Below are 72,089 nucleotides of genomic sequence, written 5' to 3'. Positions count from 1 at the left end.
TTCCATAGAAGTTATCATGCTTGATATTCTCATTGATCGCTTTCGTGATGGTTTTTGGTGTAACCGTTGTAATCTCATAAGATTCGGATGTGAACGCGTTGAAAAACGTGTTGTAGAATTCTTCAGCCATGGTTTGATCCTGGACAAACAATCAAACAAACACAATCAGTACAAACAATATCAAATAATCTGAAACAGACTGACACTTGGTTGACGAGAAATGATCTTGACACGAAATTTCACTTTTCAAGCGAAATAGGAAACTCAAGCGGAATCACTTTGTTTGACAACTCAAGTGAAATCACAAGTTGACCAGTTGAAGCGAAATCAGAACTTCAAACTGAATCCAACTATCAAGCGGAATCACTTGAACATTACTTCAAGCGGAATACCAGGTTTGGAGCGGAATCTGATTGTTTTTCAAGTGAAATCTCTATTTCGAGTGGAATCAGATGTAAATTCCAAACGGAATCAATATTTCAAGCGAAATCATGTTGATTTTTCAAGCGAAATATCTATGTTCGTTCAAGCGGAATCTGTTTTTCTGTCCAATTTTGTCAATTTTAATCAGTATTTTGGTCTCAAACTCTCATGGCTTTGTTATTATACTATTTTGCATATTCGGTGAAATATTCATTCCATTTTGACCATGAAATCTTGTCCAGTTTGAAAAAGAAGGTGTAGAAGTCAGAAAATAGATGATATCAAGGTAAATGTCTTCTTCCTGAGCTCTGATACCACTTGTAGGATCGTTGTAAGGACCCGAACGAGTTGTTCAGAAGAGCTTTATATCCAATTCAAAGGCGGAATCAGTGAAATGGATGTGGAAACAACTTGATACTCTTTAATTTGTTTCTATTATTGATTATAACAACAATTACAACCTGGACAAATTTTGGCAGCACCTCGTTACAAATTCTGAAGCCGTACCAAATGAAAATAACAAGTGCCCTATATATAGTGTTGGGATTCCGCTCGAAATGGTCAAGGGGATTTCAAGCGGAATCAGATAGTTCTGATTTCGCTTGAAATGGTCTTGTTCAGTTTCAAGCGGAATCACCTCCTAAATCCTGAAAATCTGTTTCTCGAACCTCAGGCACTGAATATCCTATTCTATCTGATTACATGATACAAGACGAAGTCAATAAACATAGTGCACTAACAGATCATAACTCTGGTCCTTACTACCACCAGATGACTCTTCCTGACCAAAAAGTGTTGTGTTACCAAAAGAGTAATCATCAGCCACTTTTCCAGATTCCTGCAACTTCTTTTTATGGTTCAGCTTTCTTTCATATGTGAGAAGCTTACCATGAAGTTGGGTCAGACTCATCTCCTTGAATCCATCAGAATTTCTTGTAACAAAGGCTATAGTGTCCCACTTTTCTGGTAATGATCTAAGGAACCTACTATTAAAGTAGAGTTAGCTTATTCAACATTAACCAGTTTTAGCTCACTTATCAGACAACTGAACCTCTCAAACTGCTGGGTCAATGACTAATATGCGTTAGCATGATATAGTTTTATTAATATTTTACGCCCTTTTTAACACTTTAGTCAAGTTTTAAATTTATAAAACACGATATTCTACTAACACTAAACACACATATGGGCAAGTGCACCCATCGTGAGCGTAGTATAATGTTGGTAAGATACCGAGCTCGTCCAAGGACACAAGAGCTTTTAATACCGGTTTATCCTCAATGTCTAATCAAATCAAAATTTTAGAAAAAGGTTTTAAACATGAAAATAAAAACTAAAAATGCTGAAAAATAAAAATAAAATAAAAATAGATAGACAAGATGAATCACTTGGATCCGACTTGCCTTTAGTGTAACCTTTGATGATTTTCGCACTTTTGCACTTTCTAAGAGATTATCTTAGTTATAGTAGTAGGTGTCACACCCCAACCAAAGGTGGAAACCTCGGGGCATGGCACTGAGCAAAACAGATTGTTCAAGAGAAATTCCATAACAACTACTTTACCGGATAGTTTAAATATTATGTCCCATACCATAACCCATCAAGCAAAATAAGTTACTACCGACAGCGATATCTTAGAAACAATAAACATGTTCCGACAATTCAGATTTCAAATAATAATAAGATAAATTGTCTTTGTTTCTAGACTCTCAATCCTACTGAGCATACGAGTTTGATATAGCATAATAGAGTTCGAAATAGTTTACGCATAACCAGCATGTACAACGTATAATGTGAAGCATGTAAGTTATCGACAAAGATGCTATCAATACCAATGACTGCGAGTAACGAGTGCGCAACACATGTTCACCACTGCGAACACGTGAAGTAATATCCTTAACAACCCCTGTCCACGACAGGTGCTGAGTCTAAACTATAGTACTATCGTTGTTAAGGCAGGTAGACAACAATCAATGTGTAAACATAACAAATAGGCATTCATCGAGTCACGTATAACATGCAATAACGGTTAGCGTGTAAATAGTGTTTGCATTGTGTGATTGATGTGTTTTGAATATAGATAACGTATGTAACACCCAAAAGTGCGTAAAGAAAAAAGGGATCGAGTATACTCACAGATTGTGTTTAACAAGTAAACACAGCCTTGGATTGAAGGGAGCGCTGAGAGAGATTAGCCTGAACAGTTAACGAAAGCATAAATGATAAGCGACGCGTAAAACGGTGCAAAGTGTCAAAGGGTCGGACGGTAATCCGATCGGATGGCAATCCGATCGGATGGCCGGTCGATCGGATGACAATCCGTTCGGATGGTCATCTGATCGGGTGACCATTCGATTGGGTTGCCATCTGATGTGTTTGTGTATGATGGTTTGCCTTTTGAAGTTTTTGTTGTAGCATTTTGAAAATAGAGAAGTATCTCTACCTTTCAGGTCGGTCGATCAGGCGGCGGCTCCATCGGACGACGATCCGTTCAGCGAGACATTTCTCAGAGAATGATGGAGAGTGTGAAACATGGGTGCTAAAGTGTTTATCTTACGTGATTTAATACGTTTTATGTGATCATATGCTTGGAATTAGCTTATTTCGAGTGATTATATGTTTGCAGGCAAAACAAGTGAATTCGGTGAAGTTAAGGGGTTTAGAGATAAAGCGGAACGTGTAAGGTTGACGAGTGTGGCCAACGGAAGCATTCGGGAATGTTCCGAATTGAATAACTACTTGGAATCGGAAGGAGTACGAAGAATTGAAGTTCAGGGGCCTCCTGGTCATTATTGGAAGGTTAAAATATGGCTTGGATGATTGAGAACCTTGAAACACTAAAGTTAAGGGGGTGAAAGTGCTATTACATGGAAGTTAATTATTTGTGAAAGAAAAAGTGGAATGTGTGGCAGCAACATCACATGAAGACAATTGGTTTGAGGAGTACAAAAGTTAACAACAGCTCCTACTTGTGGCTTACGGAGGGATTTCGTAATTTACGGTTCATATCTCAACTTTCAGGGTGCAAAGTGTAAAGTATAATGTGAACACACTTAATTCATGTGAGAGAGAGAGAGGGTGTTGGTGCATACATCTGTCGACTTCATCTTGTATCGAGTCTTAGATTGCATTGTATAGATTAGGGCATGTTTTACGAGAAAATAGGATAGTTTATGTTGTTAGCAAGCTGATTTCGCTCATAGTGTCAGTTAGGTGATTTCGTGCGAAATCCCATTAGCTGATTTCGCTCCTGTTGACTTGTGTACATCTTGGGGCGAAATCAGGTGCCTATATACAGGTCACCTCTGAGCGAAATCTGTAGCATTGCCTTGTATTCCACGCCGAAGTGCTGCCGGTGTGAAGACTGAGTGTAATTGTTGTCCAATCAATACAATCAATAGTTAAAGTGAAGAATCAGCTGTTTCTAAGTCAATTACTTGTTTTCCGTACCTGTAATTGATCAAAACTCCTCTGAACGACTCATTCGGGTCAGCATCACGATACAAGAATTGGTATCAGAGCTCAGGAGGAGGAGTTCTGCAGAGATTAGCTGGAATTCATCAAGTTTTCGTACTTCTACACCTTTTTTTTCTTCATCAGAACGAGATTTAACGGTCAAAACCTGTTCAAAATTTCACATATTATAGAATATTGGACATTAACAAACCCTAGAAAGTTTGAAACCTAAATTTGCAGTAAAAATGGACTAAAATTGACCCCGAGTTAATTTCGCTCGAAATTGGATGTTACTTGTTTGATTTCGCTCAGAAAGTGTTATTTCGCTCCTGCAAACTCTGTAGTTTCGCTCCAGAAGGACATTCAAGTGATTTCGCTCCTGTGTTGTTTCTAATTTCGCTCCAGCGTAACAAAGGTTGAGATTTCGCTCCTACGTTAGTGTTGATTTCGCTCCAAACAGGAGAACAAGTCATTTCGCTTGAGACTACCATTTGGGATTTCACTTCAAAGTGGTTATTTGTTAATTTCGCTCGAAAGTTGCTGATTTTGAAAAACGTGATACGTCATCATGAGTGAAGAGTTCTACAACGCGTTTGCAACACCGTCTACTCCAACTGTCATTGCACAAACCATGAACTTGGAAAATGAGACGGGAACCACACAAAAGCCCTCGAAACTGATGAGTATCGAAGAATACTACGGGTAGAAAGACAGATTCGAAAACTGGGTTCAGGAAAATCATCTAAGGTCTTGGGAATGTATACTGAAGAAATATGTGTTGCCTCGAACAGATTTGCAGGTTATCAAAGATTATCAGAGTTTACGGATCAAGAACGGATTATGTACAAAGCCGAAAAGATGATGATCAGTCTGCTGCAACAAGCCATCAAAGAAGACATCTTCATACTTCTACAGCATGACAAAACATCAAAATCAATCTAGGATGCTGTTCGTGTTAAGTTTGAGGGTAGTGAGAACATGATTAAGAGCAAGAAGGCTTTGCTCAAGAAAGAGTTTGATCTGTTCAGTAGTTTACCGGGAGAGGATACGAAGAAGCTGATAGAACGATACTGCCACCTAGTGCGATCTATGTCGATGCTGAGTATTACAAAAGATCGTGAAGAGTGGGTAGACAAGTTAGCTGATGCACTACCGCAGAAAGAGTGGGGAACGTATTTAATGATTTTGAAGAATACTGGTGTTTATGATGGGCTAACGATTTCTCAGTTTATTGAAAAGATCGAGAGTCAGGATTTGGAACAGCAGAAGATCGCTAGGATGAACAGTCCAAGTGGTCAACAGGACATAAAGATGTACTATAAAGGTAGTGTTCCGGTTCCAGAATCTGAGAGAAGTCCTAAAATCCAGACTGCATTTAGTGCTGGGGATTCAATAGAAAAGGTTGATCAGAATTCAAACAACAGCAGCAATGGATTCTCATCATTTCCAAGTGTCAATCCAAAGGAGTCAACTACAAGTTTCCATTCTCAAAGCACGAAAAATGGAAGTGGATATGTGATTCAGTGCAACATCGCTTTAAATCTTCCAGAAGGTCAAAGTTTTTCGGAAGAAACTGCAAAAGACCACATGGCTTTACTTGGTTCTGTACTTCTTTCATATGAAGCTCTAGTTGCCGGTCGAATCGGGAATCCTATGCTCACAAAGGAGGATTACGATCAAATAGACGCCGAAGAGATGGAACTAATGGACATTAAATGGTGTCTTGCGAGTGTTCTCAGATGAGCTGAAAAGTTCAAGCTTATTACTGGGAGAAATGACTTTCTCGATGCTCATGTATCTACTTTTGGTTTTGATAAATCTAAAGTTACTTGTTTTCGATGCAGGGAGAAAGGCCATTTCAAGCAAGAGTGCAAGAACAGGGAAGCTAGTGGTGCTCAGAATCCGTTCGGAAAAGACGATTATTACAGGAAAGCCAGGTTGGTCAACAGCAAGAACCACAGGTGGCTCATGGTAGAAAAATTGAGGACTCAAAGAGAGCGTGTTTGGTAGACTTCAACTGGAACAATTACATATCACCTGAAAGCAAAGCATGTTTAGTCGATCAAGATGATGAAAGGCTACCCGAAGGCTTCAGCTGGGATATGTTTGTTGATGAAAAAGGAGAATTCAAAGCTTTCATCGCTAAGATTGTTAGAGAACCAGACATGTTTGCCACATGGATGAAGTCTATCGGTGAGACTGTGAAGAGTGTGGAGGAAGAGTCTGTTGCATCTGATGAAAGCTCAGAAAATGCTTTTGAAAACTCACAGAGTTCAGAAGAGAATGCACAAAATGATGTTGGTACAGAAAAGGAAGTTGTTTTTTTATCAAACACCATCTGATTCTGTTTTATCAGATGCTAGTTCTGAAAAATCTGTACAGTTTGATCAGTCACCAGTTGATGATAGTAGTGACGATGAGGAAGAGAAACATATCAATGTTGCTAAATCTCATCTTTCTCCTGAAAGTTTTCATTTCTATTTTGCAGATCGCTTGAAGAAACTGAAGGAGAAACGAACTGCTAAAGAACAACAACAAATGAATACTGAAGATGTTGTTCAGAATGAGAAAGTTGAAAGTGTGGCTGAGGAGATTGCTAAAGATGAGAAGGTGATTGAAACAGAGAAAGTGGTAGAAGTGGTGAAAACAATCGAAGTTGAAAAGATTGTTGAAGTCATCAAGCCTTGCACAAAGTGTTTGGAAGCATGCAAGGCATGTGCAGCAAAAGATGATATGATTGCTGAGTATGAGAAGAAGAAGGAGCAGTTGCTGTTCAACCTCAATTATGTGAAAGAATCTTATGATGTCTTGAACAAAACAGTAACTGGTCTTCAAAAGACAAATTCTGAAAGAGAACAAGCACTAACGATGATGAATGATGTGATGATGTCAAAGCAGAAAGCTATCAATTTTTACATCGAAGAGAGTGCTAAGTGGAAGCAAGAGTTGGAGACAGAGAAGATTGAAAATGAGAGAATCAGACGATTATTGCAGAGTTATTCTAGTTCTGATTATCTTATTGATCGAATTTATCTAACTGTTGCAGGTATGGAAGCTTTTCAAGACAACAAGCCAAAGAAGAAAGATATTGGTAAGAAACCGACTGTTAGCTATAACAAGTGTCCGCCTCCAATTTGGGAAGGATATTCTCCTAGAAAACCAAACAAGGAGCAACTTGAAAAAGCAGTCAATATAAAGCTAAAAACAGATACAGCTGATGAATTACCAGAAAACATTGATGTCACGTTCACCTCGTCTGACACTAATCATGAGTCTGAGTTAATCAAAAAGGTGGTCGATCAGGTGTTGGATACTGATGAGGAGTCCGAGTCAAATTCTGAGTCTGGAGGGTCAAATTCGTCAGTCAACAGTCCAAAGTCGCTGGTCAAACGGTCTTACAGTAAAGAATTTTTGTTATCAAAAGCAAATTTGGATGATGAAACATTTGAAGTCGCATACACTTTAAATGATTCTGACAAATTATACTCTGACAAAGAGTTTCCAATAAGAAGTGTTCGTTTTGACATGATCACAAAGGTTTTCAACTTGACAGAAATTAATATTTCTGAAATAAAAGATTTAAATCTTACTAGAAAACCTAAAAGATACACTTCAAGAGTTCAACAACGGTTAAACAAGAAAAAGGGTTACAATTCTGGTTCTGGTTTTCAAAAGAAATCAAACCAAAATTGTAGCTACAAAAAGAAAGGTTTAGGCTTTATTCCACCAAAAAATCATAAAAATATGAAAAATTCTAAAACAAAAACAAAATTTGTTTCAAGTTGAAGTGCAGAAGAGGAACAGAAGAAACCATTCTGGAGACAATCAAATCAGGAGTTTCTTGCTGAGAAGAAAAGGAATGGAGCTGATGTGTTTCATCCAAAGGAAACTCGAGCTTGTTTCAAATGCAACGAAGCTGGTCACATTGCATGGAACTGTCCGAAAAATGCCAAAACAAAACAGGGAGTTTCTAAGAAATTGAAAGAAAAAGTTGTTGATGTTGAACCACCAATCGAAAAATTTAAAATTTTTGAAAACTCAAGTTATGAGGTTGGTGAGTGTTCTAAAAAGAATTTTTACAAAAGGAAAGAGAAAGACAACCAAGTGTGGATTGTTAAAAAGGTTGATGTGAAAGTTGGCGATGAATCTGGTTCCACAAAGCCAGAAGAGCCACAAGTTGAGGTGAAAGTTTCAGTGAATGATGATGAATTTCCATCACTGAAATTTGAAGAAGTTAAACAGTAAGTTGGTAAAGTTGAAATCTAGAATCAGTTTTATACTGAGAAAACTAAGTTTGATGTCGAGAAAACATTCAATGGGAATGTAAAGAAAATTTTTGGGAAAATGCTTAATGGGAAAGCAAAGGGGGTTAAAGATTTTTATGCAACTAAAAAGGCAACATATAACCCTACTGCGCAAGAATTGAAAACCATCAAGTCTGAGAAGACTTGGATGGAAGTTTGTTTTCCTTGAAGTCTTAGGACTACGCTGGAGATCCCAAGTTTATATCGTGGATCAGGAATCGGCATCATTCATATTTTATGAGAGTTGAATGAATTTGAAAAATGTTTGAATTTTTACAGGTTAAAGGACTATGCCGGAGATCCCAAGTTTGTAATCGTGGATCAGGAATCGGCATCATTCTTGCAAAGAGTGTTTGTGAAAAGATTTTAAAAAATTGTTGAAATTTTTATAGAATGAAGGACTACGCCGGAGCTTCCAGGTTGGTAAGTGCGAAGCAGGAATCGGCATCTTCAAGTTGGTAATATGGTATATGTAGACGTGACATTCCTACATGTGGTATTGTTTCAGATATACTTACAATTGGTACAGAGGTTGCTTCACTGCAAATGGTAAATCAGGGACATTAAGTTGTACTTGATTTACTACATATGGGTAAAGGACAAAGATGATGAACCATATCCCCAAATCTATTCTTGTCAATCTTAGAATTGGTAAAAAAAACTCATTTTCCGGAAAAATCATTTTGATTAAAACAAACTTAAGTGTTTTGAAATCTAAATGAGAAAATGGTTTGTTAAAAGGGGGAGCTCGGATTGTTTATCCGTTAGTGGATGGCAAATTGATGCAATTCGATGTCAGTTGTCAAGTTTCTGTATAGTTTTAGAATTGGGTCAAGATCTTAGTTTGTTTTCAAATTTTTCTTTAATGTGTTTGCATTTTAGGGGGAGTAGAAAATTTCAGAAAATCCAAAAACATTAGAAAATTTGAAAAAGACAAAAACATGATAAAATCAAAAATGAGTTTTTGTTGGATAAAAGAGGAAATGATAGTACATCAGTGGACTGTCACAACATGCTAAAGAAATGTAAAGTTAAAATGTGACAGACAATCTCACTGTGGATATGCCAGTAGATTTTTGCACATTTAGTAAATTGTGACGAGATATAAATCTAAAAATTCGAACTTGCTTATTTTGTGGGTTAACAACTTCTTGGATATATAGGTAACCCCTGAAATCTTGTTTGAAAGGTCCCTTATTCTGAGATACTAGGTCTTTATGCTCAGTGATATCTGGGGTATTATCCCGGGACTTCTGTTGTATGGAAATACAGACCTAGTCCCCGGATAATGCTTTCCGCAAATACTTTAAAATATAATGAAATATAAGCTCGCCCTCAGCAAGCTGATGAAACAATAAAATTGATAGTCACTGTTGTTGTAACAAAAGATCCTCTAATGGGGACACACCAAAAGTCGAGTCGTCATCTCTCTGCTGAACGGAAGTTCTGACCTGAGCTCTCACGGTTTCACACCTAACCCCTAAACAGATATCATCTGTGGTATACTCACCTGTAAGACTGAATATTGGGATCTGGATACGGGAGTATATTCAAGTAGTGGGACACACGAATAAGTTCAAGAGCTTAAGACATTAATATCGTATCTCGGATCAGTTGAAGTTTGTGTGAAAATTTAAGTGGACAAATATACTGACAATCTAGGTGAATTGTTTAGAACTTAAAATGTAATGCAGCTTAACGGTGTTAGTGACATGTCTCATAAACTGATATGATCCTCTTACACAAACTCACAAAAATATTGTTTGTAAATATTTTTTACTGCATTTACTTTCTTTCAGAAAATCCAAAAAGATTTTGTGTATGTTTTAGCATAAAATTTTGAAAAAAGTAAAAAAAGATTTTCGACAACTGATGTTGGAAAGCTGTTTTTCAAAGTTCCAAATGCTAAACATGATGACATTGTTGTGAGGGGGAGTGTGTTTTTGAATGTCAAAATATGTTTTTAAATCAATAACTGGTTCATCAAAGAGGAAGTTTTTATGAGAGAGAGTAGTTGTTGGTGTATACATTTATATTCAAATTGTTAAATGTGTAAAACTTACTTTGAGGTAGAGCTTATGCAGGTTAAGATGAGCCAGGTTATTCGATCCTGAGTCCTGAGCTGAACGAGAGCCAAGTGATGATCTTGGAACATGAAGAGCCAGGATGATCGATACTGAGAAGCTTATGTGTTTAGAGAGAAAGATTACGATACCTGAAGACTCTGTGGATAGAGCTTGAACCAGGTTTCGATTCTGTGATCAAAGCTAAAGCCAGGCAACAATCTTGAACCTGTGAAAGCCAGACAACGATCTTGAAGCAGATGTTGCTGAAGAACAAAGAAATGCCAGCACATTGTTAGGGGGAGTCTCTTGATGAAGATAGAGAGAGTAAAGCCCAGAGACTGATCAAGACTGAAGTTTGTGAAGACTCGACACGTGCGACTCGTCAATATCTGAGGGGGAGTCTGTTGGTGCATACATCTGTCGACTTCATCTTGTATCGAGTCTTAGATTGCATTGTATAGATTATGGCACATTTTACGAGAAAATGGGATAGTTTAAGTTGTTAGCAAGCTGATTTCGCTCATAGTGTTAGTTAGGTGATTTCGTTCGAAATCACATTAGCTGATTTCGCTCCTGTTGACTTGTGTACATCTTGGGGCGAAATCAGGTGCCTATATATAGGTCACCTCTGAGCGAAATCTGTAGCATTGCCTTGTATTCCACGCCGAAGTGCTGCCGGTGTGAAGACTGAGTGTAATTGTTGTCCAATCAATACAATCAGTAGTTAAAGTGAAGAATCAGCTGTTTCTAAGTCAATTACTTGTTTTCCGCACCTGTAATTGATCAAAACTCCTCCGAACGACTCATTCGGGTCAGCATTACGATCCTAGAGAGGGGATATATGCACGTGAAGGGACTTGTGGACACAATGTCAGCAGCATCAGCATTAATGAAACTCGATTAATGAATCAAAGAAAAAAAACATCAAGGCATATTATTATTTTTGGGGGACTTCTCATGATTGATTATTGGCAGCATACATAATTATGTGCAGCCATAAACATTATTTTTGGGCTCATAATTATGGCCCAGCATCATTGTTAGTATCCACGAAAGTTGGGCTTCATAGTCCATAGATTGAGGGCAGCCACCATCACGAAAGATTAGAGGCAATCTTTATTATTTTTGGTCCTCTGAATTCAAGAGGATATCAATCGACAATAAGGGGCAGCCGTATATCACAACTTTTAGGGGGCTCTAATCACTAATCGACATCCATCATTAGTCATCCGCACATACCGAACCAATCATGTCTTCATCACTATCTCAAGCTTGTGATCGTGTCCATTCAACAATGAGCGGATAGTCTCGTCGGTTTCACCCTGGTGTAGATGTTGTAAGATTTCTAGGGTTTATACATTTGTATTTTAATTTGGTTTTGTGACAAATTGTTTAGTATTTGAAACTTTTGATAATTGTCGTGCATTTGAATTGAATTTGTGAATTGTCGAACGATGATAAAGTTATGACTTTGCAAAATGAATTTGTGCACTATGCCTTATCGTAGGTTCGGATTTACATGTCCGAGGCAACGAAGTGCATTACCGTCCGTTGTCTATGACGTTGATAGCAATTGGCACCTAAGTTTCGTGATAGTAATCCGTTAATCACTATATGCAATTGAATCAAGTTAAAACATGTAGGAACCCTAGGTCTTGCAATTATCGAACCGGGTGTGGTCCGTATTCTCATTTCTTGTTTCAACTTTCTAGTTAGTAGTTTAGTTGCAATTTTAGCAAACTTCATAATCACGCTGTACATTGTTTGTAAATAGTCTAACTAATCAAACGGGCCGTGCGATACTGACCACCTTCTCTTCATGGATACGATACCCGACTTACCCTAGCTACCTAGGTTTAATTAGGTTTTTGACTGATCGGGACGACACGGTCACGTCAGAGAACAAGTTCACAGCAGTGTTGTCACACGATTGGATGGTCTACCGATCGGGTGGCAATCCGTTGGAACTGATATTGCATTGAACATGTTGAAAATTGTTTAAGTGTTGAAGTCCAAACATCACATGGTCGGATGGTTATCCGATCAGATGGCAGTCTGATCGGGTGGCAATCCGTTCGATGTTCAAAGTCTCAAAAGTTGAAATAAAAGTTAATTGTGGGGCCAAGGTGCAAGCTGATCGGGTGGCTGTCCGATCAGGTGGCAATCCGATCGGATGGCTGTCCGATTGGACGACAATCCATCCCAGTCGATCTGATCGTCTTTACACTTAGTTGTTTTGATAGTTTACGTTTTGTTCGAGGCAGTGTGATAACGTGTTAAACAACAGATCCTCTTCATGGCTCAAGTAACCAGATCGGACAGGAATCACCCTAGTCCGACCAGTTGACTTGTCCGAGACGGTGTTTCATGTTTAACCCGGAATCGGTAGTCTCTTGGATAGAATTCAGATCTTGAACCAACGCATCAACAAGAAAGAGTAGAAGATCAGAACAAGCTCTGATTCTATCGGTTTGAGTGCATTGAGTGTAAAAGAGTTGAAAGAAAGTTAGAAAACCATCTTCCAATCCTTTACACCTTGAATATGTTCAGATCTATGCAAGATCTTTGTTTATTCATGTGGAAATCGTTCAGGTCTAAGTTGTTCTTGGTGGATTAAAGCCAAAACATGAAGTTCATAAGAACCCCATGATGACATCATCCTAGAACACCTTAAATCTAGTGATTTCATGGTTAAAAGTTAAGATTCAAAAGAGAGGAAAGTGGAGGAGTGCGTGTAGATCAAGAAAGTACAAGACTTAGATTGAAAACATACAAGAATCGCGAGAAATCGGAAGAAATGTGGGCTAAAGCGAGCTGGGTCGAGTGAGAGCTGTTGCATCAAGTGATGTGACATATGAAGGGTATTTATAGAGTTTCCCAAAAAGGAAATTGTGAATGGATAGGGTGGGTCATCGATCGGGTGGCTGTCCGACCGGGTGGCAATCTGATCGGATGGTCGTCCGACCGAGTTGTCACTCGATCGAGTGGCTCCGATGATTTGAATATCGGCGATTTGTTACATACGTTGACTTTTGCGATGCGATAGAGTTTCCCATTAATCCCAACTACTGTATCTAATATACAATCATCCTAATTTACTTGTGTTTAGCGTCTGCGATTCTATTGCGATTGCGTTTCGATTAAACACCACAACATAAACATAAATAAACATGCACAAGTAACACATAAATAGCACACACACGTAAAACAATATCCAGAACGCATAAATCTAGTTGCGAATGCGATTGCGATGCGGTAAGCGATAAAGCGATAAAACATGTGATAAATAGCGATTAAACCTCGATTATTAACAAGTACTCCACATGATACAACTAATGCGATAAAATAAATAGATTATCTACAAGTCAAAGAAGTCAAAACAGTAGTTGAGCAAAGAGTGACAGATCGCAATTAGCAATCTTTTCTTCCTTTGACTTCAACGTTGACTTTGACTTTGACTTTCGAAACACGGGGTGTTACAGCCTCCCCTACTTAAGGGAATTTCATCCCGAAATTAGGCTTTAGCCGTAACAAACAACTGCGGGTACTCCGCCTTCATGTCGCTTTCAAGTTCCCAAGTGAACTCTGTGCCTCGTTTACCTTCCCATCGAACCTTCACAATGGGAATGCACGAGCGTCTGAGCTGCTTGGTTTGGCGGTCCATGATCTCGACAGGCTTCTCCATGAAGTGTAGTGTTTCGTTTACTTGAAGATCTTCCAGAGGTACGTATAAATCATGCTCAGCCAAGCACTTTCTAAGGTTACACACATGGAAAGTTGGGTGAACGTTGCTAAGTTCCTCCGGTAGTTCGAGTCTGTAGGCCACTTTTCCGATCCTTTCCAGAATCTTAAAGGGTCCAACATATCGAGGCGCGAGTTTCCCTCTCTTGCCGAATCTGACCACACCCTTCCAAGGTGATACCTTTAGGAGTACGTGGTCGCCAACGTCAAATTCAAGGGGCTTGCATCGTCTATCGGCGTAACTTTTCTGATGACTCCGAGCAGCAGATTGTCTCGAATTTGGAGGATTTTGTCAGTTGTTTCTTGTAATAGCTCGGGACCGGTTAATTGCAAGTGTCCGATCTCGTGCCACACAATGGGCGATCGATATCTTCTTTCGTATAATGCCTCAAACGGTGCCATTTGAATGCTAGAATGATAACTGTTATTGTACGAGAATTCGACTAAGGGTAAGTATGCGTCCCAATTACCACCAAAATTTATGACACACGAACGTAGCATGTCTTCAAGGGTACGAATCGTTCTTTCAGTCTGACAATCGGTTTGGGGATGAAAAGCGGTACTTAGATTAAGAGTAGTACCGAGAGCGGATTGAAACGTTTCCCAAAGACGCGAGGTAAACCGACTATCGTGGTCAGAGATGATGTCGCGAGGCGTCCCATGTCGACAAATGATCTCATTGGTGTAGATTCGGGCTAATTTGTCTACCCTGTAGTCTTCTCATATCGGCAGAAAATGAGCAGATTTGGTCAAACGGTCAACGATAACCCAGATGCTGTCGTGACCTGATGGCGTGCGCGGAAGTTTCGTTATGAAGTCCATGGCAATACTCTCCCATTTCCACATAGGGATCTCGGGCTGGACGAGCAAGCCGGAGGGTCTTTGATGCTCGGCCTTGACTTTCGAGCAAGTCAGGCATTCGAAACATAGAGAGCGATATCCCTCTTCATGCCCGGCCACCAGTACTTGTAGCGATGGTCCTGGTACATTTTATCGGCACCGGGATGAATAGAATATCGAGATTTGTGGGCTTCGTCCATCAGAATCTATCATAAATCGGTCCGCTTAGGGATCCAAATTCGGTCCAGATAATGGAATATCTCATTCGACTTATTCACAAGCTGGGCTCCATCGTTGAGAATCCTTTCCTTCTTCAAAGTTCGCTCGGTAAAGCAAGCATGTTGGGCTTCGCGGATGAGAGTTTCGAGATGATGTTGGCATTGCACATTATGAACTCTATGCAAATAGCTTCGTCTCCTGAGGGCGTCGGCAACGACATTTGCTTTGCCAGGATGGTAACAAATCTCACAGTCGTAATCGTTGAGAAGTTCTACCCATCGGCGTTGACGCATATTAAGTTCTTTCTGGCTGAAGATGTGTTGCAGGCTCATATGGTTGGTGAAGACCGTACACTTTGTACCATAAAGGTAGTGTCGCCAAATCTTCAACGCAAAAACAACTGCGCCTAGCTCGAGGTCGTGGGTTGTATAGTTCTTCTCGTGGATCTTGAGCTGACGAGATGTGTAGGCGATAACCTTGTCCCGTTGCATGAGAACACAACCAAGACCAAGGTTCGAGGCATCGCAATAGACAACGAAGTCGTCGTTTCCGTCGGGTAAAGCAACGACGGGAGCATTGCAAAGCATGTGCTTGAGGTTTTGGAAGGCAGACTCCTGTTCAGTTCCCCAAACAAAGGATCTGTCTTTATGCGTGAAAGAAGTAAGTGGTACGACGATTTTTAGAGAATCCTTCGATAAATCGGCGATAATAGCCCGCTCATCCGAGAAAAGAACGGACTTCAGACGGGTTCTTAGGTGTAACCCAACTCTTAACAGCTTCAATCTTCGCTGGATCGACATGAATGTGACAACTGGCACAAAACCGGTAATTTCCGTACAATTTAATTAATACTTAATAATTGCAGTTATGTGCTTAAATGTCAACATTGTCTGATTACATGCTATACTTGGGAATTCATGCACGTTTTATACTACAAATATTGCTTTATGCATTAATGATAACGTTGCGTCAGAAATACTAGTAAACTCACCGGTAAGACACATTGTGTCAGCAATTCTGCAGAAAGCAATCAGATAAAAAGAATTCGAGCCATGGAGTAGGTCCAACGTCTAAAATACATTAGAACCCAAGAATGTATACAAGGGTTAACATATAGACTTTTCGGAAGCTAAAATACGCACTGAAAAGCACCCGAAACACACTTTAAATACTGAATTTTATATATTTCAGCAAAATTCAGCATTGTAATGAGTTAGTAACATGTAAAAATATGACTAATTGGTCCTGAATGCTTTCCTAAGTGTCGGGAATTGAAAGTGTCACAAAAGGGGACATATAGGACACTAAACGGTGCAAATTAGCACTTTAACGAACCGGTATTTAACCGAACAACCGGACACTACGCGAAACACCAAAATTATACTAGAAGCATTGTTTTAATGTTTCTGAGCTAGTTATGATTCTCGAACACCTTAACACACTATATAACGCATCATACTCTTAAACACTAATCAATACACTTTGGATTTCAACTAGTAACTTAACTTAACATTAAAACTTACACTTTACCCCCCCCCCCCCTTATATTGTAGACGGTCACAAGGGTGTGGACCCACCCTTGATCCACTTTGATTCTATTTGATCCACCAAGATATTGTATGATCTTACAAGATTTACTAGAAGATTATGTCTAGTACTTAACAAACATATTGACCAAAGGATTAAAGGGAAAAATGGTCTATAAAAAGATATGAAAGATCATAACCATCATTCTCACACCTACTAAACACACACAAACTCTTTCTCCCTTGCTCCCTTGTGTTCGGCCGAAACCCATCACCACCATAACCATCTTCATTCAACTTCTTCCATACATTCCAAGTCCACTTAAAGGTGCAAGAAGGTGTCTAACGAAGTGTGGAGCTTGTGGATCTTGAAGGACCTCTCCCGATTGCTTTTATCCAACACTTTTGTCATCTTCAACTTCTAGTATTCTTCCCTAGCCTTGTTGCTAGTGGTGAGGCCCTCATGATCTCTTATTACTTCATATTTTGATGATTAGAAGATGATAAATGTTGTTAATCACAAGAACACTAAAGAACATGATCATGATACTTTAACATAAGCTTAAAAATATAAGAATACATGTAAATGATGATGATTTGCTTCTTGATGAATGATGATTTGTGTTAGTGATGTTAGACATGATAAGAAACCTACTAGATTGTGATTAAACACATGATCTAGTAAGTTAAAGTGGTGATCTTGTGAAAGACCAAGATCATCATGCTTTATGTCTTCATGAACTTAATGATGAAATTGATTTTCATATGTAAAGACGATTTGAACAAAATACAAATCTTGTAAATAGATTATTACAAAAATAATTTTCTCAAGAAACCAAGTTTATTTATAAGATTTACAAAGTCATGGTTTCTAAATAAAATAATCATATTTTTAGTGTTTAAACAAGACTAGAAACATGTGTGTAACAAGAAAAATACAAAAGAAATATTTTTAGAAAAATCATCTTACAAGTTGTAAATGACTAAATCTTTTAATAAAGTGATTTACAAACAAATAACCATGTTTTTAAGGGTAAACAAAACCTACTAAATAACATGGTAAGTTACTACAAGTTTTTACAAAAACTTCAAGTTCATGATGTAGTGTAACTTACTTGATTTTGACACTCGGTAAATGTTGAATGAGTTGATGATTGATTGTGATGATTTTGAAAGAAAATAAACACATGTTTCGAAAACATGGGAAACCTCCATTTTTAGGGGAAACTATGTCAAAATTTCTATAAAATTTTGACACTTAGAAAAATATAAGTTTTGGTGAAACTTATTCCCTAAAAATTCACCTAAAAATATTTACCAAGGTTTCCCTAATTTTTATGTAAATTTCAAGTTAAGAAATGATGATTTCTTCAAGATAAAAATTGATATTAAGTATGTATATTTTTGAGGAAAGTATATATATTTATTAATCACCAAATTTTGTGTTAAGTGTATCTAGTATGTATTATATGTAATAGTGTATTAGGACTTGAAAATACACTAAAAACTCCTAAGGAGTAAAAATACAAAATACACATACAACATGCATAGACAAATACAAGAAGATATATTTATAAAAATATATTTCTTAATAGATTATGTAACTTGGACAAGTTACGAACTTAAAACGTCCTTTGGACAAAATATATAACTTGGGTGAAAAATACAAGGTACTTATATTTATTTTTGAGAAAATAATATAAGTAAGATACATAGTTAAAAATATAAATTATTTTTAACAACAAAGAACACATACATAAAAGATGGTGACTTGTACTTGTGCGATACAAGTCTAGTGACTAATGTTAATAAAACACGTATAGGTCACGACGCTATATAAGCAACAAGGTGAAGTTTACGGCGCAAGAAACGCAAAATTGTGAGTTCATGTCCCCACTTTTAATCCTTTACATGCTTTATAAACTTGGGGAAAATACATGTGTTATGGTATGTTGGATACAAAAAACTAAGGAATGATACTTTAGATCATGTCATGAATAGGGTAGCAGAAGCACTATTAATCGTGTACATACTAAGACCGCAGAACAAAAGGTTAGATCTAATGGGTTTTCGGGCAGCCACACTATTGGTGATAACTAGTACCAAGTAGTGCTTTTGTGTCTCAGTCGTGAATCGACTACTAAAAATGCCTATGGTTTGGATGCTTCCTATGTCATGTCACATGTTAATGGCCTTGCAAACCATTAGCGATCTCGATTTCCTTACATTTACAGAAATACTTGTTTCATACAAATTACATACCATGTTTTCAATCAAGTATACAAACGTTCAAATACAAAAACTGCATGAATTCACACCAACATTATGTTGATGATTTTTTTGCAAAAACTCACATGTATTTCAGGTAACTAAAGTGGATGTGCGTGCGGTCTTACTCTTGCTCTTGGATACTATTTATGTTTTAGTTATGTTATGTCAAGACTCCGATGCCTCTTTTGCGGGATTTGGTTGTTATATCCCACTTCATGTGGTGATATAATGACTAACCCTTGGTGTTTTTCTTTGAATAATGTTGTAAACTTTTCAGACAACGTTTTATGTTGTGATGTAAACTCCAAACTTAACCTATGTTTTCAGTTACGTAATGTTATTGGCATTTGAAGTTATTTTTACGAGCATGTAGTATGTTACCATTTGTATGAAATGAGAACCTTTCATGATCACACCTCGTGCTTCCGCCTTAGAAAGGGGTGTGACAATGAATACCTTGACTATTGACAATATGACCGAGGAATTGAACCTCCTCCAGCCAAAATTCACACTTGAAGAACTTGGCGTAGAGTCGATTCCCTTGGAGTAGCTAGAGAACCAAACGTAGATCTTGTGCGTGTTCGTCTTTCGACTTGGAATAGATCAGGATATCATCGATGAACACGATGACGAAGCGGTCAAGAAACGGTTTACACACGCGATTCATCAGATCCATGAAAACCGCAGGTGTGTTGGTTAAACCAAACGGCATAACAACGAACTCATAGTGGCCGTAACGAGTGCGAAAAGTGGTTTTGGGTATATCCTCCTCTTGGATGCGTAACTGGTGATAGCCTGAGCGTAGATCGATCTTCGAGAAACATGACGCACCTTGTAGCTGATCAAACAAATCATCGATTCGAGGCAGGGGATAGCGATTCTTGGTTATCATCTTATTCAATTCCCTATAGTCGATGCACATCCGGAACGGCCCATCCTTCTTTTGACGAAAAGGATTAGTGCGCCCCAAGGAGAGGTGCTAGGGCGAATGAAGCCTTTATCAAGCAGTTCCTGGAGCTGACTAGAGAGTTCACGCATTTCGGACTGAGCGAGTCGATAAGGAGCTCTAGCAACAGGGTTGGCTCCAGGAATGAGGTCGATACGAAAGTCGATATCACGACTTAGCGGAAGACCGGGTAACTCATCGGGAAATACATGAGGAAATTCACAAACCACGGGAACATCATTCACTCCAGGATTCCCTTTCTTTTCCTTCTCCGCTACTACATGTTGGCCAAGAAAGCTCTGTATTCCTTGCGGAGATACTTTCTAGCTTGGACACACGACATGAGTTTGAGAACTTTCGAGGGAGTTTCGCCATACACGCAAAGCTGATCACCATTCGCAAGCGAGAATCGAATCATCTTATCAAAGCAAACAACTTCAGCATGGTTTTCACGAAGAAAGTTCATGCCTACTGTGACGTCAAAACTACCGAGCTGCATCGGAATGAGATCGATAGGGAAAACGTGATTGTTGAATTCGAGAGTACAATCACGAAGAACAGAATTGACGGCGACGGTTCTTCCGGTGGCAACTTCGACATCGAACGACGACGGGAGATGGGCACGCTTACGATTAAGGAGCATTTCGAATTCAAACGACAACCACATTGTTGTCAGCCTGAGCCTGGCGCGCATTGATGTTGAAGGTTCGGGCGCGAGCTGCTTGTTGTTGTTGCTGGTGCTGCTGCTGTTGCTGGGGCTGCTGCTGTTGTGGCTCTTGCTTCACCACTCGATTCGGGTACGTGTTCGCGAAATGGTTAGGATCATCACACGCGAAGCAAACTCTAGCATTGATCGCGGCTGCCGGAGCCGCTTGATGGCCTTGAGGAGCAGTAAGTAGAGCTTGTTGAGCAGGAGCTGGAGCTGTAGCTTGACGAGGACCTGTACGACAGTTTGCGGTGAAGTGGCCGTACATGTTGCAGTGCACACAGTTTCAACAGGCGATTCCCACCGGATGATGATAAGTACATGTCGGGCAAGCGGGGTAGGGACCAGTATATGCACGTTTTGCAGGCGGTGCATAGGTAACTGGTGCTGCAGTTGATCGGTGCTGAGTCTGCTGCTGAGCCGGTACAGCTTGGAGTGGGGCAGCAGTAGTGACAGCACAATTCTTGTTGCTGGAGTTGCTGTTCTTCCTCTTGTGACGAGACGACTTTGACGATTGCGGAGCGGCGGCGGCAGGTTTAGCGGTTGCGGCGATTGTAGCTTGATGCGGATTCTACGAGGCTTTGTCCTAGACACCAACCTTGACTCGCTTATCATTGATTTCAGCAGCGAGCAGATAAGTTTCCTCGATTGTTGCTGGTTTTGAAGCTTGCGCAAAATCCGCAACACAATCCGGTAGAGCTCAGATATACTTCTTGATTGTTAAATCGGGAGTCTTGACTTGATCAGGACAGATTATGCTTAGCGGCTTGAAGTGAGCAGTCAAAGCAGCATTGTCACCATCCTTCTGCTTGATATGCCAGAATTTGTCCTCCAACTTTTGGCGCTCATGGGAGGGCAGAACTCTTCCAACATGATTTTCTTCAACTCATCCCATGTCAAACCATAAGTTGCATCGTTTCCGCGTTTGTTTCTCTCGGCGTTCCACCAGTCTAAAGCGCGGGACTGGAAGATGCCGATAGCGTTCAGAGTGCGGAGATTATCAGGATAGCCACTCCGGCGCAGGGTGACCTCGATCGAATCAAACCATTGGAATAAGGTGGTAGGGCCATCTTCGCCAGTAAATTCTTTCGGACCGCAAGCTTTGAACTACTTGAAGCTAAAAACAAACTTTGGCGAATCTGTCCTGGACTCTTCAGAAGACTTGCTGGTATTCTCTTGCAGGTCGCTAACAATTTGAGGAATAACTTTTGCTATATGTTTAGCAACGAGAGCAGCAAGGCGTTTGTCTTTCTGGTTTTGACGAGCAGTTCGAGAGTGAAGGAATCCAGATGACGACATTGTCTGCAACAGACATCGCCACAGGACTCAAACACCATATAAGCGAATCTCACCTCACACACCTAATACAACTAAAGCTCAGGAACACAATCATGCAACACGTAATACATAGGCACATAAACATAGATTCACATAAGCACGGAAGAGCACATAAGCACAGAAGCACAAGAGGCAGTTAGAATACAGAAACCTATCATTCAAAGTTCGTGTGTGTTCGAGAATAGCGATTGCGATTAGCGAATACACAGCGAGCAACATAGCATACAGTCATCCCCCAAGTAGTAACGATTTGTTAGCGTGTTGAGGTAGATGTGCAGTGCAATTCGTGTGTGTCGATCAGCAAAACAAAAAGCGAGAAAATCACCAAAAATCGAAAACACATAAAAGGTAAACCACATAAAACACATAAAATTCACATAAAACGACAAATCACCAGAGGTGGCAGTTGCGAGCTCAGAATCGAAACACATAAAATCAGCAGTTGCGAGATTGAAATCGAAAATAGATTGTCTAAGGCTTGATAGACGTCGACTACCCAAAGTGATTCGACTATTCACAAGGACTCTTGGTACACCCTTTGGCCTTCGGAACTGTGCTCTCGCCTCGAATTTGGGCGAATGGCACTCATCCTTCCAGTTGCAGCGTGACTTCAAGTCGTTGGAATCCGTCAAGACTTTGGTGAGAGTTTTATAAAATCAAAAATAGAGATCGGAACAAGTCGTCAAGGTTCGGGTTTCACCCCTAACTTAACAACTTCACTCCTGTTTTGATTAATATAGAGGGAAAGACGGTGTTAAAGTACGGATTTCATTCCTGATTCAATGCAAATTCTCGTGTTTATAGATAAAAATGCGGGTCGAACAAGCAATTTAGTCAAGAGTTTTTGCGGTTTTCACACCTAATCTCGACCTAATCACTTGTTCATTTTCGAAAATTAAAGTGCAGTGATAGTGTAGTGCAAGCGAGAAGAGCGAGATATAGCAAGTAAGCTCGTATAAACCCCTACAGGGCATGCACAAGTCGGTCAGTTGGTACCTAACTATAGACTAGGTCGTTTCTAAGACATCGACCCGGACTAGGTAGAGTCTGGCCTAATTCCCTATAGTTATGGCTCTAATACCAATCTGTTACACCCCAACCGAAGGCGGAAACCTCGGGGCATGGCACTGAGCGAAACAGATGGTTCAAGAGAAATTCCATAACAACTACTTTACCGGATTGTTTAAATATTATGTCCCATACCATAACCCATCAAGCAAAATAAGTTATTACAGACATCGATATCTCAAAAACAATAAACATGTTCCGACAACTCAGATTTCAAATAATAATAACCCACAAAAAGCAACCAAAGCATCCTAGCAGATAGCATCCTAAACACCTGTCACATACGTTAAAATAAAGGTCAATACACATAGTGTAAAGGTGAGCATACGAGTTTGATATAGCATAATAAAGTTCGAAATAGTTTACGCATAACCAGCATATACAACGTATAATGTGAAGCATGTAAGTTATCGACAAAGATACTATCAATACCAATGATTGCGATTTGACTGCGAGCAACGAGTGCTCAACACATGTTCACCACTGCAAACATGTGAAGTAATATCCTTAACAACCCCTGTCCACGACAGGTGCTGAGTCCAAACTATAGTACTATCGTTGTTAAGGCAGGTAGACAGCACTCAATGTGTAAACATAACAAACAGGCATCCATCGAGTCACGTATAACATGCAATAACAGTTAGCGTGTAAATAGTGTTTGCATTGTGTGATTGATGTGTTTTGAATATAGATAACGTATGTAACACCCAAAAGTGCGTAAAGCAAAAAAGGATCGAGTATACACACAGATTGTGTTTAACAAGTAAACACAGCCTTGGATTGAAGGGAGCGCTGAGAGAGATTAGCCTGAATAGTTAACGATAGCATAAATGATAAGCAGTGTGTAAAACGGTGCAAAGTGTCAAAGGGTCGGATGGTAATCCGATCGGATGGCAATCCGATCGGATGGCTGGTTGATCGGATGACAATCCGTTCGGATGGTCATCCGATCGGCTGACCATTCGATTTGGTTGTCATCTGATGTGTTTGTGTATGATGGTTTGCCTTTTGAAGTTTTTGTTGTAGCATTTTGAAAACAAAGAAGTATCTCTACCTTTCAGGTCGGTCGATTGGCCAGCGGCTCGATCGGACGGCGATCCGTTCGGCGAGACAATTCTCAGAGAACAAGTTCACAGCAGTGTTGTCACACGATATGATGGTCTACTGATCGGGTGGCAATCCGTTGGAACTGATATTGCATTGAACATGTTGAAAATTGTTTAAGTGTTGAAGTCCAAACATCACATGGTCGGATGGTAATCCGATCGGATGGCAATCCGATCGGGCGGTAATCCGTTCGATGTTCAAAGCCTCAAAAGTTGAAATAGAAGTTAAGTATGGGGCCAAGGTGCAAGCCGATCGGGTGGCTGTTCGATCAGGTGGCAATCCGATCGGATGGCTGTCCGATCGGACGGCAATCCGTCCCAGTCGACCTGATCGTCTTTACACTTGGTTGTTTTGATAGTTTACATTTTTTTGAGGCAGTGTGATAACGTGTTAAACAACAGATCCTCGTCATGGCTCAAGTAACCCGATCGGACAAGAATCACCCTAGTCCGACCAATTGACTTGTCCGAGACGGTGTTTCATGTTTAACCCGGAATCGATAGTCTCTTGGATAGAATTCAGATCTTGAACCAACGCATCAACAAGAAGGAGTAGAAGATCAGAACAAGCTCTGATTCTATCGGTTTGAGTGCATTGAGTGTAAAAGATTTGAAAGAAAGTTAGAAAACCATCTTCCAATCCTTTACACCTTGAAAATGTTCAGATCTATACAAGATCTTTGTTTATTCATGTGGAAATCGTTCAGGTCTAAGTTTTTCTTGGTGGATTGAAGCCAAAACATGAAGTTCATAAGAACCCCATGAAGACATCATCCTAGAACACCTTAAATCTAGTGATTTCACGGTTAAAAGTTAAGATTCAAAAGATAGAAAGGTGGAGGAGTGCGTGTAGATCAAGAAAGTACAAGATTTAGGTTAAAAACTTACAAGAATCGCGAGAAATCAGAAGAAATGTGGGCTGAAGCAAGCTGGGTCGAGTGAGAGCTGTCACATCAACTGATGTGACATATGAAGGGTATTTATAGGGTTTCCCAAAAAGGAAAGTGTGACTGGATAGGGTGGGTCACCGATCGTGTGGCTGTCCAATCGGGTGGCAATCCGATCGGATGGTCGTCCGACCGAGTTGTCACTCGATCGAGTGGCTCTGATGATTTGAATTTCGACGATTTGTTTCGTACATTGAGTTTTGCGATGCAATAGAGTTTCCCATTAATCCCAACTACTATATCTAACATACAATCATCCTAATTTTCTTGCGTTTAGCGTCTGCGATTCGATTGCGATAGCATTACGATTGCGTTTCGATTAAACACCACAACATAAACATAAATAAACATGCACAAGTAACACATAAATAGCACACATACGTAAAACAATATCCAGAACGCATAAATCGAGTTGCGAATGAGATTGCGATGCGGTAAGCGATAAAGCGATAAAACATGCGATAAATAGCGATTAAACCTCGATTATTAACAAGTACTCCACATAATACAACTAATGCAATAAAATAAATAGATTATCTACAAGTCATAGAAGTTAAAACAGTAGTTGAGCAAAGAGTGACAGATCGAAATTAGCAATCTTTTCTTCCTTTGACTTCAATGTTGACTTTGACTTTGACTTTCGAAACACGGGGTGTTACAGTAGGCCCCTCTTTTGAAGGTGACGTTACCCTCAACCCAGTATCTTGAGTCAGCAAGGATACAATCCTAAAGGGTCGGAATATTGAAAGATAATTAATTAAGTTATTAATGCGTAACGTGGTAGGCCCCTCTTTTGAAGGTGACGTTACCCTCGGCTAAGTGGTTTGAGTCAGCAGGGATACAATCCCAAGTAGCCGGGTTAATGTATTAATAGTAGTTTACATATGAAGGGATCAAGCCATTCGCATCCCCGCCATCCAATACTAGTGGGTATTGAAGGAGGTCCTAGTAAGCTTGACCCAGGTCCTTGCAGGATCTATACACTGAACAAGGCAAGAACCTTACCAAACCATTCCCTTAACCCCCGACCAGGTAGCCAACATATCACTATATAGACCGTAGAGATATGAATGGTGAAAATATTTTATTTTATATAGACAGTAAAATAATGCCAAGACACCATGGACAAATGATAAGGAAGTTTCACCTTCAACATAAGAAACTAGTTATTAAAGTCATTAATAGAAAACCAAATAAAAAGTACGAAAAGATTAAAAATCAAAAGTATCCACTAAATGCTTGTCTTCACCAAGTGATGTAAGAGACATAGGCAAACATGGCCTTTGATTGTCAAGAACTCATACTATCAATCATGGATCCCGAGACTACTACACACACTCTAAGATGGATGATGGATGCTGGTGGTGGATGTGGGTTGTAGTGGTGGTGGAGTGTGGGTGAAATGGGAGAGAGGTGGTTTGCCAAGGGATGCCTTTGAAGTGAACCAAGCACCTCTATTTATAGCTTGCACAGAAGCTTGGACACGGCCCCGTGTGGGCACGGCCCGTTGTCCATTGGGCACGACCCTGTGTCAATCCACTTTCTCTTTCTTCATTAATTACAATTTGTCTGCATTAGCTCCACACGCCCCCGTGTCCGCTGGGCACGGCCCGTGTGTAGAAGCGTATCTGTACTATCAAGATTTGCTTGGATTCTGCGAATCTTAGCGTTGACCACGGCCCGTGTTGAGCTGGGCAACGCCCCCGTGTCGGGAATAGAAGCTTCTATAGCTTTGTCATTTCTACAGACAACTGGCCACGCCCCCGTGTCCGCTGGGCACGGGGCCGTGGTCAGCATTCTGTTCTCTTGTTTTTGCTTGGGAAGATGCTGTCGAGGGGTCGGGCATGCCACGTTTATTACTTTTCTTGTATTTATGTTAGATTTGGCTGCACATTTATTCCTTTTGTTCAATTAAGCTCATTTGGTCCTGAAAATACAAAAGGAAGACAAAAGCACACTCTTTTTCCAACATTAGGACTAAAAAAGGGTTAGTTTTATGCCTCAATTGATGTAATTTATATGTTGCATTTTACACACATCAAATACCCCCACACTTGAATCTTTGCTTGTCCTCAAGCAAAACTCTTTATAATGTGGCTCACACACCCAAATGGAATGGGTAGAAGAGAAGTTTTTGGGCTTGTCTTGAGTGTCAGGAATCTAAGATCTTTATTAGGCTTTATTTTTATGCTATTTACAATCCTATTCGTTATGATTTATTTAGAACGTTTCATAAGAGAAATTACTTATTCGGGCATAACATGCCTCTTTAAAATTCCATTTATATACAAGTTCACATACCTCACGGGAGATCACTCAACACTCGGCCGAAGATGTATTTTTGTGAAACACTCGAGACCGGCATGGAACTCACTTCTACCATATGTTTGCCAAGCAATCAATCCTCCTCCTTTTTAACTATAAACCTTTGTAAATATCAAACGGACTTGGGGAAGGGTTAGGCTTGGGTTAAAGGTAGGTGGTTTTGGGTTAGTGGTTAGTAGAAAGGGCTAAAAGCGTAAAAAGCGTCGGTCGTCGTAAAACTTTTTGTTTATGTGACTTTTATTCAAACAAAAATTTTCAAACAAGGTTTCTTTGAGGAACTTGTTTGTTTATTGCAAGACTTCATCATATTTTTTTTTGATAAGGAATGTCACATGAAGACCGAGCTTTTTACTAAAATAAAGGGTTTAAAAATAAAAAGGGTTTTGGTGGGTAAAGGGTGTTTGTTTTATGGGTTTAGAAATGAAAAGGTTTAGGCTTAAACGGGTTAACTAGGGGATTTTGGGTAGGTGGTAAAAAAATGAAAAATAATGGTGTTGAAAAAAAAGGGTTAGTCCTAATGCCTCCATCATTTACTTACTTGGGTTTAAGTTGGTAAGGACCGGGAATGTATTGTCATGGCAACTTCTAGAGTTGTAAGAAACCAAACGGCTATTCACACAAGAAACGAAAAATGAGCATTTAATTTAAAGATGTGTATTTGTATGCTCAATAAAGGCTCAAAACTCACTTTTTGTGAGAACGGGTTTATAATGTGATCAAGTATATATAATCAAATTTTAACTAGATTTGTCATGTAGTTTCATAATTTTCTTATGTTGGTTCTTTTTATCACTACGCTATCGGTTGTAAATTTGTAAAAATATAACCTTTTTAGAACTTGTTATTCCCAAATTAAACCAAGACAAGTAAAAAAATAAAAAGTTTTTGAAAAAATTTAGGGTGATTAGCGGTTCCAATAGAGTTTTGTGTAAGGCTTGTTATTAGGACTTGCAAGATTCAAGGTTTTAGCATCCCCCCACACTTAAATTACACCTTATTCTCAATGTGTCCCAAAATGAAATTTTGAGGTTGATTGAATGCGTAAAAAGGTGTTTAAAAACAAAAAATTATGTTACTAGGCATCTGGACACGGGCCCGTGTTGATCCAGGCACGGCCCCGTGTTCAGAATGCCAGTATCATAGTTTATAGAAGGCTGGGCACGGGGGCGTGTTCAGTGAATACGGCCCCGTGTCCAGTTACCTGAACTAAGTGTTTTCTGCAGAACCTTGAGCACGGGGCGTGTTGGGCTGAGCACGGCCCCGTGCTGAACTTGCTGTAATGAAGAAAAATTGTCGAGAGGCTTTATTTTTGTGCATGGGGTGTGGGTTCAAGTTTCCCTCAGTAACCTCCACCATTCCGAGTGTGTTTTATCCATTACAACATCATCCAAACACCATTTAATAATTAAAAACCATTATTCATTGAAAACAACAAATTACATAAGGACCTAGAAAATTAAAAATAAAGCAGAAAATAGAAAACTTAAAAGTTCCTAAGATAGATAGGTCAAGTGATACATGAAATCATCCTAAGGAGTTCTACCCTTATTGTAGGAATATCAAAAACCCGGAAATAGCTTTCTGGTATTTAAAGGCGTCGTAGAACTCGTAACCGAGGGGTGTCCCTTAGATGTCGTTGAGCCATTCTTCTATCTCTCTCGGGAGGAAGAAGGCGGGCTCATTTTCCACAACATCTTGTGGAGGAAGAGCGACGGCAACCGGGACCCCATGTAATATGTCTCGAGGGGGTTCCGTGTGCATGACGTACCACTCAGCCGGTATGATGACTTCCGGTACCACATTCCATTCCCTTTGTGTAATGATTGGTACCAAAGGAGGAGAAGCGAGAATATTCAACCTTTGGTGCAAAAGGTTGACTTCTCGGAGACACCCTTCTAGCCCTACCGACAAATGATTGATACGGTCGACCAAAGCTTCCTCAACTCCCGTCATTTCATCTATGGCCTCTCTCAAGGCATATACATAGTTGACGAGAGAGTCTTCTACCGATGGCCTTCTTCCTCGTCGGTCATTCCTGGAGTGTAATGAAGATGTTCCGCTATTTCTGCTTGACATTCTAAGAAAACAAACCGAAAGAAATTTCAAATTAATGAAACAGTGCCTCGGACATGGCCCCGTGGCTGCTGAGCATGGCCCCGTGTCCACCTCTCTGCAGGTTTTTGAAACAAGGAATCTTGAAGCTTTAAATTATTTTTCTGACTTTTGAAACATTTTTAAGCAGAAATAACTTAAAACAATGTCGTAAAACTTACTTTTATCAAGATTCCTTGAACAAAAACCTAACGAATATCACAACAAAGCTTGAAAACATGGAGATTTCAAACTTTAATGGAGGTTTTGAGGAGAAAATGAAGAAGAAGGCAATGGACAAAAGTAGAAAAGACAAGATGGTTGTTGAGAACATTCTTTAGAATATACCTAATATGGTATATGTGAAGATCCCACCAGATCTTTGTCTTTGGAATGGGTCCAAGAGTGCAGGAATCTTGCTGCATTTATAGAAAACGACAGCACGCTGGACACGGCCCCGTGTCGACTGGACACGGCCCTGTGTGCAGACAAAATTCTGACACTTTTTGTCCGTATTCTGACCAAAAGTCAGACAGGAATCTTTTGGTGGACACAGGGGCGTGTTGACCTGGACACGACCCCGTGGCTACAAGTGTTTATGAAGTTTTGTGTATTTTCAGGAGTTTATCCGGATCGGGTGGCTCTTTACTGGACGGAACAACACCGAAGTGCCTGAGATACCTAAGTTGCCCTAGTTTTAGACAAGGATGCAAGAGGTTATCGAAAAGGATGATTCCTAAGCTAAATACCAGTGGGCAAAACCAACCTTTATTTCCCTTATCCAGGCTCTCTTTAAAGAAGGTATATGTCGAATCGCTCAGGTCTATGTATGCATCGGCAGACACCGATGGGGAGTCCTTCATGGCACAATCGACACAGGGACGACTATCGCTCAAGTCCTTGCAAGAGTTAGAGGTGATTTCGGGAGCAACGATGTTGTTATAATTCGAATGTGGTCTCACTAATTCTCCTTGAGTGTCGTCTTGAGATGAATTAGTCATTTCCATCTCAAGTTCTTTTATCCATTGGGGAATTAGTTCTTCCATTTGAAATTATTCTTCAAGAATCATTTCATTTAGAAAGGATGATTGAGAGCATTCGAGAGAGAGATAGGGATTATTTTTACTTTCGCCCATCTTAAGGCTACAGGAAAACGATGGGTCTATATAGTGGGGAATGTAATTTAAAAAATAACATTTTAAATCTTCATGAGTTCCGCCACATATTTGACACCATGTACCATAAGAGGAGCGAAAGTAAAAAATATCAGTATCACTCATGATTGTGTCAGAAATTACCAACCGTCGGGATCTTACGGTTCTGTTTTCAGTATCTGAAACTTGGGCACGGGGGCGTGTCTAGTGGGCATGACCCCGTGTTCAGCTACTGTCTAACTTAAAACAGGATTGCCAGTACCAAAGATTGGGCACGGGGCGTGTTTAGCGGGCACGGCCCCGTGCTGAGCTCTGCAGAAGCTGAAAAATTAAGAAAAATCCTAAAAAAACAGAAAAATAAGAAAAACGATTAGGCCGTTGATTCCTAACTTTCTTAAAATCCTTGTGTCTCCGACAACGGCACCAAAAACTTGATGTGCGTCAGCCTGATATAGTTTTATTAATATTTTAGGCCCTTTTTAACACTTTAGTCAAGTTTTAAACTTATAAAACACGATATTCTACTAACACTAAACACACATATGGGCAAGTGCACCCATCGTGAGCGTAGTATAGTGTTGGCAAGATACTGAGGTCGTCCAAGGACACAAGAGCTTTTAATACCGGTTTATCCTCAACGTCTAATCAAATCAAAATTTTAGAAAAAGGTTTTAAACATGAAAATAAAAACTTAAAATGCTAAAAAATAAAAATAAAATAAAAACAGATAGACAAGATGAATCACTTGGATCTGACTCGCCTTTAGTGTAACCTTTGATGATTTTCGCATTTTTGCACTTTTTAAGAGATTATCTTAGTTATAGTAGTAGGCCCCTCTTTTGAAGGTGACGTTACCCTCAACCCAGTAGTTTGAGTCAGCAAGGATACAATCCTAAAGGGTCGGAATATTGAAAGATAATTAATTAAGTTATTAATGCGTAAAGTGGTAGGCCCCTCTTTTGAAGGTGGCGTTACCCTCGGCTAAGTGGTTTGAGTCAGTAGGGATACAATCCAAAGTAGCCGGGTTAATGTATTAATAGTAGTTTACATATGAGGGGATCAAGCCATTCGCACCCCCGCCATCCAATACTAGTGGGTATTGAAGGAGGTCCTAGTAAGCTTGACCCAGGTCCTTGCAGGATCTATACACTGAACAAGGCAAGAACCTTACCAAACCATTCCCTTAACCACCGACCAGGTAGCCAACATATCTCTATATAGACAGTAGAGATATAAATGGTGAAAATCTTTTATTTTATATAGACAGTAAAATAATGCCAAGACACCACGGACAAATGATAAGGAAGTTTCACATTCAACATAAGAAACTGGTTATTAAAGTTATTAATACAAAACCAAATAAAAAGTACGAAAAGATTAAAAATCAAAAGTATTACACTAAATGCTTGTCTTCACCAAGTGATGTAAGAGACTTAGGCAAACATGGCCTTTGATTGTCAAGAACTCTTACTATCAATCTTGGATCCCGAGACTACTACACACACTCTAAGATGGATGGTGGTGGTGGATGTGGGTTGTAGTGGTGGTGGAGTGTGGGTGAAGTGGGAGAGAGGTGGGAGAGAGGTGGTTTGCCAAGGGATGCCTTTGAAGTGAACCAAGCACCTCTATTTATAGCCTGCACAGAAGCCCGGACACGGCCCCGTGTCCATTGGGCACGGCCCTGTGTCCATCCACTTTCTCATTCTTTATTAATTACAATTTGTCTGCATTAGCTCCACACGCCTCCGTATCCGTTGGGCACGACCCTGTGTGCAGAAGTGTATCTGTACTATCAAGATTTGCTTGGATTATGCGAATCTTAGCGTTGACCACGTCCCGTGTTGAGCTGGGCACGCCCCCTGTCGGGAATAGAAGCTTCTATAGCTTTGTCCTTTCTGCAGGCAACTGGCCATGCCCCCGTGTCCGTTGGGCACGGGGCGATGGTCAGCCTTCTGTTCTCTTTTTTTTGCTTGGGAAGATGCTGTCGAGGGGTCGGGCATGCCACGTTTATTCCTTTTCTTGTATTTATGTTAGATTTGGCTGCACATTTGTTCCTTTTGTTCAATTAAGCTCATTTGGTCCTGAAAATACAAAAGGAAGACAAAAGCACACTTTTTCCAACATTAGTACTAAAAAAGGGTTAGTTTTATGCCTCAATTGATGTAATTTATATGTTGCATTTTACACACATCAATGACTCTCCCTTAACATGACAAAATGTTTCATATTGTTGGTTCAACACCTCTCTGTTGTTTTCAATAACCTCTTCTGTCCCACCAAATTGCTCTTTGAGTGCATCCCATAGCTCTTTTGCATTGTTATAGTGTAACAGGCCAGCATATATGTCATTGGGTAGTGTTGTAGCAACTATACTGAATGCTTTAGCATCTAACTCAATCTTCTGAAAATCCTGCTCAGAGTAATTTTCAGGCTTCTTAGGTACTTGGATCTTGGGATCTTCTACACTTGGCACCATTGGAACATGAGGTCCAAAGATGACAGACTTCCAGCAACCGGTGTTTTGCTGTGCTAGGACATGGCCCATCCTGCATTGCCAGATGTTGTATTCAGATCTGACAAGCATAGGTGGCTTGTACAGTGTGCCAGTGTTATGAGGATCTTGTGATTGTGAAGACATTTTGGTTGTTTTACAAAGTTTTTGATTAATCAACTTTGAACGTGATTAAGCTTATACTCTATTTTTCAACAAATACGAACAATACGGTATCAATGAAATTGAGCTGATCTTTTATGTCAAATTGATTGTTAAATCGAATTTGACTGACCTGTGCTCTAATACCAATTGTTAGGATCTGAGTTTGATTGTTTTTGTTTGTTTTATAAGATGATTAATGAAAGAAGATAATAAGATGAAATAATTGCAGCGGAAATGAAGAAAACTTTATAACACAAACAATGGAAGAACAACTTTCATCATAAATACTTTTAGTCGAACGATTGTATTACATAATGAGTCAATCACATATGCATGAATTGTTATCTCCCCCCAGCCTGAGATCACAAGTGATTGTTCATACAAAATGCAAGTGTGTGTAAAGTGATCTGATAGAACAGTACAAGCCTTGTCTATTTATAGTACAATCCTAACCATTATGCCATCTTGGCTGACGTCACCGAGACACTGACATCTAACAACATTAAAAACCTCTAAACACTACTAATACTAAACATTGTTACATTAATAAAACGCTGATCACAAGACACTGTTGATGCTATCCTCTGATGAGCTCAACCTCTGATAAGGCTTTAGCAGACTTTCAGTAAAGGTTGATAAGTCCTTTGACTTCCAGCAGACCTTTGACTTCTTCAGTGGTTTAGTCTTCATCAGTATTTTATAATCCAGCAGTGCTTAGTGCTGAGTAGACCTTTGAAGCAGTAGTTGTTAGATATCTTGCCATTGAAGGGAGTAGAATTCAAAGCACTGTTTATTCTGGATCAGTTGTTGCAGAACAGTTTTTGGCTTTGTATCATTTGTTCACAGGGAAGGTTTCACATGAGCCAACATAAATCATATTATACGAGATCCTTCGCTCGTTTGGTTAATAAACCACCTTCTATCCATTCTTCCATTTAAGCCACGATACACGCTAATTATAAAACTATCCGAAATATTAGGAAGCACTTGAGCTTTGCATATACAATTGAACAAGACATTTATGCAACTTGTGAGTACATAGGTCCCCTCTTTTACGTTTTCAAATGTTTTGGGGTGATTCATATGTACCTACTATTACTTTTCGAAGTAGGATTAGGTTCAAGAGTGAACAACTTCTTGAGAGTGAACCGTGTGAACTAATTTTGACCCTTGATCATTTTTTAGATTAAACGGGTAAGATTGACATTAGCCAAGTATGTTTAATTAAAATCCCTTAATTTTCTCCTCTCTTAACTCTCTCTCTCTCTCTCTCTTATTTTTAATTATTTCTCTATTATTTCTTTATCCATTGATTTTGTTTTAATTTTAACATTAATATTGTTTTTCTTTTATTATCCATATATATAGATATCATAATATATTGTTTTTAACTTTTTATAATTTTCAATAAATATTAAAAATTTTCGCTGAGATTGAAATTGTAATTATCTTTGGGCATTAACTTTTTTTTTGAATATGTGACGAAATTATTTATTTTTGCATACATGTGATATATTTCGTTTTCATTAATTTCATAAACTTTATATGAATTTACTCGTGCGCATGCATAATATACTATATGTTGTTAATATACACATATGTAACCATTTTTTAATATAATACACAGATGTATCTTATATAACCTGATAGTTAGCGAGACTGTACACATGTGTATAAACTAACAGTTGTGTATCTTATATAAACTGATAGTTAGTGAGACTGTACACATGTGTATAAACTAAAATCTATGTATCCTGTATAAACTGTTTTTAACTTTTTATAATTTTCAATAAATATTAAAAATTTTCTCTGAGATTGAAATTGTAATTATTTTTGGGCATTAACTTTTTTTTTTTGAATATGTGACGAAATTATTTATTTTTGCATACATGTGATATATTTCGTTTTCATTAATTTCATAAACTTTATATGAATTTACTCGTGCGCATGCATAATATACTATATGTTGTTAATATACACATATGTAACCATTTTTTAATATAATACACAGATGTATCTTATATAACCTGATAGTTAGCGAGACTGTACACATGTGTATAAACTAACAGTTGTGTATCTTATATAAACTGATAGTTAGTGAGACTGTACACATGTGTATAAACTAAAATCTATGTATCCTGTATAAACTAATACTAGCAAGACTGTACACATGTGTATACACTAACAACTGTGTATCTTGTATATACGGAAACTAGCGAAATTTTAGGGATTTTGATTATATTGTTTAATAAATACAATTTACAAAAGACGCAAATACCCTTCTGTCAATTAATTTAAAGGGAGGTTACAATATTATAATTACAATCTTGTCATTGTTTAAAAATCTTTAGATGATGTAATCCAATGGCCCAGATTAGTTCACACAGTTCACTCTCAACCTAGTGTTCACTCTAGAACCCTACCCTATATATATATATATGGGTAGGTTCATTTGAGAACCACCCTTATTGCGAGAACCACGAGAACCAATGTGAACACAAAAAATACCTAAAAAATCCAAAAAATACACAATTTTTTTTAAATATTTTTCTAATAAAAATCGCTATATTTCGTTACAAAAAAAAAACTATTTTTTCGAATAACAATTATGGATGCACATGTGCATATGTATCATTTCTTGGACAAATTCCGTAATATATTACCAGTAGTAGTAAAATGCACTTTCATTTACATTACAATCCGCAATACACTAATTTTTACATTACCAATATTAAGAATGCACATGTGCATCATTATGTATAACCATCATATAACGTGTTTTGGTACAAAAGGTTTGTGATTTTAAATGATGAAGTAGGCCCATACATGTGTTTTGGTTACTTATATCTAGTTGTTGATGGTTTGATTATATTTGTCACTTTATGATGTAATATGATGTTTGGATGGTATAAAGGGTGTTGATGTACATGTAATAAAGTGAAATATTGGTAATAGTATCGTATTATAGATGGTAGGAGGCAATGATATTGTATTACGGATGGTAGGAGGTATTGGTAGTGTATTATGGATGGTATGAAAGATGAAAGGGAAGGTGTATTCAAAGTGGTGTACCAAAACACGTTATAACATGTTCATATTTATAGATGCACATGTGCATTTCTAGTATTCTTAATGTTATAACAAGTTCATACATATATATGCACATATGCATTTCTAATATTGTTAATGTAAAAGTAGTGTATTATGAATGGTAGGGTAAATGAAAGTACAATTGTCTAATATTAGTAATGTATTACGGAATTTGTCAAAGAAATGATACATATGCACGTCTGCATGGATAATTGTTACTCGAATTTTTTTTGATGACGAAATATATCGATTTTTTAATAAAAAATAGTAAAAAAAAAATTGAGTGCTTTTTTTGTTTTTTTAGGTATTTTTTGGTTGTGTTCACACTTGGTTCTCGCGGTTCTCGCAATAAAGGATGGTTTCTAACGGATCCTTATATTGCAAATTTCATTTTAATACGTCTCAAGCCAAAGTACCGAATAAAGTCGTTTTGACGGACCCACCAACCCAACCAAGGCGAGCGATTAGGTTTGCTGCTTTCTAAAATTAAAAATTGAGTTAATTGCTCGGATAGTCCCTATGGTTTGCCATTTTTTCAACTTTAGTCCTCACCTTTTCAAAATAGCATGTATAGTCCCCGTGATTTAACAAACTGTTACTCGGATAATCCCTGTAATGGATGAGCGTTAAATAATTCAGTTAAGTGGGTGTAAAATTACAAAAATACCCTTGGTCCATCTCCCTCCCTCCCCCTCTCTCTCTCTCTTACCCATAATAACAATTAACTTATTCTACAAATAAAATCAAATAATAAGGAAGTGATATGATGACCCAAGACATAACTCAATAGAATTCTTTCCCATTTACAAGACAATCGAGAGAAGTAATAAACACAATCTGTCACCAATACCTTGTAACAAATGGTATTGGAAAGGAATCTTTTCGCAAATTTGATTATCTGAGGTAACAATTAATCAAACAAAAAATCAAATAACAAACAACAAACCACTATTAATCACTTTACTCATATCAGTTGGTGCAAAAATCAACCACCACCGCAAGCAGGGACAATGGCAGCATGTCATCGGAGTAATGCTGGCGTGTTATCAGAGTAAACCCATTAGCGCCACTACCGTGTAAACCTAGTAAACCCGGAGCAAAAAATCAACCACCATCGCCGCAAGCTAGGGTGTTCTGCTGCCGCCATGAGATATTGTAAGTCAGAACCTTCAATTTCTAAGTCAGGGCCTTCAATTTTCTAAGTTGGTTCATTGTGTAAGTCATCACCTTCAATAAGCGAAACAATGAAAGTGGTGAAGAAGACCTAGGGTTTCTGTTACTGTTGAAAGAATCTGGGGTTTTAAGTTGTTGAGATCTGATGATGAAGATGATATAGTGATTGTGGGGATCTGATGATGAAGATGATGCTGATGAATATGAAGATGATATGGTAGTTTGAGGTATTTTATATTTTTATGATGGTATGAGATATAATAAAGGAGAGAGACGAGAGAGAGGTTTCTGATAGAGAGATGGGTCAAGTGTATTTTTGTAATTTTACATCTATTTAACTGAATTATTTAATATCCATTTATTACAGGGACTATCTGAGTAACAGTTTGTTATACCACAGGAACTATACATGCTATTTTGAAAAGGTGGGGACTAAAGTTGAAAAAATAGCAAACCACAGGGACTATCCGGGCAATTAACTCTTAAAAATTTGTAATCTATATAATGTAATCTTCTATACTATATAATAAAAGAAACCAACTTTGAGACACGTGTCATTCATTGAAGGCATCTACGTTTTAATTTCCTACATTTTCATACTTATCTTATATCAATTAATTAAATAATAGATAATCAATTAATATTAAATCTTATCATACTTTAAATGTCGGATAGAATCATTCTATTTTTTCTAATAAAATATTATCTTCAAATTTAAATCATAAATTTAAGATATTTTTTAAATATATAATAGCACAAAACAATAATCTTAAACTTAAAAAAAAAAACAATAATACGTTCATATCAAAAATTTAATGTACAAACAGAATATACAAAATAACTTATCATACGTTATACCAAACTTAAAAAAAAAGCACTAAATAGGAAGAGAAGTGAATAATATTATTCTGTTTTTGGTTTTTTTAAATTGGGATTCTAATCAATTCGAATAAAACTTAACCAAGTTTATGATTCGATTCGAATTAAGCCGAACCAAATTTATGATTTTTTAACCGTATCCAATAGCATATTATTTACAATACAAAAAGTACATTTATTTAACCCGTGGAATGCACGATGTTTTTAAAGATATGACTTTTTTTATTATTTAGTATATATAATTAGATTTATTCAACCCACATAATACACGGGGTTTATAAAAATATAACTTTTTTGTTATTTACTTTATAAAATTACATTTATCCAACCGGTGTAATACACAGGGTTACAAAATTATATTTATTCAACCCGTGTAATACACAATGTTTTTAAAGATATAACTTTTTTTTTTATTATTTAGTATATATAGTTAGATTTATTCAACCCGTACAATACACGATTTTTAAAAATATAATTTTTTTATTATTTAGTTTATACAATTACATTTATTAAACCCGTGTAATACACATGGTTTTTAGAGATATTTTTTTTTATTATTTGGTATATAAAATTACATTTATTCAGTATAATACATGGGGTTCTTAGAGATATAATTTTTTATTATTAATATATAAAATTACATTTGTTCAACTCGTGTAATAAACGAGATTTTTAAAGAATAATTGTTTTAATTTTGTTTATAAAATTACATTTATTCAACCCGTGTAATACACGAGGTTCTAACCTAGTAATTATTATAAAGCAAATCTAATGGATAGAAATGTAATTTAACATGGTTACAAACTTTATAACAACATATACAAGTAAATGAAGCCTTTTTAAAGGGGTTGAATTTGTATATTCATCAAAGTTTTAAGACACTTTATCGCTAAAATTGAGAAATCGCTTGCACATTGAACGATGGAATCATAAGGTTATGGTGTTCAATGCTTCACTGGTTCGACTTCTCGGCAATCACTGTAGTCGGTTTCACTGCCATCTCCCATCTCAAATGCTTCGATTATATAAAGCATCTGATAATTGATGGTAAGGGCCGAAAGAAAACCCTAATTTAGGGTTTATATTGTTGGTCTATCCTCGATCTAGGGTTCCAGCCAATTGTAACTTACGATTCAATTTTAATATTGAACGAGTTAACGTTACCCCGCGTGTTGCGGCGGGATGTTGGTAACAAAAATCTTTAGCATGTTTATTATCAATATTGAGTTAATATGTCAGATCTAAAAGATTTTCATTATATATATATATACCAAATATTATATTTAATAAATAAAATTTAACAGTAATGTATGCTTATTTAATAGATAAATCAGTAAATAATTATGAATCAGTTAGTACAGTTCGGTTTATTATGTTATTGATACGCTACAGGTACTCATAAAAAACAAATGAAAGAAAATTTCCAAAAAACAAAGACGTAACATGCACAATAAAATATTGAAAAATTATAAATTAAAAAATCGTCATATAAGAATAATGGTTAAAATGTCGATATGGTACCAATAACATAACAAACCAAACTAAACCGAAACCGATATCACTTGAGATATCGCTCAAAAACTTACCGTGTCCTAATAAAGCCGCAGACATTCTAAATTAACACATTCCAATTAACTAAAATTAAATAAACACATCGATTCACAACTTCAAATCAAATTAATACTTAAAAATCTGCAATATCTCCCGCATCCTCATCACAATCTAAATTGTTATAAAATGTATGCCACCTTAAATTAATTATTAGCACATAACCGATATCACAGCCTCCGTCTCCCCCAAATTCTTTCATACCCCCCAAATCCCCTCGGTAGATCATGAGCAACACACCATGCGCGTCAATGCTGATAATTCACATTTAATTATTATCCCTGGCATTGTATAAAATCTCGAGCATGTGTTTCTCCATCCTGAAGAATATATACTATAGTTTGCAATACATATTGTGTTATTATAACATGAGATTTTTTGTTATTTGCAATCTGTTTTGTTTTAGATTATTTATTCTTGAGGCGGTTATTGGTTAACAAAAAAAGATGATGTGATTAAGAACGGGAATGGCGCTTGAACTGGAAGAAAGGATATGGATATAATAAATGGTTTGTTGATAAGGAAACTTCTTGGATCTCCTCGTCAAAGAAATCATCCAAAAAATCGTTTTCATCGGAAACTTCTTGATCACTGAAACCATTTCCAACAACTCGATGTCGGACTTCCTGTGGGGATGTTGATCATGAAGTTGACAGTTGCGAAAACAGATCGGATGTGTATTTAATAGAGTACGTTATTTGAATTAGACGCAGCAGATTGGAATTACATATAAATATTTGGAACGGTTCAGTGAATTTTTTTAATAGGGTATATAAATATTGTTTGAAGCGGTGGACTGAAACGGTTCGGTAGAAGGGGATGTTAGATATAGAATTAATGAATAGGTGCCTATTTTGATTGTTTCGATGCCTTTCAATTCAGCGGCCCTTGTAATTGATTAATTTTGATTAACACGTAATAAAAGACAAGTAAAGTGAATTAATTAATTAATTAGTAGTAGTACGTGGTAAAAGAAAAAAGAAGGTTGGAAATTCAAAGGTTGCGTACGGGAGTCGAACCGGCAACATTTAAGAGATGAAGATATGTTTCTACCAGAGCGACGATTTGCATTTTGTTGCATAAATTTTGTTCAATAAGTATATAAACACGCGTTACCAAGTGTTGGGAATCAAAGGGTGCCTCTCAAAGGGTGCCAAATGATGCGATGGTGTGTAGAGGCAACCTAAGTTGGTAATTGTATAAGGGTATAATGTAATTGAAAACGGGAATCAATTATTTGTTACTCTTCGTTGTTCTACATCACCCCCATTTTTGTTTTTTGTATATCAGGTAAATGTTTTTTTTTTAAATTTGTGTTGTTAAGGTTTATTTTTATCACTTGTGGAAGTTACTCATCTTCTGATTATAAAAGTCACTCTCCAGCGATGATAATGCGGGAAAATAAAGACCAAACGATGATTGAAACCGGTGCGGAGCGTCCGTAGAGCGTGGGTTCTTCCTCTTCGAAGAGCGATGATAATGCAGAGGTATTCAAGGTTTATTTTAAGGGTTTGTTCAGTGATGAGAGAGTTTCTTCAAATAAAGTAGTGAAAATGGCAGGAACTGGTGTGGCCATATGCAATTCGAGAGATGAGATGATATTTGAGATGAAGAAGCCTCTGGATTTGATTAAAGGTGATCGGGTGAGCAGGCGGAGTGTGGAGGGGCACGCGTTAATTGAGGCTTTGAAGGCTGCAACTGCTTTGGAACTCAACAGAATCGTGTTCTATTGTGATTATTATCTGCTGTATCAACTTGTGAGTTGGTTTCCCCTTATATTAGATTATCATCATACAAATGTACAATGCATTAATATACATCTATATCAACTATCTGTTGTGTCAAGTTGACTGTCTATGATAAAAATTTAGGGGTGTTCGCCGGTTTTCTTTCACGGTCGGTTTGGAAATTTTGAAACCGTAACGAACGGTTTGGTTCACGGTTTGTAGGAAAACCTACTGGAAAAACCATACTGGATCCGGACCGTTAGAAATAGGCAATAGAAATTTATTTTTGTATAGTTTATATATTGCATGCTTTTTTTATGTCAAGTGTAACTATTTGTATGCTTCGGTGATCAAGTTTATTGATACATAAATTGCTTCGTATGCTTTTTGTGTTTCTTGGTGTATGGTTTAGTCATCTGATGTATTTAGATATGTTTTTATTTTTTATATATTTGGATAGTTGGGTTACTTTTGGACAGCTTATTATATGAATTATAAGACGACTTGTTTTGTGGACAGTTTTTTTATCCAATTTTGCGAGTTTTATATTTAAGAACTCATGCATCTTTCATGGCTTGATATAATCATATCAAGCCATTATCTGCCGCTTAGATTGTCCTGACAACGTGTCGGTAATTTTAGGTTAGTGGGTGGTGGCGGCCAAAGCAACAAAAAATTATAAACTTTATGGATCAGTTGAATCTCCTTCGAAAAAGTTTCACATACTGTGAGCACTCCCTTATTGCTTGTAAAGATGTCAAATTTGCGTTTAAGCTTGCAAGAGAAGCAATAAGTTCCCAGAAAAGCAAGGTGGTATCAAGTCAAGAAGAGCTTGAAAATTGTGTAATATGCTTAGATGATAAATCTATAGACCAATTTTTTTTAGTTGAAAGTTGCACACACCGATATTGCTATTCTTGTGTGAAGCAGCACGTAGAGGTGAAATTGCATTCGGGTGTGTTACCAAAATGCCCTCATGAAGGTTGTGGGAATGAGTTGAGAATTGAAAGCTGTGAGAAGTTCTTGACCCCGAAGTTTATTGAGATGATGAGACAACGTTTGAAAGAAGATTCAATTCCGGTGACAGATAAAGTTTATTGTCCTAATCCTAGATGCTCCACATTAATGTCAACAAAGAAAGCTCTAAGGCATCCTGAAATAATATCGACTAAGTTATTAAACTGGAAACTGAGAGCGATGAGAAGTTACATAGTACCAGAGATTTAACTATTTTCACCTTTTAAAATCTCATTAAGTGTATGGGCTCTGTTATCATGCCCTGCCTTCATGCCTTTGTTTTTCATAGACATGCTTAATTTGCATTAGAATGGGTAGTTTATTTATTTATGTAATTAATATAATAAGGTTATTTCACAATGTACATGAACTTTACAGATTTTTAATGTCAATTAGTATGTTAGCGTGTTACCGTTGAGTGAACTATAAGGACCATATGTATTGCATCTAGAAAGTTGGCCCAAAAGGGCAATATGGTCTTACCAGCAAACTGTATAATTTACTCTTAATTTTACATGCAAAGTAAATATAAATTTGTGTATCTTATGCTTTTCGGAAACAAATTTAGAATATGTTGTTTTTTATTTTCCAAAAAGTAAAATAGTTAGTCTTTAAATGAGAATTGTTACTTTTTTGATAAATAATTTTAAAGGCTAACGAGTTGAAACTTAGCTCCTGATTATTCTTCTTGTTTAGGTTGCAAGATAATTTCAGTTCTTATTTTTCGTCAAACATGCATGTATCAGAACTCTTACACTTAGCTCCTGATTATTCTTCTTGTTTTTAAATTTCACTCCTTTTCATATTTATTTAAATTGTTGTGATCTTTTAGGGGCGGATGGCAAAGGGACACTTGTGAATTTGAATGGCCCACATCTCCTAGCAATTACAGTTGACTACTTTGACGCGGGGTAGTTTCTATCAACAATGGATCTCTCAATAGAGCTAATCGTTCTTGATCTTAAGGACAAAATAGAAGCATCTATTGTTATTTGGAAAGAAAGATGAATCAAAAGGGCTCAAAATTCTTCTTGGAGTTCATCTATTATAAGTTACGAGAAAAAGATAGCCTATTGAAGATAGAGAGCAGCGAGGAAACCATTTTACTTCTCTTGAAACAATAGCTTCCGTGACTTCCTCAATGTCACTAGAGATTAGCAAACTTGAGTACAATAAAGTGTACAAATGAAACATAATTTTAAATTTTGTAATCTTTTTCTTGATAAATAGCAAAGTAAGTTGATTATGATATATTAGCTATTTACAGTGTTGGTCATGCTTTGTTAATTTTTTAAACGCCTTAGTCATTTTTATTTCATAACATTATAATATATATCAACGGTCAGTTTTAATTTTACAAACCTCGTGAATATATCTTTTAAGATATAACCACAATTAGCAAATAGCTTTCAAAATATTATATTTTATAGAATACCAATATACATTGCGATATGCTTATTTTAATCCACGTTTCGATATATATTTGGTTCAAAACTGAGTTGTGTGTAATAATATATGTAATCTATGCACTTATTATGTACACGCTATGAAGGTTGTATACATATTCAAAATCATACATATCCAATATTAATTTTATCCATGGTTCACGACCACTAAGATGTGAGGTGGGTTTACTTAAAGGTTTTGGTTTTATTTTATAGAGTTCTGATAACGTTAAACTTTTTGGTAGTTTACGCGTCGCAACGCGCACGGGTACGCCACTAGTTAACAATTATGAAGAAACGAAATCTGACCGGGTTGGTTTGGATCAACTTTCATACGGAGACGTCTTCGAGAATCACATAATCGACTAGATGTCTAGAGGAATTATTCACCCTAATTTCCTATGAGCTTCTGTTCGAGTCAGCGCATTATAAGAATTTGAGTGCATTTCTCTAAAATTAGATCCATTTTTTTTCAAAACTAGTTAAACAACTCAAACCAATCATAAATATCACTAATTATCATGATATTTACTTCCATCCATAGTCAAAACATATCATAAATACCACAAATTATCATGATATATACTTCCATGCATCCACTTTTTGTCTCTAATGTGTATGTCGTCTTTGTAATCGGTTTTTTAACTATGAAAAAATATTTTCTAATACAACGGCGCGTAATGTTTATCACTAAAAATTGTGTAATTATCCACCTAAATTTCAATCACGTGTACCTTGTCCAAATCGTTTCCTACATTTTATTAGGCTAGAAGGTATGGTGAGGCTCATCCTCAAGGGGGTGGGCCGTTATGCCATCGGGAGTGAGGATGAGCCTAAAGGGGATAGACCAAGAGGGTGGAGGATGGGGCCTCACACTATTTATAAAAACAATTAAAAAATATAAATTAATTTGATTTTAGAGTGAGAGGGGAGAGAAAGATGAAAGAGAGAGAAAGGTGGGCTGGTGAGATCGTCCTTCAGCAGACGAAACAACGGAACAAAGGGAAGGAGGCCGGTGTGGGGGTGCGGCGCCGGGGCAGGGCCGGCCCCATACCCACTAGTCTTAAAGATTTTAACCTTTTTACATTTACTAAGATGCAGAAATAAAACAAGAGAATTATAAAGGACAGGGGTAGGGGCACAGTAAGATTGGGGGTGGGTGGGGTGTTGTAAAATCAAAAGGGTGATATGGGTAAGTGAGGTGGGTCACATATTAAGTGAAATAAATATGTCCCTTTCTTATTTATGAAAATAAGTCTTCCCCTACCCTCCATAGCCTCTGTAGCTTCCATGTGAATACCTGAACTTAACCCACCTCTTTTTAAATTCTCATTTTTTCATTTTTCATTTTTATACCTACCACAACCACTACCCTCCATAGCCTCCAACCAGAGTAAGGTTATTGTAAAAAAGACCTAAATTGTGAGAAAGTTAAGAAAGAATCTTAGCCAATAGATCTAAATTAATTAAAAAAGTTAAACAATTAATTTTATCCTTAATTCAATTAATTAAAAACTTCCCATAACCGCCACTTTAATTATAGGAAGAATATAACACCATTCAGCAAGTATATAACACCATTCAGCATTCAGCAAGTATATAACATAATTCAGCAAGTATATAACACCATTCATTGACTAAACATATGATCGAAACATATTTTTCCTCTATATAAGTATAGTAATATGGTACTCATATTAAAGATAAAAAAACGCTCGTTATTATGGTGTAATTTTTTTTAAAAGTTACGTACAAAAAGTTATTGACGTTTAAAAAAGACGGGGGGAAGTTACATGTGCATTACCTAATTTCTAGTGGGTTTAAAAGACTATATTGCCCCTTGATATTTCAAATCAGTCCAAATTAATGAAAATATTTTATAATTTAATCCCTATTGATCTTAACCATTAGATCAAAAAATCTAATGGCTGAAATTCTTTCTTACCCTTCTCACACTTTAGACCTTTTTTACAGGATCCAATTCTTTTGTTGTTACTAAAACACAAAACTTTTACAACAATACAACTCAAAATAAAAACTTAGACAGGTAATCAAATATATATTTAGCTTTTGTTTTCAATAGAACTAAAGATTATGTTTTAAGTAGATTATATATATATTTATGTGTTATGTTTTAACAAAACCCAAGACAATGTCTTCTGGTAGCATGTGGTTAATGTGGTATGAGTTCAAATTACTATAAGTATAAAAAAAACTGCATTAACGCTTAAGATGATTTTGATAATTTTTTTAAATCACAAGAATTAATATACTTTATGTATATTTGTATCTATGTTTAACAAAATTTTATATCTAAAACTCCAACTCAAACAAATATAATTCACAAATAAACTTTATGATTAAAAAAATGGTTTTTACAATAAAACAAATAAATAAGTAAATTTGAGTATAAAGTATTCTACTTTTGCATAAATTTAGAGGGAGAAGTATTTGTTGGGAAATTAAATAAAAATTCGTGCTAAAGAATTTCATTAACAAATGTAAGGCATCGAAGCTGAAAAGACTAGGATCTACTGTGATGTGTCGATAGGTCTAACGCTCAAAAAGCAAAAAGATGCCAAGTGATATAAACATAACGGACTATTCATCATGTGGGTAGCATACCACCGGAATATGATTTCATGGTCTTAAATCTTGTGTTGACAGATAGCCAACGTCTGAGGTTTCGAGTCTTTATACTAGTGAGTCATCCTGGATATCAGGGTTGTCCTTCTGTTGCATCTAGATTATATGCAGACCTAGGCACAGTCAGAATATCTTAAAAGAGCCATAAAAGGGCCAATAATCTTGAAAGGAATAAAATCTCACAACGAGAGAATTCCGTGTGCTTTTAAAGCATAATTCGTACCGCAAAAGGTATTTACCTAACCCCCATCAGACTTTTTGGTCACTCTGTTGTACGAAAGTACTGACTTGTTCACCAATAATCTGACGTTGTAAAAACGAAAGGATGGACTCAGTATACTCACCCGCTACGATGAATTGGTGTGCTTACCTTGATCCTGGGGGTATATCATGGTATGGGACACACGGATGTTATAGTATAATTTTACCTTAATCGTATCACGACGTTGAAAATTGAAGGATGGGCGTTAGATTTAAGAGGATAAATATATTGACAATCGCGTGGACCAGTCTGATTAGGCATGTGCTGAAAAGTGTTCCTTAATCAGTTTGAGAATGATTTGATCCCGTAGCATTTCCTCTCATTATTATGTTATTTTATTTTATTTTATTTGTGTGAATTTATGTGCTTGTGTTCAAAAAAGGTTGCTCGATTGGTTGGATCATTGATTTTGAGAAAGATGTTTTCTGTCATTAAAAGGGAATAGTGTACTGATTTAGATATGGCCCATTGAATTTGGATCAGGCCCATTGATTTCTGATAAAATACAATCCAGATCAGATAAGGCCCACTGAATTCGAATGATTGTTCGGATCACTTTTCTGAATTGGGCTAGGCCCATTGGTCTTCAGCCTAATTCGAAACACTATATAATGTCATTTTTTCTCATTCGAAGTCACATTTCAAACTGATCTTGATTCCTAAGCTCTTCGGATTTTCTTTGACTTCTTTGGACTACTAATTCGAATTTAAAGGTTTGCAGGTTTCCTATGCATTTCGGATGGATTTCGAATGGACTTCGGATCATTAACTTGCATTTCGGATGGGTTTCGGATAATCAACATGCATTTCAGATAATCATTATGTATTTCGGATAATCAACATGATTATCCGAAAATCTGACATATATTTTCCAAAATGTCAGACTATTTCGAAAAAAAAGTGACAAGGGTTTTCGAAACAGTGCCAAGGGTCCATCTGAATTGCAGTTGACCTTTGACCCTTAACTTGGTTAGTTTTATGCAGAAAATGGCTCAAATAATGACTGATCAGCGTAAACTAGATGTGTAACTCTTCCATAATCAGGTTGGATATTTATCGGATCCACATACGGAACACTTTGACATGTTTAATTCGATGATCGTTAGCATGAACGATTGAAGAATCACGCATGCATTAAAGACTAATCCTGTGATTTGTCACGATATAATCTGAGACTTCTGGCTGTCCGCCAAAGTCAAAAGACGAGGAGGTGATGGTGCAGGATCGATAGAAGCGAAAGTGCAGAAGAATGAGATTATTATCACAGAAGCTATCGTTCGTGAAGTACTGAAGCTTGGAGATCAACCAAATTATCCAATGTCTTTTAAGCGTGATAGAGTAATCAAAGTATTAAGGAGGATGAGCTATGAAGGAGATTACCCGACGGTGTTGAAAAAGTAATTTCCACCGTACTGGAGATTATTAGTACACGTCTTTCTATTATGCATTTTAGAGAACAAAGGTGGTCTTGATCAGCTGAATCAAATTCAGACGTCTACAATGGTCATGTTGGTGAACAACTGGGATTATAACTACTCGGCGTTTATATTCGACAACATGAAGAAGATGTTAGAAAACCCAAAGAAAAAGCTTTTTATTTTATATCCAAGATTCATCCAATGATCCTCGATGCCAAGTATCCAGAGTTAGTCAAGAGTGTAAATCTGTTAAATCTAAAACCTATGGGTCCAGGATGCTTCGCTATTGTAAAAAAGAATCGAGATACTGCAAAGAAATATCAATTTACGGGAAGGATTCTACTGGAGAAGCATGGTAAATTTGGACCAGTTATACCAGCAGCGAAACCTTTGAATGCAACAATTGCCAAAGAACATAATGTACAACTCATGAGTGTTGCGGCTAAGACTGAGGTAGAAGCAAATGTGTTGGTAACGGATGAAGAAGGAACCGATGATGACAGTGATGTGGAAATGATCGTGCCGGAGAAAGTTAAGGAACCCGTTAGAGACTTAACATTGATGACAGCTGAAAACCTTGAAGCGTTAATTGCATCTCTACATGATAGTCTCGGAAACCCCCCTTCTGTGACTATTCCTTCACAAGAAGAACAAACTGAAGATGCTGAACAAGTATCACGCAAGAAACAAAGAATCGAACCAGAACCAGATACACATCAAGTAAGCCCAATGATTGATCCTGAGCCCGTTATGCAAGCAGAACCAGAAATCACTGTTGCAGCTCAAGAGACAAACATACTAGATTTCTTTAAATTCAATATGCCAGATACAACTTCCAGATCACAACTAGAAAGCTCAAGCGGCATTCGGTTTGATGTTGGTAGTTCCAATGGTGGTTTGTCTGAACAAGATGAAGCAGCGATGCTAGTTGCTACAAAAAAGTTGAAATTTATTAAACAAGCTGACTGTGAGGAAGATATGGATGTAGATGTTGCAAAGCAGCAGAGAAGGGTTATAGTGTTAGAACAAGCTGTAGCTTTGAAAGATGCTCAGATCTCATCCTTACAAGCCCAAATGTCCAGCAAAGAAGAAACTATAAATCAACTACAAGGTGACGTTAATTTATTAATGACCGTGGTTTATGATCTGAAGGCGAAGCTGGAGAAAAATTTTGGAAGTGAGTTTGCTGATAAAGATGATGATCCAATGAATGTAGCACAACATGAAAGAACTGCTAAAGAAAAACCTACCGCTGACGCTGAACGAGAAACTGGCCTGAATGCATATCTAGCAGCCGAACAGAAGAAAAAGAGAAAGTTGCCAACAAACAAACAAAGCAACAAACAAATGCTAATCATGAAGAACCAAGACGTGAATCCTCTGGATGAAAACTTCCAACCCAAGGATCCAACAAAGAAGTCTAACTGCTATGTGTCACACCCCGATTTCCACGTGTCTCACCGGTGGGCCCGGTGGGGGATTACCGTGACGATGTTGGCAACAATATAGTCAAACCACACAACTATATAATGCACAGCGGAAGCAAAAGATAAATATATAAATTTCAACCTCTGATCGTAATATCAAAATGTATTACAGGGGTTGAATATATCCACAGTGGATCGTAAATAAAGGTAAAGTAATGTTCCATCAGATACTGCAATCAAGCTTGCGAGGCTTATCCCGACGCTAGGGAGCTAATACCAGCCAATTACGTTTAGGTACCTGCACTTAATCTTTTTGGGGAAAATACGTCAGTTTACACTGGTAAATACATTCAACTGACACATTTGAAAATGTTTATTTAAAATTGATTTGAATGCACAAGGCACAAACTCTTTTATAACTTGGGAAAATTCATAATGATCTTGTGAACGTTTTACATGTTCTTTTATGCGTTCAGTAGCCCGGGTCGTGCCGGGTTAAAGATTTATAGACACACCACGTTTGCGTAAAACCGTAGTATGAAAACCAACGGCTACGTCTTTTAGTTTTAATGTCGACACTTTATACCGGGTGTACGCCTACACCGGGATGTCGATGGTCGTGGCCATTTCGTAAAATGATGCCAAGGATATCCGGGACAACGGTCATTAAACCCCCCAAAGGCTTATAAGCAACAAAACTGTTTAAATGAGCCAATCATATTTAATTAACCACCTAAGCGATGGAATTATATAATGCTCAATCAAGCGGTATTAATATACCGTAACCCAAGCCCATATAGGGGAAATAAGTCAAAAGTATTTACCTTTGCAAGTATTAATCCTTAATTTAGATCAAGTCACCGATAGCTTTTACTGGGGCTCCTAATCTGGAACGAAGGTTTTAATTAACCTCTTAGAATCCTAACGGTCCTTATATTAGCCGTAGCTTAAACCGGTTGATTCCGATATATATGGATATGGTTAATTCGCGTGAAAGGCGAAAACCGAGAATGGAGTATGATTTGGACCCAACAAGTTCAAAGACTTGTTTTATATGGGTTTATAGTTCATACTCTGGATTTTGGGGTTCAAATAATGTAATTTGACCCATATCGGCTATTGCACGAAAACTAGTTCCATGAGCCGTACCGTGTGCGCAAATAGGCGAAACGGTTAACCATAAGTGTCGTACGCTTATTTCCTAAGTCAATATGCCTTAAAAGTATTTTGGTATCAGTAGGATACCTTCCGTAATGCCCGTAACGAGTTTAAGTTGGTAATATGCCCCGTAGGGGCTTTTAAGTCATTTTAAAGACTTTAAAAAGGTTTTTCGAGTTCTACAGGAAATCTGAGTTTCCCGAACAGCTTATAAAGCTTAAAATACTTTATTTATTATTTAAAACCAGTGGCAACTGGAATCGGGTCAAAAGACCTTGTAGAACTCCCGTTTTGGCCAAAAAGGGCATATTCGGTATTTACCGAACCGTAGCCATAACCGCAGGTTATGAGCAAGGTAAAAATTATTAAAAATCTTTAAAATTCCCAAAATATTATTTTACCACAGTGGGTAAAAGTTTTGGTGACGAAAACTTGGGTTAGATGGGCGTTATGCTAATTGCGCCGTTAATTACAAAACTTTCTTTAAAAGTGCGCCTTTTAGCATAACTCTCATTCTAGACCTCGGATTGACGTGAAACTTTAAGGACATGCTTATAATTTAACAAGCAAGGTTTTGGTCCGTTCACGTGTCCGAAATACTCGTTTAAATTTTAAAAGGCCGTTACGGTCAACTTTTAGGCGAATGACGGAATTGCGCTGAAGACTCGGATAACTCATGAACCGACCACAGAGGCTTATACCAACATGTGACCTGGTCCTAAGAGAGTCCTAGGGTATATTTATACCTCACTAAAACGGGTCAGAACTGAAGTCAAAGCAAAAGTCAAACTTTTGCGACATTCGGCTCTGAACCGGTTCTATATAGTAAATGATCGATTCAAACGAGCGCAAACAGGTTTATATACTTATTATCATGTTTTATGATTGTCAAAACAGGTTCCATAACATATATATTACAGATTATGCATGAATCGCTAAAATAGCTTTCTGTTGACTTTTTAACCGCATGTTTGACTCGATAATTGACATAGTTAGAGTGGTGATCAGGGGGAACCATTTTAGAGGTTTAATACCCACATAAATACCAACTCAAAACTACTTTTGGTTCGTCATAAGACTGAACCATCACTGAGTTATTTTAAAGTCAAACCGTAGTTACGACGGTTTGGTTTTTAGCTAAAAACTAAGCAAATGTGGAACCACAAAGGTTGAATTACTTACAGAAGCTTAAGAGAGACTTAAGAACACAGGGGAAAGCTTTAGAGCTCTTGGAATGATCAGATGAGTGAGTTTTGATGTTGTGAATGTTATGAGCACAATGGTGCTATTTATAGCCAAGAACAAGGCCTAAAATCATTACACAACATGCTACTACTGATCATGATGATGGGTAGATGTCCCCTGAGTGATATGGGTCAATTGTAGGGTGCCCATGCCTCTTTGATTAAGGTTTGATCGTTCATATGGTCCAAAAGCCAAGTAGTTACTACAATTCTGCATCTGGGCACTTTACGCGGCCCGCATGGGAGTTCCCATGCTTTTTAATGCGGGTCGCCTAAAGATCAAATATCAGACGCGAAATAGAGGAGGCTCGCGGCCCGCCTCAACTTATGTTTAAACCTTACGCGGGTCGCCTAAGGTTAAGAATTCAGGATTTTTAAATCTTTTTGTAATGATTACAGAATCTGGCCATTAATAACGAAATCTTTCGTAATGATTCGCCTGACCTTTCGGTTTTGAAGGGGTAACTTTGCGGTTTGGCCCTCGGTTATTTACCGATAGGGGCCTCGTGTTAATTACCCGCATTATTAAGTCCCCGGTTTTATTTATTAATTATATTGGAAAGCCTTAACTTTCACTGTTGACGCTTTTAACCCTTCTTCTACGAATTTGATCGTAACTTTCTCGTTTCATATCGAAACTTCGCGAAATTCATATATATTATTTTAGTGAGGGTATAATACCGTTACAAAGTCTTTGGAACGTTAAAGGGTCACTCAGAGGTATTATTAAACATGTTGACACAGTTAACCCCTGTAGTTTGTAATCTCTCACTTTCTTCCGCGTTTTATTTTTGTACGATCTATAATTTATTCGATTGAAGGTTTAAGCATTATTTAGGGATACTATACAGTATATTTACCCTTGTTGACATTTATAACCCTCGAATTTACATACTTTCAAGGTTTGTCAAAATTAGTCCCTTATTTATTATAGATGCCACGTGTAAACAAATGCCACGTGTTAACACATCATTGGACACAAAAATTCGAGGTGTTACATCCTCACCCCCTTAAAATAAATCTCGACCCGAGATTTACTCAAATAAATAGGGGTATTTTTCTTTCATTGTAGCTTCGACTTCCCACGTATATTCAGGACCTCTACGAGCATCCCATTTGACTTTTACAATCGGTACGTGCTTTCTGCGAAGCTTCTTCACCTGTCGATCTTCAATCGACAAAGGTTTTTCTATGAACTTTAAGCTCTCATCTATATGCACATCTGTGTGTGGGATCACCAACGATTCGTCGGCGAAGCACTTCTTGAGATTGCAGATGTGGAACACATTGTGAATTCCATTGAGCTCTTCAGGCAAGTTTAGTTTATAGGCAACTGATCCGACTCGTTCAATGACCTCAAAAGGTCCTATGTATCTCGGACTCAGTTTGCCTTTCTTGCCGAAACGCATCACCCCCTTCCAGGGTGACACCTTAAGTAATACCTTTTCACCCACTTCGAAGTGAAAATCCTTACGCTTTGGATCAGCGTAGCTCTTCTGCCTATCGCGGGCAGCCTTGAGACGTTCCCGGATTTGGACAATCTTGTCCGTTGTCTGGAAAACAATCTCTGGTCCCGATAATTGGACCTCTCCTACTTCCGCCCAACAAACAGGCGATCTGCATTTCCTACCATATAATGCCTCAAAAGGCGCAGCCTTTATGCTGGTGTGGTAGCTATTATTGTAGGAGAATTCGATCAGGGGTAGGTTTTTATCCCAGTTACCACCTAAATCGATCGCACATGCACGAAGCATGTCTTCTAGCGTTTGGATAGTACGCTCACTTTGGCCGTCCGTCTGTGGATGGTAAGCCGTACTAAAGTTTAAACGCGTGCCCAAAGATTGCTGGAAACTCTTCCAGAAGTGCGATGTGTATCTAGTATCCCTGTCGGAGATAATAGACACAGGTGTGCCGTGTAAGGCTACAATCTTATCAACATAAAGTTGGGCTAACATATCGGAGCTATACGTCTCCTTGATGGGTAGAAAGTGAGCTGATTTAGTCAGCCTATCGACTATGACCCATATTGTATCATTTCCTTTCCTGGTCTTGGGTAACTTGGTTATGAAGTCCATAGTTACGCATTCCCACTTCCACTCGGGAAGTTCAGGCTGTTGTAGCAAGCCAGACGGCTTTTGGTGCTCGGCTTTGACTTGAGCACAAGTCAAGCACTTTGCTACATGGGCGGCTACAGACTTTTTCAAGCCTATCCACCAATAATTTGCCTTTAAGTCTTGGTACATCTTATCAGCACCAGGATGGACTGAGTATTTGGAACTATGGGCTTCCTGGAGAACAACATCTCGTAGTCCTCCATATATCGGAACCCATATACGTCCGTTCAGCCTAAGAATTCCATCCTTGCTAAGAGTCAACTGCTCCGCAGTTACTCCCAGCTTTTCATTAGGATAATTAGCTTCCAACACAGCCTCTCGCTGTGCAGCCAAAATCCTTTCAATCAAATTATTTTTAACTTCAATGCTCTTGGCATTGATTCGAATGGGTTTTACCCTTTCTTTTCTGCTCAATGCATCGGCGACTACATTCGCCTTGCCGGGATGGTACCTGATTTCGCAGTCATAATCATTCAGGGTTTCCATCCAACGGCGCTGTCTCATGTTCAACTCTTTCTGGTTGAACAGGTGCTGAAGGCTTTTGTGATCCGAATAAATCACAAATTTAATACCATAAAGGTAGTGCCTCCACAACTTTAGTGCAAATACAACGGCACCCAACTCTAAATCATGGGTGGTGTAATTCTTTTCATGCACCTTTAATTGCCTTGAAGCATAGGCAATCACCTTGCCCTTCTGCATAAGCACACACCCCATGCCCGTGTGTGATGCATCGCAGTAAACTACGAATTCATCTGTACCCTCAGGTAAGGTCAACACAGGTGCGTTGCTTAGCTTTTGCTTCAGTATTTCAAAGGACTCTTGCTGCTTCGGGCCCCAAATGTACTTTTCTTTCTTCTTGGTCAAGGAAGTCAAGGGCGCAGCAATCCTTGAAAAATTCTCAATAAATCTACGGTAGTATCCTGCTAATCCCAGGAAGCTACGTATTTCGGTAGGTGTCTTTGGCTCTTGCCAGTTCATAACTGCCTCTACCTTAGCGGGATCCACTCGGATACCACACTCACTCACAACGTGTCCTAAAAACTGAACTTCTCGTAGCCAGAATTCACATTTCGAGAACTTGGCGTAGAGTTTCTCACGTTGTAGTAATTCGAGAATGCAACGGAGGTGCTTCTCGTGGTCAGCTTGATTCTTGGAATAGATAAGGATATCGTCAATGAAGACTATGACGAATTTATCCAAGTATGGCTTGCAAACGCGATTCATGAGATCCATGAACGCAGCCGGTGCATTCGTGAGCCCAAAAGGCATCACTAGGAACTCGTAATGACCATAGCGAGTCCTAAATGCAGTCTTGTGTACATCTTCATCTCTGACCCTTAGTTGATGATAACCCGACCTTAAGTCGATCTTGGAGAAGTAACTTGCTCCTTGCAGCTGATCGAATAGATCATCGATCCTTGGTAAAGGATATCTATTCTTTATGGTAACTTTATTCAGCTCTCTATAGTCGATGCACAACCGCATTGATCCGTCCTTCTTCTTTACAAATAGGACAGGAGCTCCCCAGGGAGATGAACTAGGTTTGATAAAACCTTTCGCCAGCAGTTCATCCAACTGGGTCCTCAGTTCCTTCATTTCCGTCGGAGCTAATCTGTAAGGTGCTCTTGCTATCGGAGCTGCTCCAGGAATGATGTCAATTCTGAACTCCACTTGTCTATCTGGTGGCAAACCAGGTAGTTCTTCAGGAAAAACCTCGGGGTATTCAGAAATGACGGGAAGATCCTCGATCTTCGGCTTTGGTTCTTCAATTAGCACTTGAGCCATGTAAATTACACAGCCTCTGTTCAAACACCTTGAAGCTTTCAGCATAGATACGTCTTCGGGCAATCCGTAGTGTGTATCCCCTCGAATGGTAAGAGATTCACCACTCGGAGTCTTTAGAACTATTTGCCTCTTGCCACAAATGATTTGGGCCTGGTTATGGGATAACCAGTCCATGCCTAGCACGATGTCAAAACCCGCAAGTTTGAAAGGAAGTAGAGAAAAAGGAAAAGAATGGTTCCTAATGGATATTTCACATCCTTCTAGAATAGTAGAGACGGTTTCTATCGTGCCGTCTGCTAACTCTACCTCGTATTTCACGTCAAGGGTTTTGATTGGCATATCTAGTAGTTGGCAAAATTTCTGGTCTACAAAGGACTTGTCAGCGCCAGAATCGAATAGTACTCTTGCAAATATATTATTTACGAGAAAAGTACCTGTAAGCACATTGTCGTCCTTGACCGCTTCCTTTGCATCCAAGCGAAAAACTCTCGCATTTGTCTTTTTAGTCTCTTCTGCCTTCTTGGCATACTTCGGGCAATTACTCTTTATGTGCCCCTTTTCGTTACAATTAAAGCAGGTTGCGTCCTTTATCTTTTTACACTCCACTGTCTTATGCTCCTTGGACTTGCATAGCCCACAGGGTGGAGTCCTTTGTTGCGACTGCGAACCAGACGCAAACCTACACTTTCCGGAGTGAGGTTTCTTGCAGACCTTGCAGTAAGGTCTTCCATCAGCTTGCCCCTCCTTCTTTGCCTCCGACCCTCTCTTGCCCTCACCGTTTCCACGGTGCTTTTTACCGGACTTTCGTGAGGTATCATCCTCACGTTTTCGCTTTTCAGTCTCCTTGCTCCTTTGTGCTCTCAGACGGACAGCATCAAGTGTAAGAGACAAGGAGAGGTCAGTAACTGACCTGAAGGTCGTTGGCCTAGAGGCCTTTACGCTGGCCTTGATCGCCGGCTCTAAGCCCCCAATGAATCGGGCAATCCTTCGTGGTTCTGGTGTCACAAGATATGGCACCAGGCGTGACATAGTGTTAAAGCTTGTCAGATAAGCTTGACAATCCAGGTTTGTCATCACTAGTGAGACAAAATCAGCCTCAATCTTCTCAACCTCGTGCTGAGGGCAGTAGTTTTCTTTTATGAGGGTAATAAACTCCCCCCATGACATTTTGTACAAGGCAGACTTACCTGAAGCCTGCACCAGAGCTCTCCACCATGCCAGGGCCTCGCCCTTGAATGACTGGGACACAAACTTAACCACGTCCCTCTCAGCGCACCCGCTGATGTCCACAATCGTGTCCATCTCGTCCAGCCAGGTGATACAGTCAACCGCACCTTTCTCCCCTGTAAATTCACGGGGCTTACATGATACAAAGTATTTGTAGGTGCAACCCTTAGCACTGGACGCATCAGTATATTCTCTCTCGCGATGAACGCTGTGCTCAGTAGACGAATGCTTGTCATCATCTTTCTTGGGTTCAGAGGGTGGTTTGGAGTGTGTCTTTGGTTTAGAGGGTGGTTTTGACACAGATCTGCCTTGAGACTCAGTATGTTGACGATCAATAGCTGCCTGGACAGCATTGTTGATCAGAGCCTTTAGCTGTGCGCCTGTCAAATGTACTGACGCATTGTCATAGTCATCTTCATTCGTGTGGCTGTTCTCTCCATTGGGATCCGCCATTGTAACTTGAATCTGTTACAGAAGATAACAAAATTTTACTTTAGGAGATTATTATGTGATTGTCTTTTATGACAATTTGTCAACCATGGTACAGAGACCATATTCGGTTAACTTATTAACTCATTAAATATTAGGATTTGAATATATCCTATTTTAACTATATAAATAGTATTGGCGGCATAAAGCCTAATCACGATGATGTTTTATAATATTAGCCGAGATTCCAGAGAATCAAAGGCATAGAGAGTTGAACCGTAGTTCTTTTATCTCTTTCTGACAGAGAGTCATAGACTACTACTGCCTTTTGTCTTATAAGACAATTATTATGGCCCATAGGCACTACACCTCTAATGGATGTCTTAATATGGTTGGCCCGTAGGCACTACATCACTAATGGATGTTTTGATAATATTGGCCCGTAGGCACTGCATCACTAATGGATGTTTTAATAATACTGGCCCGTAGGCACTGCATCACTAATGGATGTTTTTATAATATTGGCCCGTAGGCACTGCATCACTAATGGATGTCTTTATAATACTGGCCCGTAGGCATTGCATCACTAAATGGATGTCTTTATAATACTGGCCCGTAGGCATTGCATCACTAAATGGATGTCTTTATAGTACTGGCCCGTAGGCATTGCATCACTAAATGGATGTCTTTATAATATTGATCACCTTCATTGGTGATTTAACCCACGATCTATTTATCATTTAGTTGGGTTTTGAAATCCTCAAAGGATTATTGTATAAGAATGACGTGCGTGATTATAACGAATCACATCTGCCATGAATGTTAACATGCGTACAGAGGTTAACAGGGAACCAGAATCCTTTCAGCTAGGTCGTACCATCTTGACTGATCTTAAAAGACCCCAAGCTAGGTTTCACCCCCTTAAGATTCTTTATTAGGCAGATCAATATAAAAGGAATGGTTTTGATTTTATATATTAAAACAAAACTCATAACATACATTCCGAAATTTCAAATACAATTACATATTGCCCTAAACGGGTCTTTTGAATAATACATACCTCCATAGAGGTTTTAAAATAAGTGACAAGTCCACGCAGGGACTAATACAAGATAGGTGTCCATGCAAGGACTAAAGATAAGTCCACGTAGGGACTGAAATACGATAAGTTGTCCACACAGGGACTTATTTTAAAGTAGAAATTACATTCGTACTACTATTAAGGGCTAGTGGTCACGTTTCTTCTTTTTGCCCTTTAGTAGGTTCGCCAAGCCCTTGAGAAATCCTCGGTGGCTTTTCTTCTCTTCCTCGAACTCTCTCTCCACACGATCTAGTCGATGGAGTATTTCTTCCTGTTCAGGAGGAGAAAATCGTGGCTGTGGCGCTTGGTGCGGAACTGGAGGTCTGGGAGGTATTGGATACCCATGAGCTGAGTAATCCGGTGGTCCCATGTTTCCATGTGCTCCGTCAGGGTAGCGCGCATTATATCTTGCCGACACCACATATGGGTCGCGCTCATAGCCGTAGTTGTATTGTGCTTGTGACGGTTCGAACGGATTGTAAGCCGTCGGACCCGTATAAGCAGGTATGGGTTGGTCATACCCAAATGGTGGCGAATTTCGTGCAGTAGGTGCGGAGTTCGCCTCCTGTATAGGACTTGAAGGTCCTCCTTCATGTAGTGGCGGATAGTGGCTACTACTAGAATATCGAGGAGTGCTGAAGTGGTTACCCCCTCCTCCTCGTGTAGACATACGAGCATTGGTCCTCCTACGCCTCGGCGGATCAGGTATTACTGGTTGTGCCGGTGGCGGAGGTGGTGGCGTAACTGCCTCAAAGCGTGAATCCTCAGAGGGATCCTGCGGATGTCTCGGTTGTTGTGTCTGATGAGATGGTGTGTTGTACCACTCATGTCGGTCAAACAAGGCCATAAAGCTGTCTGGGCCTTGATACTGCGGTCCATGATATGAAGATCCATCAGATACTTCTATCGGATGCGTGGGCGTACCATGAGCTGGTTCAGTTGGATCCTCATCTTCCTCCATGGGATCTTCAGAAAAATGGTCTTGTGGCCCTAGTGGAACAAAACCTGAAGGTTCCTGTATGTAGTCAGCCGGATTAAACTGAGCTACGTAGTATGGAGTAGGGTCGTCATAATTCCGGTGCGAAACCGAACGTTGTAGAGGTATGAAGGAAGGTTGTGGGTTGTTGGGATCATTTTCCGAATTTGGCCCAAAGGAGTGCCGGTAGGACGGCGTCGAGCTGTGCGAAGTGGAATGCCTCGCTGGTTCGTATAGATCTCTTCGTCGTTGTGGCTCTTCGCTTTGTGTCATCGAAGGATGTCTTGTACCAGATGGTCCAGCTTCTTGATCGTGATGTGTCACGATTTCTCCTCGGCCTCTACGTCCCCTTCCTCTTCCTCGGAATATAACGGGTGGCATTTTCCTGCTCCAAAACTTATTAAAAATCAATCGAAATAAAGACAAAAAGGAGTAATAATCCGAATTTGTCCTAAGTTCTTGTCTAGACTCTAGTATGTGCAATTGTGTCATTGAGATTAAACACATTAGGATAGTGTTTAATTCACTCAATGTTGGCTCTGATACCAACCTGTCACACCCCGATTTCCACGTGTCTCACCGGTGGGCCCGGTGGGGGATTACCGTGACGATGTTGGCAACAATATAGTCAAACCACACAATTATATAATGCACAGCGGAAGCAAAAGATAAATATATAAATTTCAACCTCTGATCGTAATATCAAAATGTATTACAGGGGTTGAATATATCCACAGTGGATCGTAAATAAAGGTAAAGTAATGTTCCATCAGATACTGCAATCAAGCTTGCGAGGCTTATCCCGACGCTAGGGAGCTAATACCAGCCAATTACGTTTAGGTACCTGCACTTAATCTTTTTGGGGAAAATACGTCAGTTTACACTGGTAAATACATTCAACTGACACATTTGAAAATGTTTATTTAAAATTGATTTGAATGCACAAGGCACAAACTCTTTTATAACTTGGGAAAATTCATAATGATCTTGTGAACGTTTTACATGTTCTTTTATGCGTTCAGTAGCCCGGGTCGTGCCGGGTTAAAGATTTATAGACACACCACGTTTGCGTAAAACCGTAGTATGAAAACCAACGGCTACGTCTTTTAGTTTTAATGTCGACACTTTATACCGGGTGTACGCCTACACCGGGATGTCGATGGTCGTGGCCATTTCGTAAAATGATGCCAAGGATATCCGGGACAACGGTCATTAAACCCCCCAAAGGCTTATAAGCAACAAAACTGTTTAAATGAGCCAATCATATTTAATTAACCACCTAAGCGATGGAATTATATAATGCTCAATCAAGCGGTATTAATATACCGTAACCCAAGCCCATATAGGGGAAATAAGTCAAAAGTATTTACCTTTGCAAGTATTAATCCTTAATTTAGATCAAGTCACCGATAGCTTTTACTGGGGCTCCTAATCTGGAACGAAGGTTTTAATTAACCTCTTAGAATCCTAACGGTCCTTATATTAGCCGTAGCTTAAACCGGTTGATTCCGATATATATGGATATGGTTAATTCGCGTGAAAGGCGAAAACCGAGAATGGAGTATGATTTGGACCCAACAAGTTCAAAGACTTGTTTTATATGGGTTTATAGTTCATACTCTGGATTTTGGGGTTCAAATAATGTAATTTGACCCATATCGGCTATTGCACGAAAACTAGTTCCATGAGCCGTACCGTGTGCGCAAATAGGCGAAACGGTTAACCATAAGTGTCGTACGCTTATTTCCTAAGTCAATATGCCTTAAAAGTATTTTGGTATCAGTAGGATACCTTCCGTAATGCCCGTAACGAGTTTAAGTTGGTAATATGCCCCGTAGGGGCTTTTCAGTCATTTTAAAGACTTTAAAAAGGTTTTTCGAGTTCTACAGGAAATCTGAGTTTCCCGAACAGCTTATAAAGCTTAAAATACTTTATTTATTATTTAAAACCAGTGGCAACTGGAATCGGGTCAAAAGACCTTGTAGAACTCCCGTTTTGGCCAAAAAGGGCATATTCGGTATTTACCGAACCGTAGCCATAACCGCAGGTTATGAGCAAGGTAAAAATTATTAAAAATCTTTAAAATTCCCAAAATATTATTTTACCACAGTGGGTAAAAGTTTTGGTGACGAAAACTTGGGTTAGATGGGCGTTATGCTAATTGCGCCGTTAATTACAAAACTTTCTTTAAAAGTGCGCCTTTTAGCATAACTCTCATTCTAGACCTCGGATTGACGTGAAACTTTAAGGACATGCTTATAATTTAACAAGCAAGGTTTTGGTCCGTTCACGTGTCCGAAATACTCGTTTAAATTTTAAAAGGCCGTTACGGTCAACTTTTAGGCGAATGACGGAATTGCGCTGAAGACTCGGATAACTCATGAACCGACCACAGAGGCTTATACCAACATGTGACCTGGTCCTAAGAGAGTCCTAGGGTATATTTATACCTCACTAAAACGGGTCAGAACTGAAGTCAAAGCAAAAGTCAAACTTTTGCGACATTCGGCTCTGAACCGGTTCTATATAGTAAATGATCGATTCAAACGAGCGCAAACAGGTTTATATACTTATTATCATGTTTTATGATTGTCAAAACAGGTTCCATAACATATATATTACAGATTATGCATGAATCGCTAAAATAGCTTTCTGTTGACTTTTTAACCGCACGTTTGACTCGATAATTGACATAGTTAGAGTGGTGATCAGGGGGAACCATTTTAGAGGTTTAATACCCACATAAATACCAACTCAAAACTACTTTTGGTTCGTCATAAGACTGAACCATCACTGAGTTATTTTAAAGTCAAACCGTAGTTACGACGGTTTGGTTTTTAGCTAAAAACTAAGCAAATGTGGAACCACAAAGGTTGAATTACTTACAGAAGCTTAAGAGAGACTTAAGAACACAGGGGAAAGCTTTAGAGCTCTTGGAATGATCAGATGAGTGAGTTTTGATGTTGTGAATGTTATGAGCACAATGGTGCTATTTATAGCCAAGAACAAGGCCTAAAATCATTACACAACATGCTACTACTGATCATGATGATGGGTAGATGTCCCCTGAGTGATATGGGTCAATTGTAGGGTGCCCATGCCTCTTTGATTAAGGTTTGATCGTTCATATGGTCCAAAAGCCAAGTAGTTACTACAATTCTGCATCTGGGCACTTTACGCGGCCCGCATGGGAGTTCCCATGCTTTTTAATGCGGGTCGCCTAAAGATCAAATATCAGACGCGAAATAGAGGAGGCTCGCGGCCCGCCTCAACTTATGTTTAAACCTTACGCGGGTCGCCTAAGGTTAAGAATTCAGGATTTTTAAATCTTTTTGTAATGATTACAGAATCTGGCCATTAATAACGAAATCTTTCGTAATGATTCGCCTGACCTTTCGGTTTTGAAGGGGTAACTTTGCGGTTTGGCCCTCGGTTATTTACCGATAGGGGCCTCGTGTTAATTACCCGCATTATTAAGTCCCCGGTTTTATTTATTAATTATATTGGAAAGCCTTAACTTTCACTGTTGACGCTTTTAACCCTTCTTCTACGAATTTGATCGTAACTTTCTCGTTTCATATCGAAACTTCGCGAAATTCATATATATTATTTTAGTGAGGGTATAATACCGTTACAAAGTCTTTGGAACGTTAAAGGGTCACTCAGAGGTATTATTAAACATGTTGACACAGTTAACCCCTGTAGTTTGTAATCTCTCACTTTCTTCCGCGTTTTATTTTTGTACGATCTATAATTTATTCGATTGAAGGTTTAAGCATTATTTAGGGATACTATACAGTATATTTACCCTTGTTGACATTTATAACCCTCGAATTTACATACTTTCAAGGTTTGTCAAAATTAGTCCCTTATTTATTATAGATGCCACGTGTAAACAAATGCCACGTGTTAACACATCATTGGACACAAAAATTCGAGGTGTTACACTATGTCATGGAATTAGGTTCGAGTCACTACGATAAGGTTGGAAACAAGTCAAAAGTTGCGAGTTGGAGATTTGATCATGAAAAAGAATTGTGGTTGATAACTAGAGAAAGTGGACACATAGAGTATTACGCAAAAGAGTCTCATTCGAATCATGGACGAAGATCGATCTGCAGAATTTATTATGCGCCCCTTATCATGAGTCAGATCTAAATCACCGAGGAAGAGGTTGGGCATTCCATTCGAAGCTGGAAAGGGAAGTATAGAACAATCTTCAAAATATGAAGGTGGCTGAATCTTATCTGAAGAAAAGTCGTGGTGTTCGTGATCCACATACCAAGCGAACTATCAAGACAGTGATCTAGCCACCCACAGATAAAGAAAAGGTCATTCTAGTCTCTCGAAAATTTGCTAAAGGTGTGCTCAAGAACCTCCAATTCTGGGCATACGATCCAAAGATGGTCGAAGTAGAGATTGTGACAAAAGAAAATTCAATTCGGTTAGTAGACACGCTGGATCTGATAAGTTTTCATGAAGAGAATATCAAGATCTTAGGTCAGCATCAAATTCGCACCAATGAACAGTATGAAACATGTGCTAAATCCTGGACGAGTGCGGTAGTGAACGTGAACGGAAGCAGGTTATTTGTTGATGCAGCTCCTCTGTTCGGTAGGAACGCGCCTGATGGATCGTCAAGCTGATGCGGCACTAATGTTATAAACCTAGGGGAGATTGTTAGGCCCTTAAGGTTTATACATTAGTTAATTAATTAGTGTTGGGCTAGCTTGTTTGTTATTAAGGAAGGCTTGTATTAGAATGGGCTTAAGGGGCTAATGGGCTTATGGTTTATGGGGAGTGCACCTCTAAACCTTTACTATAAATAGTTAATGATGTTTAGGGTTTTGGTGGTTCTTGGGATTTTGCCATAACTTGTATTAGACAATCATTTGTATGCACGTTAACCTTTGAATCATCTTTCTACTTCATCCTTTATTTCTTTTGCTTGAATCAAGTTTGATTGTGTGATTCCACCACCAATCAAACTTTATGTGATATTATTGTGATCTCGTTTTGGGACTTACAACATTGATGAAAGTAAATCCAAGTATCAAGCCCATTTTTCCCAATTAGGCTGCAGGTAGAAAACCTGTTGGCATGAAAGCAGTTGAGCTAACAAGAATGAGAGGAGAGAAGGTGGCTACCAAATATGGCACTATGAAATCAATGGCACAATGGGATAAGCCAACAATCAGGGCAACTTATAAGAAGCTTGAAGCTTTAAGAGCCAAAGATCCCTTAGTCCCAAGAAAGCTAAACTATGAAGACTTACCTATCAGATCAAAGGCTATCAGATCTGAACTTCCATCTACAAGTCAAGACTCTTCATTGATGAGAAGCCATCTTAAAAGAAAAAAGGAGATGTCTGCAGATGATATAAAAAGATATGAAGAAGACATCTTGAAGGAAGGGATCAAAAATATGATTTGATTATGAACTTCCTGATGCGAGTCTAGCTGATCTAATAGGTCAAGTCAAGGGAATGCAAATCCATTCACCTCTTTCAATAACATCACTCCCAGTAAACTCCATTGCTTCCAAAATTCTAAAGTGGTCCTCAGAAAAAGCCATCCATGAATTGACAATAGTCAGGTCTAATAGGGAAGTGCAAAAGACTTCAATGAACAACATTATGAGCTTAAGAATTGAAGATCTATAAGATCTACTGGATCATCCACTTGAAAGGGATGCTGATGATTCACCATCTAAAAGATTTGAGAAGAATTTCAGAACTCAAGTCAAAGGTATGTTGAAGAAGAGGAATAAAAATTGATCCAATAAAAATCTGTTTTGACATCATCTGTTCTAGGGGGAGATTGTTGGACCTACAAAAGAATAGATGATATCCACGAGCCGTAACATGATCCACTTATCAAGAAATAAACAAAAGATTGAACAAGTCTCTCCCCAAAGATAGTGAATCTTGAACACCTATTCAAGAGCATGGCTAACATCTGATGAAGACTTGGAATCACTTTTCAAGAGTACAACCATCTATTGAAGGCTAGCATCAGTTGAAGACCAAATCCCTGATCAAGCCAAGGTTTGTTGAAGGAGACCAAATATCTATTAGGCCACAATGAAGTCTGGACAACTGCAATAGAGGATAGCTTAGACAATGTTTCATCAATGTAACAGTACTTATTTATCAGTGTTTTGGTATAGCCTAGATCAGATGATAAGGTTGCTCAGATGTTTACAAACATCTGAGAATCTTTTCTATTAGGAATGTTAGATGTCACTATGAGGGTGACGTCAGTTGATTACTAAATAGAGCTTTCATACTTGTATAAATAGATCACACATGTTAGTGATCTATTTATCACACACACACTCACATTTTCTCTTGTACTAACTGATTTGTTTGTGTAATCAGCTGAGGGAGAGTCTGTAAAATCAATTGTTTGTAAAACATCTAAATCTTGATGATTAATGAAAAACAATTGTTGATAATGACTTCCAGTTTGTGAATATTATTGTGATAATCAGTACTTGTTTGCGAATAAAGAAACTCAGTTTCTAACAAAGGTATGTTCTCCTTTCCCCTTTACAACGATGGTGTCATTGTTTGGAATGACAATAGGTGGTTCATAGTGTTTTTTATTTTTATTTTTGAGGAAAGAATCATCATAAGTTATATGCTCGGTGGCCCTTAAGTCAACAACCCACTTACTTTGTTGGCTAATTCATGTTACCAATTGGTGTGTTTTCATCCTTAGTAGTGTATAAGTTATATGCTTGGTGGCCCCCGACTCAACAACCCACTTACTTTCTTAGCCAATATTACTGCCATGTTACCGATTGGTGTGTTTTCTTCCTTAGCAGTGTTCATTTTGACGCCAAAGATCTTGACAAAATGTTGCTATTGCTCGTTTGTCAAATCTGGTATTTTGTTTGTCTCAACCTCAACACAAGCGACTCTTGGTTTTCCTTTTCGTTGTTTCCCTTTACCCGGCCTCCAATCCAGATACCCAATACGTTTGAAACAATCGTCTATATTATAACCGTCTTTACCACAATGATCAAAATGTTATGCCTATTCAATAAAGTCATGCTTGCCATCTTTACAAGTGAACTTAATTTTGATGAACTTTGGTCTTCCTTATTCGGTACAAAGGCTTAAAAGGATGTGGAATCGATGGTTGGTCTTCTTTGGCCAAAGATAGCTCTCTACTGCTCATCATCGGCCACAAGGTGGTAGGCTATATTGAGGGATGGAATAGGTTGCATGGTAAGAATCCATGTACGTGTCGTGCGGAACTCATTGTCCATTCCAAGAAGGAATTCGTACAATCTTTCTTTGTCTCTTAGTTCACCAAGTTTCTTCCCAATCCCAAACTTGCATCCGTTACTACTAAATGCGGGGATCAAAAGCACATATTGTAATAGGTGGAGACAGATGTCCCCTCTTGCTTGATTATGGTTAATGCTTGTTTCAGTTCATACGCCCTAGGTGCGTTGTCTTTTCCGAACCGCTCTTTTACATCAACCCAAATTTCTTGCACCATAGAGGCGTATTTTACGCTAGTTTATATTTCTTTTCCATAGCCGTGTTCAGCCAACCTTTAAGCATGGCGTCACACCGCATCCAGGCCGTGTAGATTGCTGAATTGGCTTCCGGTCTCTTGATCGACCCGCGATGAATCCGACTTTGTTCTTAGCAAACAAGAAACTCAACATTTCTTGAGACGAATCTTAATAATTCTCGTCAGTGAGAACATCATTAACATGTAACTGCCTCGGGTAGTCGAAGGCATGTATGTAATATGGAGAAGTGTGGTCTGATGCTCCCCCATCGGTCTTCTTTTCATTGTCGCTAGCCACGAAGAAGTGTGGCGACTGTTTAGGGTTATGAGAGAGGCGAGTTTGTTTTTTTTGTTTATAGGATCTTTTAGGTATTGCTCTGATATCATAACAAAATTGTTATGATATTGATACAATAAGTGATGATATATAGAGTATATGAGCCCTATATTATGACACTAATAAAACAACAACTATGGTAATGAAATACAATTAAGAGGGAAATATATATAATATCTTTTATAACAGAATATAAGAATTTATAAAATTCCTGCTTATATATCAACTGCATCACATTTCATTAGAAATCAAAAAATTTATTTATTACATTAATTTATTACAAACTAGATTATTAGACCCGTATACTACACGGGTTTAAGGATATAAATTTGCAAATTTTTTAATTTTATATTCTCTTCATAAATTTACATTAGTGAATCTTTTTACCATAGACGATACAACAGTTGGTCATGTGTAAAAACCAATTCTTTTAGAAACGAGTAAATTGTCATTTTAGTCCCTGAGTTTTGTTCAAATTTGCCATTTTAGTCCAAATAGTTTTTTTTTGCCTCTAGGTCCCTGACTTTTTCCCTTTTGTTGCCATTTTGATCACATACACTAACTCCATCCAAAAACTCCATCTTTAACCAGGGGTATTTTGGGGATTTGCATTTTAAATGTTTTCAATTGCCATTTTGATCCAATTCCAAAAAATCAAAAAAATTCCAAAAAATTCTAAAAAATCAGAAAAATTCTAAAAAATTCTAAAAAAATACAAAAAATCCGTTTCGGCGCGAACCGTTTCGAACCCGAACCCTTTCGAGCTGAACCGTTTCGAAGCGAACCGTTTCGAAGCGAACCGTTTCGACCCGTACCGTTTCGAACCGAACCGTTTCGAGCCGAACCATTTCGAGGCGAACCGCTTCGACCCGTACCGTTTCGAGCTGAACCGTTTCGAAGCGAACCGTTTCGAGCTGAACCGTTTCGAGCTGAACCGTTTCGAGCTGAACCGTTTCGAACCGAACCGTTTCGAGCCGAACCGTTTCGAGCTGAACCGTTTCGACGCGAACCGTTTCGACCCGTACCGCTTCGAATCGAACCGTTTCGACCCGTACCGTTTCGAGCTGAACCATTTCGACCCGTACCGTTTCGAGCTGAACCGTTTCGACGCGAACCGTTTCGACCCGTACCGTTTCGAACCAAACCGTTTCGACCCGTACCGTTTCGAACCGAACCGTGCCTCGAAACGGTACGGGTCGAAACGGTTCAGCTCGAAACGGTACGGGTCGAAACGGTTCAGCTCGAAACGGTTCGGTTCGAAACGGTACGGGTTGAAACGGTTTGCGTCGAAACGGTTCGGCTCGAAACGGTTCGGCTCGAAACGGTTCGGCTCGAAACGGTTCGGCTCGAAACGGTTCGGCTCGAAACGGTTCGGCTCGAAACGGTTCGGGTCGAAACGGTACGGGTCGAAACGGTTCGCATCGAAACGGCTCAGCTCGAAACGGTACGGGTCGAAACGGTTCGGCTCAAAACGGTTCGGCTCGAAACGGTTCGGCTCGAAACGGTTCGGCTCGAAACGGTTCACGTCAAAACGGTTCAGCTCGAAACGGTACGGGTCGAAACGGTTCGCGTCGAAACGGTTCAGCTCGAAACGGTACGGGTCGAAACGGCTCAACTCGAAACGGTTCGGGTCGAAACGGTACGGGTCGAAATGGTTCGCGTCGGAACGGTTCAGCTCGAAACGGTTCGGGTTCGAAACGGTTCGCGCCGAAACGGATTTTTTGTATTTTTTTAGAATTTTTTAGAATTTTTATGATTTTTTAGAATTTTTATTATTTTTTAGAATTTTTTGAAATTTTTTTGATTTTTTGGAATTTTTTTGATTTTTTTGAATTGGATCAAAATGGAAATTGAAAACATTTAAAATGAAAATTCCAAAAATACCCCTGGTTAAAGATGAAGTTTTTGGATGGAGTTAGTGTATGTGATCAAAATGGCAACAAAAGAGAAAAGTCAGGGACCCAGAGGCAAAAAAAAAAAACTATTTGGACTAAAATGGCAAATTTGGACAAAACTCAGGGACTAAAATGGCAATTTACTCTTTAGAAACAAACCAACTTTATATAGAAATTGTCCTATACTTTTATTTATCGTCATGGCAAAACAAAGGGCGGGAGGAAACTCTCTCTTTTCAATATAAACGGAATCCTTCTATTTGGCGGTATTAAATGAAATCTAGGGATAAACGTTCAAGTGCTAGTATTACTTCCGGATAATATGAGCGCCTCAATAACCTCATCACCCAGTGATAGGACTTGTAGTCAAGTTCCATTACTTAAACTATTCTTTCAATCAATATTTTTTTGATAACGTCACTGGAACACTGACCTTTGTTAATTATCAATGGTTTGGCAAGCCTAAAAATATAACTCCATTTAGGACACCGGTGAGTATAGACTTGCATCAAAATTATTATGAAGATGTTTTATCCTTAAACTCGTTTATTACACGGGTCTAATAACATTAAAAGTGTTTTCAAAGCATGGAAGTTAACCGGTTTTCAAATATCAAATTAACATATTCTTTACCTTTTGTATTATTATAACATAAAATAATAATTTATTTAATAGATTTTTAAACATATAGTAAAAGAATCCTCTTAAAGAATAAGAAGGTGTTGTCACATTGGCATTATTTGAAATTGTTTATTGTAAGTAGAATTATTCAGTAGCGGATCTAAAAAATCCTTATAGGGTAACGTTTCAGATAAAGGGGGTAACGAAATCGTAAAAACGTCAAAAAAAGTTCAAATTTTTTATAGAATTTACACTACCATCGGATCGTCAAGGGGTAGCGGAGGCTACCCCTTATTATAAGGTAGGTCCGCCACTAGAATTATTACTCATAACTAACTATATAGTTTAGATAAGTCAAAAGTAAATAATCAATATCTAAGTAAACAATAATGCCATGTGGCATTAAGTAAGCTCTTATTTATGTTACGTAAACCCGTGTAATACATATACTATAACCTAGTGACTTAGATAATAATAATTCATAATTATAATAATATAATAATTATGAATAGATAATAATAACAATAGCAATAACAATTTTTCTCATTTGTTCCTGAGTTTTGCATTCTTAATGAGGGGTATTTTTGTCTTTTTACTTATTTAATTTATTGTTTTTTAATCCAAATAAAACCCACCCCATTAATTTATATCATCGCTTAAATGTGAACTTAAAAAGCTATGTAAATACCTTCTATTTAACTTAATCATTGTTGATATTTAATTACAAAAATAAATTAAAATATAATCTAAATTTTAAAAATATAATTTAAATTTTAAACTATATACCATATTCGTTTTTATAGGTTTATTGGCATGGAGGTATAAAATTCGTTGAATAAAGAGTTATATTCGTAATAAAGTATTTTTTTTTTTTTGTATCGGGCACCACATGTGTTATATATTAATAATAATAGTTGGATATTAATCTAATATATTATTAATAAAATAATAATATTGCTAAACTAAGAGATACCTGTGTTTAGTTATTTGCAAACAAATTATTTTGTTAGATTAGACAATCTAGGTCTACAAGTATATAACCTAATTTGGTTTGATCAGCAATGATTAAAAAATAAAATTTAATGTTACATATTAAAATAAAAATAAATAAATAAAATACTTCAATAGTATAAGATAAATATTTTTATGTATTACGTATTTGTCTATACTTATGTATAGATTAATAAATTGGATATATTAATATGATATAATATCAATATTTATTTATTTGTTATTGTGTATAAATTAATAAATTGTATATTAATATGATATTATAATAATAATAAGAAGAATTAATAATAATAGTAAAGGAGAGAATGTCACATGACATTAAAATATAATTTTAAAGAGAAAATATCATGTGACATTAACATGATTCTTTTATTAGTATTAAATAATTGTTATTGTTATGCATTATAATATTTATGCATATGAAATATATAAATATATATTATTAGTGAATTGAATTAGAAAATGCCATATGACTTTAGTAGGACATTTGAATCAAAAAAATGCCATGTGGCATTAATAGAACTCTTTTATTAGAATTAGATAGGTTAGATAGAAGATTAGATAGATGAGAATGCCATGTGATATTATATATAATTTTTTATTAGTATTAGATTAGATTAGATTTAAATATAAACACCCTAACTTTTCACATTAAAATAAAACCAATAATGTAAATCAGACCATCTCGGTTAACTCTGGTACTATACAAATGAGTATAATTGACAATTTGTATCCGTTAGTAATTACACATTGATTACATACAAATTCCAATAAAAAACCAATAAAATGAAAGATTAAAAATCC

The 72,089-nt window shown here is 38.0% G+C and overlaps 1 protein-coding gene across 1 annotated transcript; it reads left to right on the top strand.

Moving 5' to 3' along the window:
- Positions 1-41,228: 41,228 nt before the first annotated feature.
- LOC110896553 lies at positions 41,229-43,887 on the top strand. The gene is made up of 2 exons (XM_022143830.2): positions 41,229-41,690; positions 43,510-43,887. The coding sequence occupies exons 1-2, from the start codon at positions 41,487-41,489 to the stop codon at positions 43,534-43,536; spliced, it is 231 nt and encodes a 76-aa protein (XP_021999522.1). The 5' UTR covers positions 41,229-41,486; the 3' UTR covers positions 43,537-43,887.
- Positions 43,888-72,089: the final 28,202 nt, after the last annotated feature.

This window comes from Helianthus annuus, chromosome 15 (genome assembly GCF_002127325.2).
Source record: "Helianthus annuus cultivar XRQ/B chromosome 15, HanXRQr2.0-SUNRISE, whole genome shotgun sequence".
NCBI lineage: Eukaryota > Viridiplantae > Streptophyta > Magnoliopsida > Asterales > Asteraceae > Helianthus > Helianthus annuus.
Note: the sequence above shows the minus strand (reverse complement) of the source record. Positions and strands in the feature narration are given on the sequence as shown.

Coding starts and splice junctions, on each gene's coding strand:
- LOC110896553 (XM_022143830.2), top strand. CDS start 41,487: ATGGCAGGAACTGGTGTGGCCATATGCAATTCGAGAGATGAGATGATA. Junction 41,691..43,509: donor ATTATCTGCTGTATCAACTT/GTGAGTTGGTTT, acceptor GTGATCTTTTAG/GGGCGGATGGCAAAGGGACA.